Consider the following 60948-nt stretch of genomic DNA (forward strand, 5'->3'; position numbering starts at 1 on the left):
TGAATGTGGCGTCAACGTAGTGTACTGATTAAGCCAGAATGCTGGCAACAGTGATAAAGGAAAGAGAAGCAAAAAAAAACACACATAATGGCATAGTACTTGAGTTTGACATTTTAAAATCCGGTAAGGAAGCGATTGTTTTGGAACCCCGAAAACGAATGGGCGTTAGCAGTACGCTTTGAACCAACTGTCACAGCAAACCGCCCATCAAGAGGAACGTTTTGCACATAAGGATTTCAACAAAAAATTAATAAGGAAAAAATCAAATGAAAGATTTTTATTGTGTTAACAGATAAAATATTACGATAAATAAACATGTAACACCCTTATGTCAAATACGATAGGAGGTATTAAATCAGGAGGATTAAGGAGGATGAAATAGGAGTGATTAACTAAGGCAAGCTAACTTCACCAGTTTTTTCCAGCTTTATGCAGCTGTTTCAAAAAAAAATAATGATTCTTAAAACTTATTATTTCGATGCTTGGTACATGAAAGCGATGTTATTTTACTATTGATGGCGGATGATAAATTATCGTAGTATTTTTTACCATATAAGCTTTGGGTTTTAATATGTAAGACAAGAAATTTTCATAAAGTTGTAAACATATTTGCTGTCCTTTTGATTTGGAATTACAAATAAGAAATGTATTACTTTTTCATCAATATAAATAATAAGCTTATTACGTCTTTATTCCTTTTTTATGTTCAATATACTGAGTACTATAGCATACAATAAAAACAGATATTTATTTTTATTTGTTGAATAGTTTACTATAAATGTGGTAATATGTGGTAACGCAATGCTTTGAGTAAAAATTTCATATGTTCTTATAAACTATGTCAATATAACTCACAAAACGACTAATCCATTGGAATGCCAAAAATCTACTTTTAGCGTTAATGAATTTTAAACATGTATTACCATTTAAAAAAAATGAAATTATGAAAGTTAAAAGAGAAATGCCTATTTTTTAACGGTCAGGCTGTGTTGCGTATTACTAACGGACATACATGTTTTATGGAAGAAACTCTCTATAAATAATTCGATATTTCAAACAGCGACAATGTAAGAAATACTTAACTTCAAATTCACATAATAAAAATAGGGTTTTACCTTTTTAAACAAAGTTTGCTCAATTTTATTTTTACTTTTTCGTATTGTTTAGCGTTTAAGAATGAACTGTAAAAAAATCGATACAGTGATAATAATTATTAAAATATGGAAATCAAATAATGGAAAACAAATTAACAAGTTGGTCAAAATTCCATTATGCTTGTAAAAATTAAAAAAAAACATTGACTTAAGATATATACCAAACGATCAAACGATCTAACGGATAGGTATTGAACAAATCGATAAAGAGTTTAAAGTTTGTCACACATCCGGTACACGTGCATCGTCTCATGACACCCGGAAACGGTCATACATTTCAACATTCAGCACACCCGTACATGTTACTTCGACATTGACCTTTTTGGGGGCCATTTTGAAACTTTTTTGTCAACGTTTCACAGTGCCGGTAGTTAACGTAGATGATGCCCACCACCAAGTAAATATGACAGGAAGTGTCCACCGTTTCAACCAGCCGTATCCTCAACTAAATGGTCGGAACAACAAACCAGAACAAATGCACATTTGTGTACCTCCTCCTTCCCCTCGGCCATATCGAGAATGCACCGAGGCAAATGCAAATGAGGCCGAAATAAGAAATGACAGGGAAAAATCGAAACAGAATCGAATGTGATCGACCTTCTTCGGCTGTGAAACAAGCGCAGAAGCTATATGCCATAGGAAGCATTAATCTTGCTGTCATTCGTTCGTGTTTTGTTCTCGGGCACCGTGGCACTTACGTGTGTGTTGGTGCCTGCATACACGCGCGTCTTCTAGAGCGCCAATGTTCGGTGGTTATGTTTATGAGCGCCATAAAAATCGTCACCGCGGTCGTCGTCGTCGTTGGTTTTCTTCAAACGCACTAGAAACGAAGACAAATTATTGTGCTGCTGCTCTTAGGAAAGCAAACAAAAACAAACAATGGAGAACAAAAAAAAATCCAAGGGTGAGGCGAATAAATTAGATACAATCTTGTTCATCGGAACGTTGTATGATGGTGAGCTTGGATCTGAAATCGTTTATTAAAGCAAACCCAAAAAAAAGTGGACAGCCATGTGTCGCAATATGGAACGCGCCAAATGTTGTTCAGCCGGATCAATCAAAATCAATCAAACATAAAACTTCTTTATTTATTTTGTATAGAATAAAAATCTTAATAATGACAATATAATCGCTAATACATATTTATTTATGTTCTATGTGTTATATTTTAGAATAATTACAACAACAAAAATTTGCTCATAATTGATTCTGATTGTTGGATTCTTCTCTTCATATTTCCTCAGAAAAAAAGTCAAATGGTTTCTAATATTCCATGTGAAGAGAAATCGATCAAAGTCTTCTACTTGATGTTGGTACTTGATAAGGTAAAGATTTCTCAGAATGGACCAGTACCGGTGGGGGTGTTATCTACAGCAACAAACAAATGGTCGAGCCAAGCGCCTAACGCATAATTACGCTTCTTTCGTATGCTTTCCAACCCCTGCCAAAGAACACGACCCCATCGTCGTTACACTTTATCATTTTCCCGCGCGCGCGTCCAAATCGGACGCGTACTCAATCAATTAGGGATGGAATGGAAAACGATAAACGTTCTCTCATTCATCCCCTTCGCCTATCACCCCCTCTACACCCTTTGCACTCCGATTGCTACTTCAGCATGACGGAAAATTAACATTTGCGTCGCCACACATACACGCACAACCACTTTCGGTCGGAAACCGCGCGACCGGTTTCGTTAGCTTGTGTCATCCTATTTGTCGCGTAACTTTACGCGAGGTGACCTTTTTCCCGCGATATTATTCCCCCTTCGACGCCTACTAAAGGCGCGAGAAGAAAAGATGAAATAGACGGGAGACAGTGCGTGACAGAGAGCCACACAGAAATGGGAGGGAAGGAAAAGCATTCAAGCACGCTTGAAATTAATTTTACGCTACGTCGCTACACGCCTCTGGTTGTGGCCACGTGCGGTACGTAGTTATTTGTGAGTGGATTGACACGGTCAATGGTGCCGTTCAACGCGGGTACAGAGCATTTGTAACGCATTAAGAGCTCACTTCCTCAACAGCTGTGGTGTCCGAGCGGTTAAGGAGATGGACTTGAAATCCATTGGGTTCTACCCGCACAGGTTCGAATCCTGTCTACAGCGTCTCGATTTCTTTTTTACTTACTGCTGCATGAGAATATTTCTTCATCATCCTATTTAAACTGAATGTTGTTTTTGTTTTGAAGTAAAACTAAAACGTCGAAGCAACTACCGCTTATATCTGTTAGAGGCTAATTCTTAATAAACTTTTATATCACTGTGTGCTTTAAGCACACAACATTGAGCCCATTGTACTAAATGCCTTCCTAGAATAAACAAAGAAAATCCACTATGCACAACTCATTCCACCTTTTATTTCATATCAAGTTATTTACGTTCATTACGTGCTCCGTCAGCTACCATTAGCTTCCCCATCATCTCTGTCAGTAATCGATTTTTGGCATGCAAACACAACGTGCAAACGATGGGGGCAGCAAAACTTTTTGATTTTTCTATCATACATAGTTTTAAGGATTCATGAGGCCCGACACTGTTTAATTTAATCCGTACCCTCGCTCGCTTAAATTCCCTTCACGTACTAAGGCAACAATGGTTGATTAGAGATCCAAATGGAGCTTATTTGCTTTATTGAATGGCATAATATGCTATGTGCCAAACGAATTACGAATTACTGCTTGTACGGTGAGCAGGCATCACATAATGAAGTTCCAGTGGGTAAACCAATATTCATAAGAGACCATTTTGCTGTGGTATGTTTATCACATACCGAACGAGACAGCAGATCAGAATGCTTTTCAATCTACGAAACAGGGTGTGAAGTGGTGTGTGTTCATTTGAGAAACATAATACCAAGTATACATCTCACAGTCGTCTGCTGTGGTATTATAGCTTATTAGGCAGCACACACTCCCGTACGGCGCCGTGGCTTAGTTGGTTAAAGCGCCTGTCTAGTAAACAGGAGATCGTGAGTTCGAATCTCGCCGGAGCCTGGAGGGACAATTTGAGAATTCCTCGTCAAAATACTTTTTTTCATTCATGTCCCTAATCAGATGTATTGAAATCATCTAACATTTTTTTTTGCGTATTACATTTCGTATTACATCGATATTATGAATATAAGAACGCGCAAACAAGGACCATCATACTGTTTTCCTTGATACCATCAGTTTAAATATGAATATTTATTTATTACTAGCTTACCCGGCAAACCTAGCTTTGCCCTTTAACATGCGTTTTTCAATTAAAGCAAAGATTTTGAGTGTTCAACCTTGATTCTTGTGGTATTATAAGAGTTGTGATTAGAGAATATCGTTGATTAATTGAAAATTCTTAAATTATTGCCATTCTAAATCCAAATGATATTCCCAATCAAAGCCATTTTTCTTCTTTTTTGTGGCTCTGTTTCTTCTTTTCTGCTGCTTCAGGAGGCATTTTTGGCTTTCCTTGACGATTGGGAAGGTCCTTCCGTGTAAGGGGCCGATTCCACATGTACCACCGAGCCGCAAATCACGAAATAGCATTTTTTTAAATTATTCACACACTTGCTTTTTATTTATTTATCACTCACTTTACGCTTTAATGAATAAAATTGCACAAATATGTAAATCGTCATGTGTACCTACTTTGATTGATTTATTCGTTAGAACTTTTTTGTTTCAGTAGTGTTCAACATTATTCGTGTTGAAAAAATGGCTATGCCTACTTGATAACTCCCGTAGGAAAAACAGAAAAGAACTCATAATATTGGCCAAAGGCCACCTAGCGAATCGAAAAATAGCGGTAAACCTATTCTCATACCTAACGAACGTTCAGCGAAAATTTCATACAAATCGGTGCAGCCGTTTAAGAGGAGTTTGCACACTAACACCGCGACACGAGAATTTTATATATATAGAAGATTACTACATGTATTTGTTTGCCACTTATGGTTAACAATTATTTAACAAAACTTAAGGAAAGGAGTAGGAACAGTAGACACACATATGATGCATTTCCACAAAATGTAAATGCACAGTTAAATAATTCTTTCTTATTTAATTAATTATTATTATTTAATTTAAGCATAAATATAAGGAAAAACTACAATAATGTCTTATTTTTCCTTTTCAATCAGCTATGGGCAAATCTATTAGTTTTTCTTTTGTGAATGAAAGTTTCATCTCATGCGTTAAATGCTCTTCGATGTCGTTGGTATCAGTTTTCAATTGGTTTCTCAACTGAACGTTCTTAGGAAACAACTGAATGGCAATTAGGAGAGCAGTTTTGAAACGTATCATGACACGCTAATATCCTCAGGAAACTAGTGTTCCTAATGTGAAATTCGGCCAATTGGAACGAAAAAAAGTATAACATGGAAATATTTTCGTAACAAGGAGGATTTTTTAACTTAAGAAGGAGTGGCAACGATTTATTAACATAGAACTTAAGAGGGAGATGGCTTTAAAAAGTACCTACATAAGAAAAAAATTATTATTCGGAAGCAATTTCCTTTTTCCTTCCGCAGGCTCCGGCGAGATTCGAACTCACGATCTCCTGTTTACTAGACAGGCGCTTTAACCAACTAAGCCACGGCGCCGCACATCTCTCCCGATTTTCACCTCTTTACACAAACCAATACAACCCAACACATTTGGGTAGTTCCATTTCCTACGAAACATGAAAGCATTCTACTGACTATCCTTTCATTCTATACAAATTATTACAAATGAGAAAATAAAATAGAATCTCATTATAACTGACTGACACAATAGAAATGCTTGCTATGTGATATACGCTTCAAAAACCTGCTATTGATTTTTAATGAATAGCGACATTGACGACATAAACACGGAAAACCTCAAAAACAATACGCGTAACAAATTAAGACATGCAATATCATTTGATTTTTTTTATTCATGTGCCAATTATCCTTAGATGCTTTTGATGCATTAACATAATAATTTTCAAAACACAAACTCAGTATATGTCCACGATATAAGTCTGCGTATGGCAATCAAAAGATAGCTTGATCATCCCCTGCACACAACTGGCGCCGTGGCTTAGTTGGTTAAAGCGCCTGTCTAGTAAACAGGAGATCGTGAGTTCGAATCTCGCCGGAGCCTACTTCATCCAACTTTCCCGCATGCGGAAGAATCTCCGCCGGAGGATGAAAATGTATTTTTTTGCTACTTTGCAAGAAACTGCCTTAAGATTGCCATTGAAATGTTTGACCATTTGAAACATTTTTATCTTTAACACAACCTTCTTTTATAGTGCATGTATCGAAACCGTGGTCTGCTCAAAGGTCCTACCACCACGCCGAGCGCACCGTCACAAAATTAATTCAATAATATTGATCCAACTTATTGCCACCGCTCGGGTTAAACACCGGTCGTGACACAGAATATATCCTTTTTAACCGTCTGCGACCTCTCTTTCTCCCGGTACGTATGTGTACGTTTTTGGTTGATTTTAATCACACGCTGGTGAACAGTTCGAGAAAGGACACTGCAAGCGAACTTATCGTAGGACAGTAACACCCATAACCTAGAAAATGATCCAGCTGCTGCCGCAGTGCGCTACTACCTCCATTCCATGTTCATGTTCTTTTGCCGGAATGTCGGGCATCAAAACGAGAGAGTCGAACGAAATCCTTTTCCTCTGTCCCTATTTCACCATCCATTCGATGTATACGAAAAAGCATCACTTTTTTCCATTTATTTCATCCACCACCGTCTGCCGGTTGAGAAGGTCAAGCAACGAAGTTTGACGCCATCGCGAAGAAGAAGCGGTTTGCCAGAACTTTTCACTACTAGCGTGCTAGAAGGAACGCTCAAAAGTGCAGGATGTGGGCAGAGAGGTTTGACTGGCTTGAAACGCGATCGTCCAACGGAAACAGGTCTTGCCATCTCGTCGTTCGGACGATTCGGTTTCGCGGGACTTTACGGGTGAACAAACCAGACACACCAGACAACATGAACCCCGAACCAGGCCAAAGCACCACAGCACAGCAACGCCACCACTCAAGATGACGGGGCGTGTGCCTCGAACACGAGTCAGACGGTTGACGAGAAGAAGCTACACACTTCCGAAGGAGCGAACGACTGCTTCGAACCAACCAAAAAGCGTCCAAGGACGAGGTATCACGGGTGCAGAGATGGAAGGCGAAGATTTTGGAAGAGGAGCTAGCCGGATTCACAGAGTTTCATCTGGCTTGCGACGACAACGATACAGCAGTAACACGAGATGGAAGCTTCTGTGGAGAATTCGCTGTGCAGCATCAAGGGACACGGCGAACAACAACTCTCACGTAGCCAACGAAACGTGTGCACCTGTTGTGGTGAAGTTTTTCTTTTTTCGAGTTCATTCTCCAATCCCTTTCGTCTGGTTGATCATTTTCGTTGAAATGATGTCAATTACATGATGGGTCGTTTTGAACGTTCTGATGCAGACCAGAAAATGGAGAAGGTTTAGAAGAAAAAAAGATTGATTTGTTAATCACGGACAGCAACAATAGCTGAGATTGTGGTGAGCTAAAATATGTAGATCTTGCATTAGCCGGCATTCTAGGTACTTTGATTACAGTCGAAAGTGTTTGTCGAAGTGTTAATTAAATAATACTAACACCTGGAAGAAACTAAAAATTGTACGAAGTGCTTTAACTAAATTCGTAGCGACTTTTGTTAAGAAAATGTTGTAAATACCTTCTGGTACATATTACCCATGATCTTTATTGGCAACGGATGTAAAATAGTTCCACTAGCTGTTGGGACTTAGACTCTTAGACTATTAAATTGATTAATTTCAATCCTTTAACCTAATTCTCCGATTAAATGCGAGATCCGATCCGATTGTATAAAATGAAGAGAATTATTTAGATCTTCAATAAAGCTAACCAGAACAAGCTCCAGTTTTCATTCCTTAAAGATACTTTCATAAATGAGAGAAAAACCCCTGCAGATGAGAGACTCGTGTCTTTCGAGCAGATCAAATAAGATAAAATCAGCTTTGAAACAGAAATTGATAAGCTGGATGCATTTCTTGGAACAAAAATCTACACAATACACAACATTAGTCAAAGCCAAAATAGACACTTTTTAATACGCCAGTGTAGATAATCTGTTAAAAATGTGCTTATTGCATCTCTTAACGGGTAGAGTTGATTATTTCGTAAAATTAGAATTAAATCTTATTTTTATCTTCCATGTTCCCACAACTATGAACATCACTGATGATGGGAGAAGACCTAGCCTGAACCTATAAGGTTATTTAGCCAGGTTCTAGCCATCCAAAAACAAAAACCATAAGGTAAATGGGAAAGGAAATGGGAAAGGCAAATAAATCAAGGCCAACCCATTTAATAATTTGCGGATAATCTTACATTCAAAATGGCAAAAGCATTCTTCAAATCAAACTCCCGCTCAAATCCAGATTACAAATTACAAAAAACACTGTCTCCAAACAAATTTGGACGCATTTGAGTCTTGTAAGTCGAGCTATACTTTAGTTATCTGTTCCATTCCTTTCCTCATTGTTTACAATAGGTTTTTCCTTTAGATTTAAAAAAGGAAACAACGAACGAACGGCAATCGACCAACGGGTTGAGTTTAAGGAAAATTAGCTTGTTTGAATATTGATCAAAAATTGCTTCCTTAAATTCATTCACATAAACCATATTGAATGCACCCTACAGATGGATAAAAATTTAAACTATGCAGCATGTCCCAATACGAACCGAATAACTATTACATAGATTTGTTAGGAAATTTTCCACTAGCAAAAATTCTTTCGCTGATAAGATAACCCTTCAGACGCTGGAATCATCAAACAATCAAATTTAACAACAAACCTCACACGTGCATACCATCGTTTTGCGCCTATTATTCTTTTCCATTCTGCGCAACATAAAGCACCAGGAACACACTTTAGGGAACGTAAAAAAAACCCCTTTTGTTCCGTCACATCGTTAAGCAGAGAACGTACGGAAGATCCGTGTCCGTCCATTTGCTTCCCTTTGAGTGTAAATTGTCTACGACGGCATTTTCCTATTCTGCATGGTTTGTGGCTTCATTCCCTTAACCAGCAACAATTGCATTATACACTAACAAAGAGGAAACTTCATAACACTAAACTCATCTTATGCCCCCCCGCAAAAAAAGGGGGCAGGAAAGATATCGCAATCAACCCGGTTTACTTACCCACAATAAAACAGATTTTTTTTTGTCACAATCGTCACAACCATTCCTGGCGGGTTTTCTTTTTGGGCAACCGAGAACCACAATTGCTGAATCGTCCCCTCGGTTTGAACGGAAAGGCGGCATGAGAAATGGCACCTAAAAAGAGACACATCACTAATCAGTATTGTTGCGGAAAGGCTAAGAATCAGTCCCAAAACGCGACAACCTACGTCCCGGAATTGGACAATTGAGATGAAAGGATACATATACACTTGCAGACAAAGCACCTGAAAACTACCCTACTATTATGCTACTGCTGAATGACACCCGAAAAGAATAGTCCACATGGGGAAACGGATCCTAAATTGCGGGAAAAAGGGACATGAATCCACATGCCCATTGGATGGGCGGCACAACGAATAGCGGCACTAAGCTTTAAGAAGAACCATGGTCGGTTAACCATGGAAGATCAACACTAACAGGGATGTTCATCTGCTGGGAAACCCTTCCGTGCGCGATGGTCCATAAATCCTCCCCGGGCTTTAATCCAGCACACCGTTCAGGGTACATGGTACGGGTGGCTTCCGTTTTGCGTGACACATGTTACATGTCACGTTCTCATTTTGTGAGTTTCGATGCCATGTTATCAATTAATATGGTATCGATTCGGAGGCAAAACAAAACAAAAAAAAAACAATCCGAAACATTCGGCCAGGAGTGACAACATCAACAAGATGGGTTCGGTCCTAGCCAGCATTCTGATCACACACGCATCACCTGCTGGCGTGCATTGGCATTGGTTCATCGGCTAATTTCTGGCCGGTTAAGATTTTGGTCAACTTCAAAAAGACACTGACGACTTCATACCATCTGGCAAAGGTTCGTGTTTTTGGTAAAGGCTATGGACATCCCCCGTTTTCAAACTGTCGCTACACAATTAACCATCCATGAGATGAACCGTGCACAACAGGTGTAACTGGATGCTTCTTCCCGTGCGGTGCAATGCGATGGCCTAAAAAAACGTAAGAAATAAAGAACCATGCGAGTATAAGCACTGAATGGAAAATGTCCCTTTTTTGCCAGTTTTGGACATGCTGGGGACAAACGTACGAACCTTTCACTCTTATCTGCCGGGCATTTGTTTTTTGGCCGGGTGCATAATACGGTGCTTCAAAAGAACCAAGGATTGTGTCATAATCGGTGGCTTCGGTGGAGTAACAATGCCACCGGTGTTCTTAACGAGGAAACAGGCATACAAATTATCAAGCACACCGGTTCTTGCACCGGCTTCGATACTGCGGACAAAGCCTCGCAGAATCGATCGATGACAGCTTGCTAATGAGAGGTTTTTGGTAGGTTTAATTGAGATTACTTACACTTTTCAACTAAATATGTTTTTTCTTTTAAAAAATTGTACATATTTGACACACACACACACATTTCGATGAACCGGTAAACTTATTTAAAGCAAAACTTTTTACACTAAAACGGCACTAACTGCGCGATCACACAACACGTTGTAGAATGATGTTGAACATTTATCAAAACGTATGCACAAGATGATTTAAATATAGTAAATAACACTGTTAAAACGGACTTGAACTTTTTAAAAACCGACGCCACCGCACTCCAATCAACACCGATAAGAAGAAGACGAACTGTCATTCTGTAGTAATGTGCCCATCGTGTGTGTTCAACGACATGAAATAGTGTAATTTTTGTGCAAAAATAACTGTTTTCGATTAGTTTACTTAAAGTTGTTAATAATTACGAAATGATAATTTATGTGTGCAGTTATAAGAACATTCCCCCGGTTCGAAATATGCTCGGTTGAGTTGTTTAATGATTCTAAACATAGGTTTTGCTAAAACGTACTGATGTGTATAGGAATTGTGCTGGTGCGCGCGTGTGTGTGTGCATGTTGGCAAGTATCAAAAATTCTGGTTAAAAAATATAGGTTAGGATTGCTTCATTAGCAAAAGTAACGGTAAATCGGTATCAGCCGTGCAATAAATGGGAATGGGAAGTGTGAGCATGGAAGAACAGGTGAAATGAATATTCAAATGGTGTAATAAATAAGTGTCATAAATTATTTCTAAAGAAGATGTTTGCTTTGTCTCAGCTACGAGCAATAAATTATTCACGTTCGATGTGTAAATAAAACTTCCTGTGATCAGTCTAGTGATGAAAGAAAACAAAAATAATTTGAAGACAGTCCTAGTGTGCATATGATAAAAAAGTTGCAGAACGATCCTGCCAGGAGTCGAACCTGGAATCTTCTGATCCGTAGTCAGACGCGTTATCCATTGCGCCACAGGACCGTGTCGAGGTGAGCAGGTCAACGGTCGTATTTAAGTACCCTTTACTCTTCGTTTTCGTGGTAAGGTAAGTGTAAGATAACTAAATGTGTAACTTGATGTATATATTATTAAACGATTTTGGGATGTAAACTCTAAATCTGAATAGTGCTCAAGTGTAAAGTGAAGCTCAATTCAAAACGATGTTATAAAAAAATGATTAATCTATTTGATACCAACTTCTCTCAAGTAAGAACTAGCAAAATAGTTATCTATCAGAGGGACACCTCACCTCCGCATTAATTGCAATGCATAGTTCGGTTTAACCTTGAAAAAAATAATCAAAAAAGGTCTTTCCCATACCGGGAATCGAACCCGGGCCTTCTGGGTGAAAGCCAGATATCCTAGCCACTAGACCATATGGGAGTACATATGGATGGCGGAAAATGACGATCTAAATCTGTACCTAAGCTTGTTGTGTGATATGACGAATGCTACAATTCTGCTATTATACAGATATTAAAACAAATTAAGATTTAATCGCCTTTCAAAGCTTGCGATTAAACGGCTTAATTATGATACACACCTTTTCTCAGAACAAATTTACCTTTCATATACTTTTTCAATTGTATATAATTTAAATAAATACGCATAAATTCTTAATTGGTCACCGCTAAATCTTAAATGTTCATATGTGTATATCGCTTAGCAACAATATACATATCGGAACACATTAGGTGTATTGTAGAGAACGCGCCAACATGCAACAGTCTTTTCAGACATAAAAGAAATACTTGTTTCAGTGCGATAAGTCTGAAAATCATAATTATACATACAGTTTCACTTAATGCATATACAGTATTAATAATATGTACGGCATTACTTCAATTTACGAGTTTACGAGCACGCATCGCCTATATGTATACACTTTTATATCCAAAAATCTTGCAAATTATCCTAATTAGATGTTTACAAAGGTATAAGACAATAACAATATTTATACCTGTTTTATGCATTTTTGTTAACAACGAACTTATTGGATTCAGCATGTATGATCCGTGGTAACTTAAATTTTAATCGCACCTTCTGACGGCTAGCGTCTTAAAACATTCGTATTTTGAGGTACCACTGTAATTATAATTGAAGTTCTTTTCAGTTACATACATATACTGTTGATAGTTCTGCTCTATGTGAGACGATTAATAAAAACAGGACACATGAAGAAATTTTACTAACTGCATGTAACATAAGATAGGCTAAAAGCGCGTCAAAACAAAAAAGGATTTCTGGAGATGCCGGGGATCGAACCCGGGGCCTTTCACATGCAAAGCGAACGCTCTACCACTGAGCTACATCCCCTGTCGAAAGAAGTGGTGTGAAATGTGCTATTTGATTCTATCGCAGTAAATTGTGGAAGAGAGCTTGTGTAGCGTAAATGATCTAGTTACATATTTAAAGTGACTCTCAATTACAATCCAGATAATATGTTGTGCCATGCCATGCTGTGCAATACAAATCCCGATTTGTTCCAGCAAGCCCGCACTGCTACCAATTTAGTCATTTGTCAATGCATTTACGTTATGTTATACTTCGTGCATTGTTGTCGAATTCTTGTTGAACTATTATTTTACGTTCAAATGCTAGTGCTACTGATAGGTTAAGGGAAGATATATTATTGAAATACTTCTTGTACTTCATTGCAGCCAAATAAGATCGGAACGCAAAATTGAGCTGAGATGAACAAATGCGGTCGAGGGATTAAACTATTGTCCCTCATAATGTAAAGGAAGCGTCCCGAATGAATATGAATATCCATATTCAACGTATGCTGACAATCTATTTAGTACTGTAATGGACTTGCTGCAGACTCGAGCCACAAATATTATCAGCAATAAAAATTCAATAAACACACAAAAATGATAAGAAATCGATAGGTCACCCGGGTGTGGAAATTTGAGGTAACAAGTGTAAGGGGGATATAGCTCAGTGGTAGAGCGTTCGCTTTGCATGTGAAAGGCCCCGGGTTCGATCCCCGGTATCTCCAGCTTTTTTTTTTATTATTTTGAAGATTATTATATGCTGGTCATAATTTAGCCAAACGTAATGGAATATACAAGTAAAAACTATAATGGGAAATAATACTGCGAAAGAAGTTGTAAAAGCAATTGCTTAGCATAGAGATTGAAAAGAAGCTTTTTAATTTTTTTTTTGATAAACACATTAATCACACAAATGAAACAAAAAAATGTAACTATGATATACATGAAAATCTTTGATTAAAGATCGGGTAGGAGTGTATTGTGAGGGTGGAATAGTTGCAATAAAATACTGATATACATGGATCAAAACCAACAACAAAAAAGCATTTTGACAGCGGTGGGATTCGAACCCACGCCATTTCTGACTGGTGCCTAAAACCAGCGCCTTAGACCACTCGGCCACGCTGCCTTCTGCTGAGTGGGGCAGAACAATTAAACTTAAACAAAGTAATATAGATGCCCCTCAGTACATCAATCCTTTGTATTATGAAGACAGATTTCGCTGAAAATGTTTTTAACAATATTATCTCCAATTTTTTTTGCACAGTGACGGCGATAATCCGAATCACACTGAAAAAATGATAATGAAACTTTCGTATTTTTATGTCCTCTGTTGCGAAAAGTTGATCTGTAATCAAATTGTTCTACAAACGTGAAAGAACCAAAACCATACCAAACCTTTATTAAAAACAAACTTCTGGTGACGAATATTACAGTAAAATATACTTGAACTAGGGCAGCTGGGAAGCTTTTTAAGAGCTACACTTAAAAAACCCCAAATTTCAAAGCAAATATTTTCTAAAATTTATTGCATAACTCTTGTTGGCCATGAAACTAGCACGCTGTTGCAACTCAATCTTCAAAGCAGCCCTGCACACAAATTCTGTGAATGACATTCAATGCAGCGCGCGCTCAAACAAGTGTCAAAACAAACGAAATCATTTGTTTGGAATCGAAAGCAACGATTTTAGCACCAAGTATTGCGGAATCGAAATACAAACTGCAGTATCGATAATGTCCGTTGCTACCAAGTGGCGGTCATTACTGTGTGACTTTAATCAGCTACAACTGAAGGCTACTCTGCTAGGTGGACAAAGTTTTCGGTAAATTGCCATGGCCGTTAATATTTGTGTGCACACTGCTCATTTTTGTTTGTTTTCAGTTGGAAAAACCACAAATCTCTTGGTTCGGATCAGAACGAGAATGAATTTATAGGTGTGTTTGCAAACATTGTATGGATACTGCGCCAGACGGAACAAGAATTGCAATACCGTATCGTGGGTGAACAATCTTATCCCAATGGAGCAAACAAGGATGTAACGAAATCCCCATCCGTCTACGAGCCAAACACCGCCGTGAGTAATCTAGCGCAGGTGCGCCTGAAGGTGGTAGAGCCGGTAGAATATGCAACCGGAGGTGACTTATTGTACCCGGCGTCGTACTACGAGCAGTTGCTACGCATCTACTTCCGCCTGGATGTAGATCTCGAACAACATTACCAGCAGTGGATCAAATGCCACGAACACTTTGCAAACAGTGCCACCAAATTCTATGCCGTTCGGCAACTCGATCAAGACCCAGTAGAGAACTTGTTCTGTTTTATCTGCTCTCAAAACAATCACATCGCACGGTAAGCAAAGCTCTTTTAAATGCTCGGAAAACAACGAATGTTCCTTGTAAGCTATCTTCCAATTTTTATTCGATTTGCAGAATTTCCGATATGGTCGAAAAGCTTTGTCGCAACTATGGGGAAAAAATATGCGAATATGAAGGCACATGCTATTACAATTTTCCCTCGGTAGCTGCACTGGCCGATGCTTCTGTAGAGGCAAAACTACGCGAACTTGGTTTCGGCTACCGGGCAAAGTACATTCAACGGTCTGCTGACAAAATTTTGCACCTAGGCGATCTCGATTGGTTTCGACAGCTCTGTCAGTTAGATTATAAAGCCGCTCACAAGGAGCTACTATCGCTTCCCGGTATTGGACCGAAAGTGGCCGACTGTATCTGTTTGATGTCGCTCGGACATTTGCAGGCTATACCCGTCGATACGCACGTATTTCAGCTGGCAAAACATTACCTACCGTCGCTGGCTAAATCACAAAATGTTACTGATCGACAGTACGTAACAGTGGCCGACAAGTTCCGTGAGATCTATGGAGAGTATGCGGGCTGGGCACAGACGGTACTGTTTTGTTCTGATTTGCGCCAGTTCAGACAACGTACCGATTCGGATGTTCAAGAAAATTCTGACAAACCAAGAAAAAAACAGAAGAAAAAAGTATAAGAAAAAAATAAACGCTCTTATTTAAAATCGTTTTCTTTTAATACTTAATACTATTTTAAACTTTGTCATATAAAGGTAATCGTAACGTTAGGAACAATCGTTTTCTTAAAACACTGTTTTGTTTTACTGTATAAAAAAAAGTATGTTTTGCTTACTAACAAGTTCTTCCTCCCTGTTTATGTTATCTGTACCTGTTTTTGTCTGTTTTTAAACGTATGTATCTTATATGTGTAATGTGGAAACGAAATCTAGAATACTGCATAGGTGATTTGTTTTCGGGAGCAGTACCTAACTATGGTTCGGAATCGTTCGGTGGTGGGAAAGGTGCGTTCTCCTCGTAGATCATGACCAGCTTACTGTACTTCATGTTGCGCTTGTTCACTTTGGCTTTGTCTTTGGTGTCGCAATCATCGCTGCTGCTTCCGGATGTGGCTTCGCTGAGCGATAGCTTCGCCGAGAGGCCTTCCAGCTCAAGATCAAGGTACAGCTGTCCCAGCTGATCGTTTACCAAGATGGGCTGTGCAAAAGAAAAATGAAAATGAAAATAAGAAATTTGCACCGAAATAGGACTAACTAATAGAGTCTTACTTGGCTTATTTTTTTCAGTGCCAAATTGTCCGAATCCAACAGCTCTTTAAGAGATCGTTCGTTAATCTGGTACCGGTAAATGAGATCCTTCGTCTGGCACACGTTATCCAGCCATGGTGGATTCGGACGCCGCTTGGCACGACAACCACTGCCACTGCCCGGTCGTACCATGGTACCAGTTCCATCGCCCGCACTATTCCGTTTGCCACTGTCAAGTGAATCCTGGTTGCCGGACTCACCGCAACCATCTCCAAGCATTCGATTGTTGGAGGTTGCATTGTTCGAACCACTTTCCCAGCACATTTCGCTCGACTCTTTCCGTTCCGCACCGTTCTGTCCTTCGGAGGAATTATCCGTTTTGAGAAAGCTGGAATAGAAGCTGGAAAAGCTTGACTCATCCATATCATCGCTGACTTCACACATTCCGACCACACCGCCACCGGTACTGTTACTGGTTGTGCCGATACCGGCTGTACCAATGCCACTCGGTAGCTTGTCCAGCTGCCCGGTAAGTCGTGAACCACCATTCACGCGCCGGTCTATGCCGGTCGCAATACCGTCACAGTGTTTATCGAGCACCTCATCCAGCGCACAATCGGTACAGTCGACGTTGGAGATGAGAGGCGAATCGGTAAGATCCTTCTTTGAAGACTCCGAAAATGCCTAAGAGGATAAGGAATATAGAGGATAGTAAGATTATTAGTATGCATTATTTTTATGATCTTTTTGCGTACGAACTCAAAAGAGCACTTTACTAGGAGATCGCAAATCACCAAAACATCTTCAGACTTAATGTGACCTGCTGTCTAAATAAGGATGGGGATCTGGTCTGTTATCAACCGGAGGTCTTTCGGCGATCGGCACAATATTGAATATTATTAAACGACCAATAAAGAAGTAACTGAAGTCTCCATTAGCAGACGATATCAACATGCTATTCCCACCTAGCATTGACTTAGTAAATCAAAAAGCAATTCTTCAGTTAAAGAATAACTAATAAATCCCAAAGGATAATAATAGGTCTCAAAAAAAATTTAACAAAACTGAACAAAAATGAAACACTCCAACAAGTTATTAATCAATTTACTAATGGAGTATTTGATAGTGAATCAATCCGTTTTGATTGGAATCTTTGCATTTTTTGCCACTTGGAAGAATGGAGATATGTATTTAAATGCAGATATATCATTAAACTATAAGTTTAATCAGATCATGGTGCGCCACCAGCAGTCATAAAGATATTAGATGGCATTCTTGCAGCCGTCCAAAATGTTCCCTTGTGTTGGTCAATATCTTAAGCAACATTGAAACGTACATTTGTCGCGACCATCGAGGTTGCGAATATATACAAAAATAACGCCTCTAAGACATAGAGTTCGTCCGAAGCAGACGTAGCTCACTACCGTAAAATGAATAAGACTCGTCAGGCTTTCTGGTGGGCATTTCATTAGAGTGACACCGTACAATCAACCTCCTAAAGTTGTATTAAACCTCCCTTATGGACAGAGGAGGTGTGGTAGGCGCAAAGTCCTGATCTGCCAGGAGAAGGCTAGATGCGCAACTTACCCGATTAACGACGATTGAAGCGGATGCAATACTACCCAAAGCAGATCCTGGTTCTGCTTTAACGGATGTTGCCTGTGAGGATGGACGCTGGAACGGTGTCTGTGATTGGGAACCACTACCGGCAGAGGGTGGTACGGTAATGTGTGCAGGTAGCTTGCCACTATTACCACCGGTATGGCCACCGTTTGCTGCCGTACCAGTAACTTCGGAAGATTGTGCTGAAGTTTGTCCGCCCGCATTCGGTCCCAGTCCGACAGTAATGCCACCGGTTGCGGTCTGTCCGGGGCCACCTGCTGATTGACCGGTTTGTGACTGTAGCCGTTGTTGCTGTTGTTGCTGCTGCTGTTGCTGTTGTCGTTGTTGCTGTTGCTGCTGTTGATGCTGTTGATGTTGATGCTACGAAAGGGATTTATATGAAAGGAAAGGTACAACGATAAGTGGCCGAGTACTGTGAATGTTAGAATGGGGTTACAGTCGGGTTCAAACAGGGTTTGGTTGTGGGACCGCATTTGCAACCTGTGCGAGAGACACCTCAAATGATGCTGTAAAGGAAACGAATACAGATCGATTATGTTTGGTTCTATAATGAAAGCGTTTCGAGGGTAATCAAATGCTGCTCATTGACTCGTGGCCTAAAGAAGAAAAAATCCAGTTGAAAGTACAGCATCCATGGCACCTTAATTCCTAAAAAAATCGAAAAACGTAACCCCCGTGTATGATGAAACATGTCGAACCGTTTGAATGGACTGTGGATAAAAATGGGAAAAAACGGCACCATAGGCAGCACCACAGCAGCGCCCCCAAAAGTGCACAGCATAACGGGCCTCTCCTACTGGCAAATCGAGAGCCCCGTTCTAAGCATCCTTAAATGTATAGCGTCTCCAGCGTGTGAAGCGAAATGGCGCTCCGCATCAGGATTGTTTTTACCTCATATTCCCGCACATTTCGGTACGACGGTGTGGGGATGGGTAGCTCCAGCTTCCCCGTTTACACCCCCCTCCCCGTTCGGAGCATCCTCGTCGGGGAACCAAAAAAATGGATGGATGGATGCCGGAAGAAGAACCAAGAAGGTTACCGTCCGCCCGCTGTGACGCGTGTTTCGGGATGGTTTCGTTGGAGAGATGATTTGGTGGTGGTTGTTGTTGGTGGTGGTAAGTTGTTGGAGGATGTAATGTTTGTTTGTTTTTTTGTTTTTTGTTTGTTTTTGTTTTGGTGTATGTGCGTGTTGTATGTGAGAGAGTGTGTTGTTTGATGTGTTCACTTTTTCGTTTCACTTTCCCGGGCCACTTACATTTCGCGTGTCACTGTCGAGCCCGCACGGTGGTGGTAGAGGTTGATAAGGCATCGCGTGATACATCATCGGGGGATACAGGAGTGACTGCTGGTAAAGCTGCGGATGCGGATACATGACACCGGCCGCCATGTACGGTACGGTGATGGGATTGAGTCTCGGTAGCGTTTCCAGTGCCGCGACCGGCGTCGGTTGTGGGGCGGCTGTCGCTGCAGCAGCGGCCGCTGCTGCTGGGATATAGTACAGCGTGGGGAAAATGCTGTGCGATGGTACAAAGCTAGCCGAGCCGGTTCCGGCACCCGCTGACGCTTGCATGGTCGTTACGCTTACGCTGAACGGTGGCCAAAGGTCACCGGTGCGGCCGGTTATGCTACTACCGCTGTGCGTTCCGTATGTCATCTGCGGAGTTAGGATCGATGGTGTGGTGAAGGTCGTGTTGAAGGACGTCCGTTGATTCGCTGCAAGAATGCTTTCGGTCTGGTTGGAAAGACCCCCCAATCCGTTGGTCTGGAATTGGCTTTGGTATGCGTGCTGCTGGGTGCTCGATCGATGCGAAATCAGCTGCTCCTGGTGGTGCTGTGTTTGCTGCAAATGGCCGGTAGATAATGCGTTTTGCATTGTCGGTTGCTGAAACGATGACTGCCCCTGCCCATAGAGTCCTTGCTGATGTTGCTGATGCTGCTGCGACACGTGCTGTGCTTTGTAGTGCAGATGGACATTTGTTTGCTGATGATGCTGATGTAGCTGTTGCTGCTGTTGCTGCTGTTGTAACTGCTGCTGCTGGTGCTGTTGCTGCTGTTGCTGTAGCTGCTGATGCTGTTGCTGTATCAGCAATTGTTGCTGCAGGGCATGCGGTGCGACCGGGCCCATCTTCTGCTGCAGCAGTTGCTGTTGCTGCTGCTGAATGGAAGTGCAACCACCGTTCGGATCCGGATTGTGCTGATGTTTGATCGTCTTGTGTGCATCACCCTCCCAGGAGTGGGACGATCCACGCTTGACACCGTGCCCGACAGTGCCACCCCCACCGTACCCACCTTTGTCCGGTGGGCCCTTCTTATTCTTGTCGGTGCCGCGTGCCACCATGCGTGCCTCGCGGTGCTTCTTCAGCATCACCTTCTGCATGTCCTCGTTGTGCTTGCAGAGCAATTCTTCAGTGAGGGTTGGTGGTTGAAAGCTGCCCCCACCACCAGATGAGGTGCCCGTCCCGCCCGTCCCACCCGTATTGCTGGTGGTGTTGGTCGTACTGTCCATCTGCGCGTTGCTTTCGGAGCTGAAATTCCCCGCCGAACCGCCACTCCCGCCTCCCCCGCTCGCACTAAACCCACGCTGGTTGGGGCTGACGACTTGCGACTGCTCGTCACCGATCGTTTCCGTGTTCGTACCACCGGATGAGTCCATCTTCATCTGCTCCTCGATGTTCATTGCCGGCCGGCTGTCGAAGAAGCGCTGAAGATTCTCGTTATAGTTCAGCTGATTGTAGCTCGGGGGCGTTTCCGAGGAACTCTTGCTGTCGAAATATTCATGGTGTGGCGATATCTCGCCCAACATTACGGAATCACGCTCCGAGAAGGTAAAATCCGATTCATTTAATAAATTTAATTTGAGCTCCGGTTGGGCCACCTCGTCCATTAGCTCCTCCATGAACGAGGCGAGTGCCTTGCATCGCTTGGATACTTCCTGCTTCACCATGTCCGATGGCTTTGCGACCGGTTCTTTTAGCAAGCGCAAGATCTGCTCCTCGATCATTTTCGCTTCTTTAAGTGCTTCGTCGGAAAATTGATTCTGCGTTTGACAATAGAACGGTGACACGAACACATCCGCGATCGATGGACCCTGCAGGATGCGATGGTTGCCGATGACGAACTCCAGCTCCCGGGACCACGGATTTACGAAGCTGGTCCACTCGGTACTCAGCACAATGTAGCACCCGTTGTTCACCAGAAATCGGTACGGTTGACTGACGAAGGATGCACCCGCTGTCTGTCCCTTCACCATGACCGTTTCGTACGCCTTCCGAAGGATATGCATATCGTCCGGATGGTACAGCTCCATCACCGATCGACCGAGAATGTCCTGCGGCAGATACCCGATCGACTCAACCGAATTACCATCCACGTAACTGAGCACACCGGACGTTGTGTGGCGCGTGTTAAACTTAAGCTCCCGCTCGCACAGCGATTCATTCGGCTCTTTGTACACACTCTTGACCGGTGTGGCGGAGATAATCAGCAGTATGCTACGTCCGCTCATAACTTCCGCATTCTCGGCGGGTGCTTCACGGAACGTCAACACCAAACGGTACGGTTCGTAGTTAACCGTCGTTTTGGTAACACCGAAACCGGCCGTCTTCAGTCCACGATACTTGCGCAGCATAACGTAGAGTGAGTTTTTCTGATCCTTTTGGCCACTCTTGGATTCACCGAGCGGTACAACCACCTTCGAGGTGATCTGGCTCGCAAAGGTGGCCCGATCTTTCGGGTGTACAAAGTCGATAAACGATCGACCGAGCCACATATCTTTCGGGAAGCCGAGACTGTGTGTGATGCTAGGGGTCGTGAACAGGACGACTCCGTCGTGCATGGAAATGACACAGCAGAAGCCATCCTCCACGTCCGGTTTGTTGGTGCGCGGTGTGTTTGATTGCTGCTGCGACTGTTGTTGCTTATCGTGTTGCTGCTGCTGAAGCTGCAGTGGGTGGTGAGGATGGTGTTGGTGGTGATGCTGCTGCTGTTGCTGCAGTTGCTGCTGGGAAGCGGAATGTTGCTGCGGTACTTGCAATCCATGCTGTTGGCTCTGTAAAGCTGCATCCTGCTTGGTCGAATGTTGCTGCTTGGGATGTTGATGTTGCTGTACGCCATGATGGTGGTGCTGTTGCTGTTGCTTCGGTTGACAATGCTGCTGATCGGCAAGTGCTACACCCAAAAGTGTTCCACTGCCGGATACGGTGTGCTCCCCGGCGACTTTGCTGCTTCTTAGTCCGGACGATTTGTGGTCGGATTCACCGGTAGCGATCGAATTGACGATGGAGGCTACACCGGCCGGTAGTGGTGCCGGTCCGGGCAGAATACTATGCGCAATCCGTTTCTTCTGCAAATCGGCATTGGTGGAGTCACTCGAACGATGCATTTGTTGCTGCGACATGTGTTTGTGGTCGTCCTCAGCTGTGGGATATAGGAAAGGATTAGTGTGAGAATTGGGAGACATTTCATTTTTACCACATTTACGCACTATTTTCATCGTTGATGATCTGTGCCGCAACGGCTGCAGCAGCAGCAGCGGCGGCGGCGGCTGCCACTCCTACACTGATTTGTTCGGTTCCGTTCGCACCCTTGCTGCCACTAACAACGCTCATCTCGTGATGATCGTTCGGTTCTCCTCCATGGGCGGACGTTTGCATACCGGGTGCTCCCGATGCCATGTCTCCCGTTATGGTGGATCCGCTGTTAAGGGACGAATTTCCGGGCAGTGTATCCATCGGTTCTGGATCACCGCAACCGGAGAGATTCTGCTGTTCGACCCCATTGCCGGCGAGTGAGTGGACATTTGCAGTAGCACTTGCTGTACCACCGGCAGCGGGTCCGGCCGTGTTAGTGCCGGTTGAAGATCCGTTTGGTGCTGGTACGGCACCATCACAGGCCGTCTTCAACTTTTTCTTCTTACGATCCTTTTCCTTGGTGCGCTTGATGGCTTGCTGTGGGAGTGGCGCAATGCTGCTGGCCTGGGTTGAAGCCTTTCCACCGTATCCACTACTGCCGGACGAGTTGCTGCCACTGTGGCGTGACTTTGAACTTCCGCTGCAAGAGATTGAATTTTCAAAAAAACGAATTTGTTAGCAACATACATATTTGTGATGTTAGAAGCGATCGAAGGCTAAAAGCTCTTAAATTGCACCGAAAACAAACTAATTATTTGGACTTCACTTTTGCTCATGCCGTAGCCATTTGCTTGACGCGCTTCCCGGTAATGAATTTTAAAAGTCAACGTTTCAAATTTTGTTTTGTGTATTTAGAAAAAAAAGGTGTGTGCGTTGTATAAGCGCACATGCAATATTCGCCTGAGACTCGAGAAAAATTGCGGCTACGACACGTGACAAGAACACTTGAGAAGGAAAAAAAAAGGGATGAAATGTTGTTTCGAAACGTGTTCCGGAAAAGTTACCGAGCATTTGCAAGAATGCTATTTACGCGATGAGGTTTTAGAGAAATAAAAAAGAATTTGGATAGTAAGAAAGTGTACATTATGTGCTGGATGTAGCTGCGATGTGCGCATTTGTTTAACTATGTCTAATTCGTATACCTCTGCAAGCAAATACTTAATTAGTTTTGGAAATCTCACTAACGTTTTAAAATTTTAACGTAGATGGGTTAAAGTAATAAATTTATTCTATAAGATGAAGGATATTTCTCATTTTCTTTTACTGGTAATTTTCAATTATAAAATTATAAATTGATACACTGGAAGAAGTCAAAACAAAAATTTTAACCATACTGCTTTTGTATTTTTAAAACGGTATTTTTGTGTGTGTTTTTTTATTAATTCCTGTGCCCGAGCTTAAGTGTATGGCCCGAACTGAAATGAAGTATGGTTAAATCTGCCTGCTTTTGATTTAATGCATTCAAATGATCTTATCAAATGGTTTCATCAAATAAATTCTTTTCTATGATTCATATTTGGATATTGTGCACTTATTTGAAATGAATTTAGGAATTCCGTTGGTTAAAATATGCGATTTTTTTGTAAATGGTTTGCCACATACAAAATATATCCCACAATGAAAAAACTAATTATTAAGCCATATTAATTAATGACTAAAACATGAAGGAATCATATTAATTAATGACTAAAAAACCAGATAGAGAAATACTATCGTCTTATCGTTAAAATATTAAGCTATGATAAGGATCGTTCAAATTGCACTAAAGGAAACATCAAAATTTGGGAGCGAAGGACGCATAGGACCAACCATGGAGGCGCCTAATTATTTTTGCAGTTGCGTTTGAGTTTTTGCACTTTCTCAACTCGTGCAGTTAAGGCAATACCTGAAAGGTTCCATATAACGCTTGCATATTCGAGTGTCGTACGGACTAATCCATAATACAGTGCCCTAAAGCAAAGAGGAACAAAGGACCGGTAAGACGAGTTAACCAAGTTCGAGATGTGGACGTCAAAAAGAAGCTTCGTGTCAAGCGTTGCTTCCAGACACCCACAACTTATCAGACTCGATCAATAGGGCATCCATCGATCATATAATTGGGGTTAAATAATCCTAAGGTAGTAATCCTAAGGAAACATGATTTTTACTTTTATATACTATAGTACGCTGTCCAATAAACAATAACATATACTTCAACTCTTCGCAATGGTTTTAAAATTAACCACGAACGAAAAACAGTTAAAACGCTTGGTACTACTTCTAGTGTTAACAAAAGGTATAGGAAATTTTAGACACACCAGAAGGAAAAAGAGTTAATAAGCAGCTGGAGAGAGGAGCAGTCGGAGGCACTTGGGATGTAAAGGGAATTTTTTAGTAGATTTGCAAACAGCGGATGATCGTCACTGGGAACGATGGACATCATTGAAAAATAAAAGGAAAATGGAAGGATTTAAAACGCTGCTCTGAAAGACACCAGAGGAACTTGTTGTTTTCTTTAGATCTACTGGTTGGATAATGTGACTTAGAATGGTATTCTAATTTCTAATAACTTAATCTATAGGATGTTAAAGCAAAGCAGCATAACGAAGCAAGTGCAGAAACTTTTTCCGGATTTTTTTTTTTGACTAAATAAATATTTTAAATTTTAAGCTTATATACTACAAGCTATGTTAGGAATAACATACCTTCTCTGCGACTGGCTGTTGCTGCAACTGTTGGAGTAGGCGGAATCGGACACCTTGGTGTTATGCGTCGAGTCCGCACCCTCAAGATTTTCCATGCCCGTGGTGGACATTTTGTTTGCTGCCCTGTACGCGGTTAATATACGCCGTTTCTCACTTCAAATCACTCCGCTCTGCCGTGTACACGGTTTCACTGTTGTATTGTACGTTTCTGTAAATTCACTGTATCTGTTTTACACCACCGTTTGGCAGCACATTTCGTGTGGTACACTTTCAAACACTAAGCCACTGAATAGCATATCTTAAGTTGCCCTACAAAACAATCGTGCACATGAATGGGAAGAATCCAAAAAAAGTGTATTTAGTCAATTGAAATTAAATACTATATTTTTTAAATTAATTATTGCTATGCAATACTAAATACTATGTGTGAATTTATTTCATTCACCAGACACTCAATGAATATAGCACACAAAACACCTCATAAAACGATTCCAAACGGTTGACGTCAAAGTTAATAATGTTGCTTATTGCACTGTGGCACCAAACAGCAAACGAGAATATAATGTGCATCATTTACGATCACTAACACGCTGACAAGATGCACTATTCGATGAGAACTAGAAGCACATTGTGTGTGTGGTTGTCTTGAAAAGCCCATGCGGAAAACACGTGAAATGCGACGCACATCTAATTGGGTAGATTGCAACACAAAGTTGTTAGTAGTTTTGTCACTTCTTTTACATATTGGAAATATTGTTACACATTAGTTTTAATTTGTATCGACACTGGTTTCCAAAGACATCACATTTTCCAATGCTCACTTTATATAAACTTGCTGTTAACTATCACAAATGATAACCGGTATATCTAACAAACACTACCGCTCACAGAATGAGTGAGAGAGAGAGAGAGAGAAATGCAGTTGCATTTGCATTTTTGCATTGCACGACTGACAACACTTGATCTTCGGTGAGTCAGTATTGTGCGCTGTCGGCATCGTTGCACTCCATCTGTATAGGTGAGGCATCATCCGTCCACAGTTCTCACATGTCGCTGCATGTGCGGCATCCGTTGGAGGTTATAGCAAAACTGCACTGTTACACACGATGATGATGATGACGGTGGAAGCGATAGCGATTATTGCCCGGACCTTGAGTTACATTATAGAATCCGTATCGTGTTTGTTTTTCTTGCCCCAGGTCATAGGATAGATCATGTTTAAATCGAAGTGTTACATAAAAAACCAAGGGGAGGGAAACAAGTATGATCATTTTCTTGCCGTCCTAATATACGCGGTTTTGTACACAAAATAAAGCAGCGAAGAAATAAAAAAAATTAACAAAAAATCAAAGCTTACAATTGAACTTGTTAAGAAACATCACAAAACACGAAAGCTTACTCAAATAATAATCACTCGCACTAACATGACATTAAATTAAAAACTCAAAAAACTTTATCAGGATCTTCCGAACGGATGACCGATTCGGCCAGTGAACAACTTACGACTGGCTTACACCCTTGGCATACCACACAAAGGTGGACAAGAAAAAAAAACTGTTCATCGGCATAACAGCCGCCACCCTTCCCCCTATTTTAAGTTGCGTCCCGTTGCGTATCTCCATTATGCCCATCTCCAGGACGGAAAGGGAATGCTGCCCTCGATTTTGCTGACTAAAGTAGCGAAGCCACCGTTCCACAGCAGGGATGGTTCTCCCCAGTCGCTTTTCCCCATGTATCCGTGGTGGTGTGGTGGTTGCAAAAGCATGATCCAAAAAACCACATACACACCTTTAGCTCCATTGGAACACGGACAGCACAAAATGAAGGCCTGCTGGCAACAGTCGGATGGATGGAAGTGTAGTGAAAAGGGATGGGAAATGTTAGAACAGAGAAGATAGAACGCGACCGTAGAAACGCATACTTACTCATGGTGTAACACTTAGTAAACTTATAGCACACGATCGATTACGTGTGTGTTATTCTGTTGAGCCACGGTACCGGAAGGGAATGGGATGGGAACGTGGGGAAGATCGTCTCGCGAGGGGAGAAAAACAACCCTTACCGCCTTGCCGTTGCCCCTGTTATCATGTCATGCATCGGAAAGTCACATGTTGCACCACGAGAGTGTCGTAACAAGGGAGTGCGTTCTACAGCGCTAAGTAGATGGAACAGATACAACAAACCATTCGCACCCACTCCATTGCGACTTGCGATTCCACTTGATTGGGATTGGGGATTGTACGGCTGTACACTAAAACGAACCGAGACAAAAACATGGTCGCCCAGGTGTAGTACGATGTGTGCAAGATCGCACGTATACATCTGATCATTCAGTGAAAAGTACATTCGGTACACGATGTACCAACATCAGTTAAACACCATTGTAACGCCGTAACGCACCCCATATATTCAGATGTTACATTTAGATTAAAGAATCTTTTTACATGTTAATTTCAATGTCGTTCTTTGTTTTTAGTGAAATGACGACTAGACTTAGGTCAAAGTCTTTCTATATAATGTGGCTACTACTCTTAGGTAGGACACGTGCGCGTTAGTCGAATATTTCTTTTTTGGCTACGGAGAGAGCCGGTGGCAAAGATGAGAGATTCGATCGTCGACCTTAAGAGTATTGGTCTGAACATACCTTTGTAAGTCCAAGGGATCGTTTAATAGCTTTTAATGCAGAACTGCGCATATCATGCCCTAGAGAAATTCGAGGATACCATTTTCGCACGACAAAACGATTAAAATTTAAGTTACGTGGCGTAAAGAAACAATTAACAAAATGTCACTTCCACCACTTCTTAGCAAACTGGAAATAGATTTCAATACGAATCCACTATTCAAGTATTATTCTTCTCAATTGGGTCGAATAATGCCGTCCCATTACAATCCGCAATGTGATAACAATATCACCATAAGCTTTAGATAAATTTTATTTCCATAAACTGTCCGGTAAAATTGTATCTCCCTCTCACCAATTTTCCAACAAATTTTCCTCACATTCTCTTGCATTCATCGTAATCGGAGCCTTCTTCCTATCCCCATCATTAGGTAACGTAGCGGTTGGTTGGAAAACGTGCCACATCGGGCTTCAGGTTGTGTACACCAACCAACCAGTTCGTGTCTCCTCGGTCTCCATCACCTTTTTACGCTGTGTCTGCAACTGATGTAGTGTAGGGGTGGGTTGGTATAAACCTGGACATTGCTTTACACCACCATCTACCCATGTTTCCGCTTTTGGGCCGCATCGGGTTGGCACACGGGGATATATATATATATGATGAATGGTCAAACCTTTTGGGGTGGATAGTTTGGGTATTTGTCGATACGAATCGGAATGGTATTGTTATGAACGTATCATTTGACCGGCATTTTATCTCGGGCAAAAGCATCGATGGAAAGGGAAATGCCACAAATAGCCACTGGAAAGCTGCAAACGTAAAACTTTGTACCATATCCCTGTTTTAGCACGTTGGATGTTACGTCCCGGAAGCCGAAAAGTGTTGTGCTATTTTAGAACCGTCATATTCACCGTAACGGAAACTTTTTGTAAAGTGTTGTTTAACGGTTTAAATCGTTTGCAAAAAAGATGAAAAATTACATATGTGTACGAAGCTATACAAAGATGTTTTATTATTTTTTGAATTGCAATAAATTGTCCACTTGAAAGCTAATATTAACCAGCAGTATAAATTATTTAAATTTGATCGCAATCTTCATTTCGACGAATGTCGACAATATTAAAGCTTTGAAGAAATGTAATCATGTTATTTATTGATCATCCTTTTGCACTCTTCTATTATCAATACAATGATCAGCAGTGGCTATACTGCTAAAAATATATTCTCGTTTCGATGCCTACACATTCGGATCGAACCCAGTTTTATTTAAATTTAAAATCATCCCTCTTTTCTCGGGGCTCATACCAATCATCATCTGATAAAATGCAATCATCTTCTCCTTCGGTATTGATTTAGAGTAAAAGGAAAGGGACGTGATAGGGCTGAAAGTACAAACACATTCAATAGGAGGATTGTTTTCTTGCCACCATTTTCTTGTAAAACACATCACGTCAAAGTTAGCCGAGGTTGGTTGGCGAAGTCTCATTTGAATTTCCAACCAACAGATTGAGCCCTTAGCAAGAGTGCAGCAGATCATCGTAGATCATCTTGTTTTCTCTCCCCCCAATGGAGGGGTAGTGGTTTACAAATGGCAACATACCAAACGACATCGAGACAGGGCGATCATCGTTGATCGATCGGTAAGAAGCTTCGGGAATAATTTAACCAACTCGTCCAATCGGACGAGTAACTAAGAAACTACCACTGACGATCGTATCGCTTTCGCTGATATGATTTCGGGTACGATAAATGTCAGCATTTAAACAGTGTAAAAGAATTCCTTAAAGTACATCTGTTTTACGCACATTTGAACATATTTTCATACAAGCTTTAGCTTGTGGGAAAATGAGACCCATTGTATGGATTCATCGTTTTCATGTTGTGGAACGAAAATCTACGCGTGGCTTTTAGGGCACCGTCAAGAAAATCATATCGAAAGAGAATAAAACGCATGACGCTAGTTAAGAAAGTCAATTAAAGCTTCGAGATTATTAAATTGTTATTGCGACGTTGCGACACGGTTAACATGACAAGAAAATGTACTTTAACAGTAAGGCTTCTCGTTTCTGATTTGTGTGTTTTAAACATAATGGACAGTTATTAAAGACCAAAAAAATCACTTCATATCAACACTTGAATTTATATCATCACACTTAAAGAAGGCACACACACATCACTGAATTGGTTTTTTTCACTGTGTTGAATTTTTCTGTTGTAAATTTAATCTAATGGCAATGAAAAACACTTCCCAATTTTTCAATAAAACACACAGACACACACACACACAAACACATACTCATATATATCACGAAATGACACAATCACGTTTTCATCATCATACACCTAATCGGGTGTTAGGTGTTTTATTCTTCTAAGTCAACGGATACGATAAGCGTAACTGACGAGGTACGAGCTAGAAACTGATCCGTTCCGGACGACTGTTGACGACGAACTGATCGTTAGCTTGCTGGCCGGTTCGGCATCCGGTGTTGTGTTTCCATTCGGTGCGTTCCCTTTTCCACCCCTCCCGTTCATCCACTACCCTTCCTGTGCCGTTGTGTGAATACGGGGTAGGTTTATGGGGATGAATTCCCTTCTGTTGTGTGTGGTTGCCAAGGATGAATTAGCTTGTTCATTTTGCGTAACGCTTACTAAATTGTCGCATTTGTGTTAGTGAACAAAGGCTACAGTATGCAGTGGGAACAGTGGGTTCGCCAACCCTGCCCATGAAATGAACGCATCATGAACACGGTTCGCTAGTGTTTGAAAGCGTGGCTGTGCCGGTTTTTCCCTTTTTGTGGAAAATTTACAACGCTGTAGGGTAGCGGCAGGACATGAAGAATAGGACTTCATGTTGCTGCACACATTGTGCCGGTCTCTCGTCCCATGGCTCCTACCAACGTGTTGGTAGGATTCGCCGTGTGGTTACGTATTGCCGGTATTAATTTTGTTATGTCTTCTTCATGCGCCGTCGTTGCTGGCTGGTTGTCTAGAAAAGTAGAGTCCGCTGTGTTGTGATGTGAGTGTGTTGTTTACCGTGTTTACGGTGTGGTGGGACTTAAACGATCGGTGTTGATAGCGGAAGGCGGACGGTGTGTCACCAATTCACGTCTGCTGCAACGTGACCAGCGAACGCGGTGGAGGGTTCACTTTGCCGTGTGCTTCACACTCGCCGCATTCGGATAGCTGGGTTTGCATATTTGTTGGGGGAGACGATGCCCGGAACGAACCGTTGTGTTGGTTTCGTACGGTGGAAACGTTCAATATGGCTAAATTATGATGACAATTGATGCCATCGGTTGGAACCCCGTGCAAGAGACCGCGTTATTGATAATTACTTATCGATTTCCCTAACAGACATGTGAAGAAACATTATTATGATTGGATTATTAGGTTGCGCAATTTTATTTGCAGCAATGCTGTGAACTTTTAACGCTTAATGTAATTAATTGTTATGTACAATCTTTGCTGAAATTTATTTCAAGGAGAATATCATTATTTGTTACAAAAATTCAAAAAATTTACAAAAAAATCAAATCTAATATTTTAACATGATTTTGTTTTTTATTAAGAAACCTAGTTGTTGAAGAAGAAGAACGTAAATTGAAAATAAAAGCTATGATAAAAAAACAAATAAGTATCTTTTTTGGTATTCTAATTGGCAATTCTTCTGCATAATATACATATCTGGATTTTTCTGCTCAGGTTGTTGTCCGTCGTTACGATCGTGCAAAGGTAGAAGAACTGCTCCACTGTCTCTCGATCGTCACTGTCAATTGATGTACTGTTTTTTTCTCAAAAGACCTCTCCATCTCTCGCTCATGGCTACAATCGCTGACAAACATTTAATTCATCTTCATCGTTGCATTAGTCATCAACCGAGTGCATATGGCCACGCGTTTCAATCAGGTATACGCTTTGCAAATCATCAGCATAAATCATTAGCAAAGACAAGAAATTGAAAAGCTCCATTGCTTAAGACTCCGGGGAAATTCAAGGTGGATCATAGCTGTGCGTTCAACGAACAACAAATTTTAAATTAATTGAATATTATGTAAGAGTATATCATATGACGAGAATAAAATTTAAATGAACTTGCTAAATACTAAAAACACTAAATACTTTAATGAAATTAACAACAAAACAAAAAATGAAGGTTTAAACGAAACAAATATCATTTCTTTCCACCGATATGCAAAAGCATTTACGTATCTTTTTTTTTCGTTGAGCAATATACACCAGAGTCCCATTGTTTCAAAATTTGGGTTCTTTATTTTCTTCATTTCCATCTTCCAGCTTTCATCCATTTCTGGTGCCCTACAATGTGTTTGTTTGTTTTTTTGTTGTTGTTGTTTCCTATAATGCTAGAAATCCTAAACGCACGAGCGACAAAAATTTGATGTATATAGATTAAAGGAGAAAACGGATGGACACGTCCTTAGTTCTCACGTTCACTTCTCTAACCATTTGTTGCACCGTGCTGTATGTGTTTTGTTTGTTTGGTTGGTGAAATCACTATCACTTATCACACGCAGAAATATCGTTTCCCTTTTCGAATTGCTAAAAATTCCCCAATTTCCCATACGCTATACTTACTGCAGGTTCCTCTGTCACCTGTTACCTTCTGCCGTATCGCAAAAAAAAAACATCTACATTTCATCGTACCGGTAGATGGTAAAATAAATTATTTTCTGTTAAACATTCCCACGCTTCCTATCACCTTCACCTGCACCTTGCCCCGTTCGGAGCGCATTGAAAGGGGTATTAGACAAATTAGGTTACTAAACATCACGTACTACGGGACGTACTTCCTGCTTACTGCTTAGAGCTTAAAGTAAAAGGTTGTACATATGTAAGAATAGTAAAATATAGTTATCAAGATAGATAGAAAACTAAAGGTAGGATATATCCAACTCCAACTTCTGTCGTATAACACATATAGCATGTTCAACGTAAGATTTCCCTACAGCATATGAAGATTTTTTTGTATCTTAAATTAACAACAGATTAATGTGAGTTGATCGAAACCAAATTCAAAATACCATCCTTCTAGAAAGTATATTGTTGGTTTTATATTAAAAATAAACAAGAAATAATATCACTTCCGGCCGTCGGGGACGCCCTCTGTTCCCACAAAAGGACCGTTCCTTCTGTCACGCGTTTCGCTTATTTAGAGTGGCATAAGTGTTGCAAAGCAAAATACATTAATTCCCACTCGCTTCCAGATACTAAACGCCGCTAGAGCAAAACAGGTGACACAAAATACTTTTGACAATGATTGATGTCGCGAACCGAAGCGAACAGAAATCAAATCAATAACTTTAGGTTTGCAAGCAAACGCAATGCAAAAGTCCTTTCCTTCACAACATTCCTATTCTACGGGGAGTCTTCGTTTCTTTTCACATAATCAATATCCTCCGGAGGTCTGCTTTGCTGGCGTATCTCGATGCTCCATGATCTACGTATGTTCTTGTAGCGACACTCTCAACCCCCATTCGTAATACCTTGCTAAACGGTTCAATTCCCAAATATTCTGCTGCAACCTATACTACACAGTTCCCATACGCACTGTTTTTGACTAAATGCCTAACTTAGTCTTGCTTCTATATATTATCAACGTGGGGGCGAAGGGAAAAACACGGTTCGTTCATTGGCTGATATCGTCGCTTGGTGCTGCCACTTTTGGGAATTGGATTGATTCCTTTGAATCCCAAATTGATTTCACTAGTTTTAGGTTTGTTATTTCTTTTTTGTTTTGTTTCGTATTTCATAACACAAAAGTGTACCCTAATATAACTGAACGATGTTTTTTTCCGCGTTACAATCGTGGACGTGTTAAAAATTTTGTTAACCTAACCGAAAATACTTCTTGCTTTCTTATGTGTGTTTTTTTGTTGTTGTTTTTTTGCACCTTTCGCCTAATCGAACAGCAAATTACTTTTGGTTTGGTTCACTTGCTCCTCTTACACTTTCACTTCATCCCGCTCGATATTTTGCAGGCGTGTTGTGTTGAATTTTAAGGATGCGTTTTTTCCACCGTTTACTTGTTGTTTATCAATCTCTTAACCCAATTTTTCGAATTGTGTAAAATTAATCGTTTCTTTTGACTAAATGCACTAAACTATACGCCGATCGCTAATTAGCTTTCTTTTCGATTGTTGTTTTCTATTTGGGTTTATTTCTGTTTTCTTTGTCTCTTCTACGCATGTTTTATATACGTTTGTGGTTGCCTATACGAGCGGATTCAAAAAACTTTCTATCCCACTTTAATATATATATGCTTTTTTGTTGTTGTTTCTTCTGTATGTTTCGATTTTCTTCGCAAATTTGTTTTTTGTGTATGTATCGTTTTTTTTTCTTCAACTTTTTTGACTATACGAGTATGGGTTTTGCTGTTATGTGTGAGCTATTATAAAGCTCTTGCGTGTCTTTTGCATGCCTTTGTTCAGCACACTAGAGCCGGTATAAATACTACTGTAATACTTTTTAAAGGACATCGATAAATGTGATTGCGACGTACGTAAATGTTGCTTTCTCAGTTTGAAAGAGAAAGAATGTGTATATGTGTGTGTTTGCGTGACTGGTCTTTTGGTATGTTCTGCTGAAAATGCTCCTATGTGGCCTTTCTATCGTTCGTTTGTTGGTACGGGTATTGTCGGGTTGGGTCGACTATTTACGTTACATTGCGTAGCTTTGTTTCTGTTGTTAAAATACACATCTAGAGTAGGAAAACAGTATGCTTTGTTAGAGTGGACTGTGTAATTGAGAAAAGAAAAGTCTTCTCCATTAGCTCAGGGCACTAACAGACGAGAGTCGCACGTCAAGCGCAGCAGTGCCGAACGTGTACAGCTTGCCACAAAATACAAGTACAAAAACGTGTGATCAGATTTGTTTATCCTTCACGAAAGGCTGTGTGTTTGGGTGTGTGTTTGTCGTTCGTGTGTTTTTTTCTTTCCTCTGGTGGTGTCGCTTAGGTTTTGGCTACTTCGGTTGTATTAGATCGGCGGGGCAAAGATAGCAAAATGGGCAAGCAACATGTGATCTAGCGAGCGAGCGAGCTAGCGAACAAAGTGGGCACACGGATCTTTGTCGATTGCAAGGTATATGCGGACACAACGTGTGCTCTAATTTGGGGCTTTGGTATCGTGGGAGTTTTCGTGTTGTTGAAGCATTTTAACGGATGGAATGCAGTTTCCAGCGCAGCACAAAGTACGCAATTACGCGTAGCGCGATGAAGAAACCAAACAGGGCGGTCGCATCGATCCAGTACTCGGCATTATCCATCGACATCTCTTCGAGGAACTTTTTCGGGCTACGGAAGTGGCAGTAGATCTCGGTACAGGCAAGCTTCTCCCGATCCATGCCATACACGGATACCATTGCGCCCTCGAACCCGTACCGTACGTAGCTGACGTACGTCACCCATTGTAGATAGCTCGGGATAACGTCAAAGTTGACGAAGAAACCCGAAAACAGGATGATGGGAATGGTGGAGACCGGGCCGAGAAATACGCCCGTTTCTACGCTCATGCCGGCCCCGATTAGCAAACCTAGGCTCTGTGCTACGAGTGATGTGAGAATGCAGATCAGTACAAACATTCCCACCCGCTTCGGATCCATCGGCTGGGATGTGAGATAGTACACTACGATCACGTACACGCTCGTGAAGAGTACCTGGAAATATTGAGAGATTAAGTATGTTGGGTACACCATACATTGAGATCTGTATTACTTGAAATGGAAGATCTGCGATCGTTTTGGCGAAGTAGAACGACTTGAGCGAATACCAGTAGTTGAGATGTTCCCGCACAAACACGGCCATTTCCGTGGGAACTGTAAGAGAAGAGAGTGTAGTAGTTAGCGCACGTTATTACCGGGTGTTACGTGTTGTTCAGATTAACTTACAAGTGAGTATCGTCGGCATCATGGCGGTGAACATCGTGAACATCGTGGTGAAGAAGATACATCCAGCATTGCTCATGATCTTCGACGCATCATTACCGATGTCGTAGTAGATCATACCAATGATCGCACCGACTATCACATGCGACAGTAGCCGCATCTGCGTAAGTGTTTGATCGCGCATGATCGTGATCATGGTGCGTTTGAGCAGTATCCAAAACTGCATCCAGCCGGATGTGGGAAACCCGGCCTGTTTCTTCGGCACCGATATGCTAACACTTTCTGTCGAATCGAGTAACGAAGTGGTGCAGGTTGCTTTGCAACCGGTCTGGGTTTGGGTGGATCCAGCTACCGGAACAACAGTGGCTAACAATGGTCCGGTAGCGTCGGACGACGGAATAACCGAGGCACCGGTGTTGGTTGTTGCTACCGTCGTCATCGTAGTGGTAGTAGTGGGGGTCGTGCAGACTGCAACCGATTCCGCACCATTCCCGAGTGTTGTCTTGCGTTCAGCGGCAGCAACACTCCCGGGGAGTTGTTTGCTTTCATTATTTAACTGCGACTCTGGTGTTGGGTTTGCCGGCATACTAATCGCTGTGTACTCGCCGGTAGTAACTACCGTTTTTAGGAGCGCAAGATCATCCTCATGATCAGCTGTACCAGTTGCCGTACCGTCGAGCGATACATTCTTGTTGGAGGAGCTTTTACTTTGCGAAAGCGGTTGATTATAGTTGTTACATTTACCATTATTAACCGCAGTTACCAGCTTACTGTTCCAATCACCATGCTCTCCGCAAGCCACTTCCATCACTTGAGAGAACAAAAAAAAGTAAAACGATTATTAGTTTAACCGAAAGGAACTTGTGTTCGAGAACGGAACGTTTGTGGATCTGGTAAGTTCCGTTTGAGTGATGTAGTGTGTTTATTTAGCTGAAATTGGATTGATACGTCTATGGACAACTCCGGAATAGTCATCAGATAAATTCAAAAAATAATGTTAAAGTTTGTTAATGAAACATTTTGGATCTGATTTTTCGTTTGGTGATATCAGATGCATTCTTTGGAACTAAACAAGTACTCTGGGTAGTCATCCGGAGATGTCCGAGGTAATCGGAATACTGTATAGCAATTTGGAACACCGGATTCGATTCAGAAATTTCTTCCGAGATCTATCCGATTTTCCAGCTCCAGAGTTAGATTTAATTAGGTAATCAATTTCATAGATCCAGTCACTAAACTGAACAGACCAATCACTCTCATTCCGAAACTCCCATCAGTAAAGGGTACTCCTGTAGCTCCTCACTTACCATAATTCGCCGGATTGTGATAGCTTGGACATTCGAGTCCGAGCGAGGCAAGAAACGGTACCAGACCGTTTACCCGCCCTTGATAGATACACTGTCCCTCGGCCAGTACGTATAGATTGTCGAACAGCTCGAAAATTCTCGCCGACGGTTGATGGATGGTACAGACGATCGTACGGCCACCGCGTGCTAGCGACTTCAGTAGCGCTATCAGCTGTGAACAGGTTGAGCTATCCAGACCGCTCGTCGGTTCGTCGAAGAACATTACCGGTGGGTTGTTAACCAGCTCGAGTGCAATCGATAGCCGCTTCCGCTGGCCACCGGAGAGATTGAGCGTGAGCGTAGTGGCAGCGTCCAGCAGACCGAGCGTTTCGATAATTTCCTCCACGACGGCCCGTTTCGCCGACACGGAGATGTCTTTGCCGAGCTTCAGGTTGGCCGATACCATCATTGCTTCGCGCACAGTCAGGTAGGGTAGCAGCCGGTCATCTTGCATGATGTAGCAGGACAGCTTGCGAAACTTGCGCAGATTACGATCCTTCCCATTGATTAGCACCGAACCGCTGAGGTGTGATGTTCTGCAAAAAGGGCCAGCGTATGCCAGTTAGCAAGCGAACCTTACTATGGAGATGATTGTCGTTTAAAACGGGGACTTACTTGTAACCGGCGAGAATATTCATGAGCGTGCTTTTGCCAGCACCGGACGGTCCCATGATGGCGGTCAGCTCCCCGGATCGGAACTTACCGTTTATACCTTTGAGTATGGTCTTGTACCCTCGTTTGTGACCTTCGGACACCGAGTACGACATGTCCATGAACTGGATGTCGATCGGAGGTCTCTTTGGTAGATGCGTGAGTGATACCTGAGATGAAGGGAAACTTTCTTAAATGAAATCTTGCGATTACCATAACGTTGCGTTAAATTCCTTACCATTGGCTTTTTTTGCCCATTTCCATCGCTATTGTTAAGAACCTTTCGCACCAAACCGTGCGCTAGATTAGAGTCTTTCGTCTGTCCGTTTGTCATGATGGCTCCGTTGCAGAGAGCACTTTGAGAATTCCTGTGGGAAAGCGGAATAAAAACAATATTATTTAGGTATGAAAACCATATTTTTTCCTGCCCGAGCAATACAAAAGCTTAATTTATCATTTTTTCTGTGTTCCATCCGAAGAAGTAAATATATGAAGCTCATAAATTGTTTCGACCCCCGCGTAACCTTACGCCAGCAATGCGCTCGATGAGAGTTTAATGAGCATCAACAATTAGCGTGTAATAAAGCAAAAAGGGAGGAGAGAGAGAAAAAAACCGAACACCAGACTAAGCGTCAATTAATTCGTCATCCCGTGCGGCAAAACCACTCACGGAAGGGATTAATCTCGATTGTCCATCTTATTCCGTGCACGTTTCGGACTACAGAGCAGAGTGTGACGAATTGGAATCATAACAATAATAATGAAAACAACAAAAACCGATTCTCCATTCGGTGTTGAAAAATGGCCCATTAGAATTCATTTAAGGGTCGGCTAAAATTGCGTAAACTTTGCGTTTTATCGTCGCGCCTTCGAGCATGGCAGATATTTTCATTGCTTAATGATTTTCATTCGAATCCTTCACTGGGAACGCAAGTTCTGTGGTACGCGTTATAGCCGTATTTTGGCAAAAGAAAACGGTAGCAATCCATAATGTGATCGCTTGTGTCGCGTAAGCGCGTTTAACTGGAATAAATTATTACCCAGCGCTCCCGTCGATGGATGGCTCGTATTGCTTTTCTGTTTTTTTATTTTGGTTTTCCGCTCGTTACATAAACACGGTATCTTCCGGTAGCGAGGCAGTCGTTCGCTTCTGCAAAAATTGGACCGCTCGCGCAAAACTAGCGAGACCCATTCGTCAAACATAAAAACGTGAGGTCTGTCTTGTTTGTTACTTTCGGTTTGGCAGCTTTTCGGAAACAGAGTATAAATTACATTCGAAATCGCGATGCTACTAAGGTTTACCGTGTGATGGTGGCAACACATTTTCTTATTTCTAATATGGAAAAAGGTAGACGAAGCAAACGCATAAATCGATTTTTTCACACTGCACGCTCAACAAACGTGTGTACCGGTGAGGGATAAGGTGAGGAAAAAATTGAGTGGAAATTTTAATTAACATTAGTCACCATTTCGCCATCATCACAACCTGCTTCCGCACCTCGGCAGAAGAGTTTCGCAGAGCAGAGGTAAGCCGGAATAGCTTTGTGCCTGTTTAGTTAGCAGAGAATCGTGACCGGAGGTGATTACATTTCTCACATCCTGATGGACGAATCCGCCCAAGCTGGATCATGTATCATGCCTATCCGCACATTAGGCGGAAGTGACATCATTTCGTAATTATTATATGTACATTTTCCGCACCGTGCGATTAATAATGCATGAAGAAGCAAGTTTATTGTTTTGCTAACAAACAGAGGATCAAAGGATCAAGATTATTTAATTAATGTGCCAAATTTTCTGAGGTGTTAACATCACAATAATTAATAACCTTTGTAGAAGATGCAGCGCAATAAATACTCTACTAGAATTAATAGTTTTTTAATCAACATTGGGCTACTTCTCAAACATTGGGCATAGCCTCAAAACCGCATGGTCCCAACATTAGGCTAGTCCTCTTTCTTCACAGGCACTTCACTAGCTAGAAGCTTTCCACTCTACACAGTTTTACTTGGTTTTTGTTTGCACCTCACCATAGTTCGGTTGGGAGCGTCATTCGGTTATACACTGCCACACACACACACGTTGTCAGGACCTTCCTTGCCTTCGTCGTCAGTGAAGTGACTGTTGTCCACACCCTAAAACGGCCAATCGCACACTGAACTGCAGAAGATCGTGCATCAGCATGGATCGCACAAAGGACGCAAGCAAACATTCTACGGTACTGATAACCATCGACGACGTTGGAAGCATTGTTAGTATTGCTAATCGGTGCTCCGTCAAACTGTTGATGAGTTATTGTCGAACGTTCAGCCCCATCTCACCTGAGCGCAATGGGATGAATGGAATGTACTTCCTTGGAGATATCGACTTAGAAACGCGATTTTCGCATCACCAAGTTGAACAAAAAGAAACAAAACTTGGCCCTTGTGGTAAACGAAACAAATCGATTCGTTTGATGACCCAACGGGGGTACCGCACCGGATTAATCGGGTACGATGTGTAATCATGACGTTTCCAACGGCCAGGTTGGGGATTGTTCGTGTTGGAATCACTGGATCGTGCGAGAGTTCAAAGTCATTGCAAGTACCGGGGCTGGTGGTGTTTTGATAAGCGAGCCAGCAAGTCTCGCTCAAATTACTCAATCGATCGAAATAGAAGAAGTCCTAAATGTAAAAAGAAAGGTTAGATTATGAAAGTGTCGAAAAAAAAGCTCTATCTACAAACAAAACGCGACCCTCACACGACGGCCGTGACATCAATTTGAACTCATCTTTAGTTCCCAGTGTTTTCCATTCTTGGTCAGTTTTGTCGGTAGACGAGATCGCTTAAGATTATTCGTTTTTGGTTAAGGACGGTATTTTTGCTTTTGTTTCGTATGTCGGGTTTTGTTATTTAACATCACCACGATTATCAATGGCCGGTGAGTTTGAGTGGTAAGCCGTGTGGTTCGGTACACATGCACCTCAATCGGTTCGAACGTCGAAAAAATGGTAGAGAAGAATGCTGAATTTAAAAATAAAACCACACCGAAACTAACCACGATTCCCCCGAGCCTTTCCGCTGTGTCCGTGAAGTGTTTGTTTGAATGCACCAAAGGAACAAAAATGCTCATTATCATGAAGAACGCGAGAAACAAAAATGGTTCACAACAGGAACGGCTACGATCGATGGTATGCTGTTTATTTTAATTCACAAATGTTTTCTTTTTGCCTGTGTGAGCATTAGTTCGTTTTACGGCAGGGGCAATATTTACGCCAGGTGCTAAAATTGTTCCCTTTCTTCTGTTCACAATTAATTAAAAGTAAATAAATTCCCTCGGTCTGTGGTCTAGGGTAGGAAGTAGATGTAACGCGTTGTTATGCAGTGAGGAATTTGTTTATGTTTGGCAATTCGTTTACTGTACAACACATACTAATCCGTATAAAATCGATTAATAAAAGATGCAAAATAAATTTCACGGCTTCTTCACAGTCACATACAAGTGAAAATACGATTCCAAATGATAAGTGAAAAAATATTTTAAAATTCTGTTGGATTCGTAACTACAATAAATAATATTTGATAACCATGCTCCTTCACCTTCACCCATACACAAACGAGTGTTATCTACTAAAGAATATTCAAATTTGGGTGGAACAACGTGTTGATGAAAGTGTTTTGGTTCGTATGCTAATTTGGTACACTAATCGACCTTCCAAGTTTCATTTTGATACGGCAGGAACAATGAGGAACGTGATCCAAATAACACAACAGCGCGCTGCGTTAGTATGCGTTGTGTCTATTTGTACGAAAGACACAACAAGCTAAACGCATTTGCGTACCATTTGGCACGGTGAACTGAGTTTAATTTTGTTGGTACATTAATGAACCCAGCAACATGTCAAATAAGCAAAACTGGGTTACACGTACACGCGTACTCGATTCTTATCAAAACATACATATAAACAGTACCTGGTAAACGCAAAAGTTGGAACTAGGAAATGAGTCAGGGTTAATGAAACTACCTCTTAACCCAGACGGCTGAATGGTTTTTGAAGTTTTTCATACTGTCCACATCCGATCCGGAATCGCAGCGATTGGCGTAGAAATTCAAGTTGTAATGGTTGTCGCAACTGAGTTGATAGATTGTCGTTCCTTCCACGGTATCATCCAGATCTTCCAAACTGCTACATCCAGATGGTGGTAACGTACCCAGACGATAGACATGCCCTCCACCGGGAGAGGTTGAACGCACATGAATGAGTGACGGTAAATCTTGACCCTGCACATCCTGACGTTTTGGAGAATGTTCTACCACTGTATCGGGAAGCACTTCGGTATCCATTTTAGATCACACTAACAAATATCACTAATAGTAAAGACACTTTCAACTTCTAAACTGTCGAATATGGAGTTATTGCAGAATATTGCACCTCACTGTCGAATAGACCACTGATCGCCTGGAACAGTACTGACATACTGAGGTTCTTACAAAGGTTCTGTCTAGTGAGATGGTCGCGCGATCACGCACATCTCTCACTTGTACTCGATTTCAGCCAATTAGGTTCGGTAGCAAATGTGTGTGAAGAAGAAAGAATTGCCCAAGCGATGTCCTCGCTGTCCACAACATTCGATCAATGGATGGCGATTAGAGACGATCGTTCTTGCCGGAACAATTCCAATCGAACCAACAGTTTGCTGCAGAAGAAAGAATCATCTTCCTAGTTTCATTTTGCTTGCAAAAGAAGCAGCTATTCGGAGAATTGACGAAAAAAAGCATGTAGGAAGTGTTCCATCGCGCTCACCATTCCCATGCCGGTCGGAGCAAAGTAATTGACTTCTGATGGACACATCACCTTTGTTTTGCTTGGTGCATCGCGCGTCAACAGTGTGACACCGTCTCCGTGTTGGTTGTTGGAGTCAATTAAACTCAATTTAGATTTAATTTCCTATCGGTGTCCGGGCGCTGCCAAGAACTCATCACTTGCAAAACACAGCAAAACGAGTGGAGGTAGAAAAGAGGAGCAATAGACAGGTTCGTTGGCTAGCGGTGCAGCTAACCGAGACACAATGGAGATAGGTTCTAAGTTCGTTCCGATGTACAAAAACAGTTGCATCATAGGTGTATGATTGTCTGTTTCAATTCATTCCTTTAAGTAAGTTTAAGAGTATGCCTATAATAATAACCGCTTTGTACATATGTATTTACAGCTTTGTTGATTTTATTTGTGACAAATCGTCTCTTGGAAGGCTTTACGTGTGTTATATCAAAGGTTATTATTTTCTAATTTAAGCTTCTAAATATTAAAGAGTTTGGCACATTTCTTTGTTATTGGCAGAGAGTTTATTAACGGGAAAATAATTTGAATCATGGAGGTTCGATTGGACATTATAGTACGTGAGTTACTAGTTACATTAGTTTTTCTGTAGGCGTTTTTAAGTTTAGAAGCTTATCTGATACTAACTTTGCGTGTAAACAGCAAAGCAAATTAACCTGTCTATTTTTTACTATATAATTTTCATATTAAGAGTTTAGAACAGGTGCTCAACAAATATTAAGAAATTCTATACAAATCATTTATCTATCAGATCTGACTGCGGGTCGGTTATGTTTTCTATATTTTAAAAATTTTGAAAAAAGTATTTTTAAAATATTTGTTTAAAAATTTGTCTAAAAAAATGAAAAATATTGTACGTCACTTTAAAAAAAATCACGCAATTCGTTCGATATGATCTGCTGTTAAGTAGCAGATCTTTTAGCTTGACACAACCTGGTGTCAATTTATCGTTGCAAAATGCTCGATTGTTTGACAGATATCATCTCAAAATTTAAGCTTTCTTACTTCAAAATATCATAGACCCTAATGTCAGATTTCCGGGCGGTCCGGTGGTGCATGTGATAAACGGCGCCAGTCCACACGGCCGGACCGGGTTCAAATCCCATCCGGACCGTTCCCCCGTAGCAAGGACTGACTATCCGGTTACGTGGTAAAATAAGTCTAGTAAGCCAGAAATGGCCGGCGTGACCTGTAAGGTCGTTAAGCCAAGAAGAAGAATGTCAGATCTATACCATTACATAGATGCTAGTAACACGCCTTGGAAAACTAATATTTCACTTGAACATGACTCTGTTGCCCATGAAATTGATTAGGACGAGTAAAATGTGAAGAAAAACATTCCGTTTCCGATTCTTCTACTACTTAGAGACATGATATCCTAGCGATGAGATACTATGCCTTTATCTCAAAGTTATGATACATGTTGTATGGAGAATATTCTCACGAATTCAAATGGACACCAATACTGAGGTTTATACATTTATCTCTGTCCTTTTCTCTCAATCGTCATCTAGTCCTTTCTGATTTTGAGACCGTTAGCTGAAACACGAATGTACTTTAAATTAAATTGCAATGCACTTCGCGCAGCATCTGCCCCACACCATCTCGGTTGCAGCACAATTTCCGGGACATTGGGTCCGTTCTGCAACCGTTGGTGACCGGCAAGAGCTCTCGAACATAGGTGACGGTTGCGGTAGCTCTTGCACTGACGGTCGCTAACGTTGCCGTAGATCAGAACAAGTACAATCGAATTAAACACATCCCGTATTCAGTGTCTCGTACAGACACCAGTACACATACAAACACTCCATTACCACGCTATGAGAGTTTCAGTTTCAATCGGGGTTTCTTCGGTAACTTCCTGAATGTGTTGCCACGGGATGGACATGTCTTGCCTGCATATTGCGATAGTTAGTTGCTGCTGTCTGTTCACTTGGCGTGAAAAGACTGGTATTGCATTATGCTACAGACATGCAAGCGAGTTTGACGGTACTTTTGCCTTGTTTCAACCATGGCGTCATCCTGGTTGTCGGACACCAGGCGTCTCCATTGTTCTTTTACAAAAGAAAAAAGTGACGGGTCATAGCAGAACATTTATGGAAAAAGTTGATTTATTGTCAGCCTTGACCATTTATTTCCAATCTATAAGATATAAGATGAAAAAAATCGATTTGAGGGTAGTTTAGTCATTCACTTCACTTAAAAACCCATAATAACAAACCGTTGCAATACAAAATGAGAAAAACGCACATCAATGAACTTGGGCTCCCGCTGGTCATGCACCGTTTATTCCCAGGGAACTAATGGAAGCTCTATGTCCAAACACCATCGCAGGACGTCTGATCTTGGCGACAATTTAACCGTCTATCTAGCCTTGACTGTTTGCCTTCTGCCTTCGGTTTGCCAAGCTTTCAAGCAAGAAAAAGCAAATAAATGTGCCGCTTGGTGAATGGTTAAGTTTGGAGAAAATAAGAAAATCCTCCCTCAGTGGAAGGATTATGTTTAGTCACGCCGTACTAAAGCTTGCAACGGAATGGGATGGATTGCTGCTGTGATTTTCCGATTCAACTCTAGCCGAACGTGTGGTATACACTATTTCACAAGGTATGGTGAAGGGGCTGAATAAAATACTCAAAAAAAAGTGGTTCGACCGTAGCTTATAGAAGCCGAACGACTCGCCATCCGTGTTGTTTATTTGTAAATTCTAAAGATATGACCTGCGATTCATCGCATTGCAGACACAGCAGTGAATTATGGTGGAACTATTTCCATCGATATACATATCAAACCGAGCGGCATTTTGTGGTCTATAGATGTTGTTGTTCTAACGATTTTTTTTTCAAACCAAACACACTTTGGAGATCTGGATTGATTATAATTTGGAGATCATAAGATCAAACCAATTGTAAACACAGCACCGATTTAGATGGAATAAGCTTGCACAATTGTTCACTTTTATCTATTCGCATTTTGAAAATATTTTCGTTTGAAAACCATGTGCGTTCTTGAGGCGAGATATAACTTGATAAATATACCTCCATATTCATATCGCTTCTAAAGGGAACACAGTAAAAAAATAAATGACTTGCTAGTAAGTGACCGTACTTACCCGATTGTCCCGTTCTTTAGATTATCAACCAATGTCGGTGGGGATTTGCAGCGCACGTTTTGTGTGAGCGAATTGTAGGCGACTGCCTGCAGATCACTGCTATTGGATGCGTTCAGAATGTTGCAGAAACCAGGCACATGCCCGGCTGTACCAGTCCCGGGACCGACCGGGTGTACCGATGCCACGTGTGGTGATATGAGAGGTGCCGATGCGGCCAACGATGCGTTTATATCGACGACCGAAACCTCCGTCAGCGTATCCGTCGGGTGATGTGGATGGTGCTGCTGCTGATGCTGCGGATGATGATGGTGATGATGGTGGTGCAGATGTTGGTGTGAATTGGATTGCTGCTGTAACGTGGCAGGCGACGGAGATGGATGTGGATGCGGGCGCAGTGGATTGTGTGGGTGTCCGTGGGTATGACCTATACTCCCAAGCATAGCACTTTCACTGGTTGTCTTTCCCGCCATCATTCCTGGATCCATCGCCTGCGATACAATCCTTCCAGGATGCTTTAGAGGAGCTTTCTGCAAGTATACGAAACAACATCAGTTGAGGAGGGGGAAAGAATAATGAGCTTTAAACACTGTGTGCGTTATCAGCTGTTGAAGATGCTTCAGCAACAGGCGTGAATTATGGCAAAAAAAAAGTTGAAGTTTGGTTTCAAACGTTAAATTATGCATTGTTATGCAACCAATCATCGTAAAAGCGTTCTAACGCGTTAGATTCAAGTTTCCACCATAGCATAACTCCTGATGATGGTTTTGTTGTGAGAAAAACTAACCCCTTTGTGTTGGAATATTGGTTTTTTATGTCCTCTGAGCATCAGTTTCCAATTTTCAAATGGATTGTTGCAGTTGTATAGGGATCACATTAATGGTAAAAGAGACATTTGCCACATGATGCATTTCATAACCGCATAAAGGTGGATCGATTTAATCTAGTTAAGCACCGCGTTGTAAAGTCTATTGCATGTTTTACCATGTGAAAAATGTGTTAATTTTATTGCAATATCCCGGTTGATTGATATCACAGAACACGGGTGATTGTATTATGCTATTAAAGATGCTTTGTCCCGCGCCATTACAACTTGTGGAACCTTAATCTTATTGCACAATATGTCCAGTATTACTACTAGTATTAGCTTATATTTTACTTTAAATTAATTTTTACAAACTGACACCTTATTCTTCTTGAAAACAGCAAAATTATTTTTACTTTTCAACCTACCGATCGTGACAGACGGTTTCGGAGGACGGAAAAGTAAAGTAATGTCATGTGTTAAAAGATGGATTTTCATGCAGGTTTCGAAAACTAACTCTCTATCTTATGCGATCTTATGACAAACGATTGCGATAACGGTGGTCCACATTAATATTTACTTGCAAGAAGCGAGAGGTCTATTTTGTTTCTTTTTTTTTTTTGGTTCATTTAGAGGCGGTTTACATTCTCAGTTTTCTTCAAGTGTTCTTTAGCGCCACCGATTGTCGCATGCATGCATGTTCAGCAACGCGGCATGTTGGATATACAAAAATGGAGAAAAAAATTAAAAACCGAAAAAAGAATATTCCACCAGCAAACGACCCTTTACCAAAAAGGGGCGGAAGGAAACGAGTTGAGCGTGTGCTGCCATGTTGGGTGCATGTTTTTCTTTTCGTTTGGTGACATGAGCTTTTGGGGTCGATGCAGAGGTCTCCCAAGAGGTGTTCCGCCTTTTGCCGGAAAAGCTATCCATTTTACAGAGCGGACTCGTTTTGCTGCACACGATCGCCGGTAGCAAGCAACGGAAGGAAATGTGAGCAGCAGAAGGGGAGGTGGATTTTTGAAGTGGAACTTTGTAACCTAGCGGATGTATCCCAAATGTTGACTTCTGACATGTAAGGGAAGCCAGAGCAACAGCAGCAGGAAGAGGGAACGATATTTGCATATCGATTTGTTTGTCTCACATACTGTAATATGACATTTGCTTTGAATTCGAAACGTTCTCTAGGGGTTTGCGGTAACGTATTCGTTGTATTGGGAAATGTATGTATTCCCAGAGCTTTCATACATGTTGCGCCCTATAAATAGTTCGCAACACACCTTTAATGCAGGCAGTGTTGAAAAGAAATGGCAATGTTAAACTCTGTGCTACATAAAAACGCTTGTACCCCGGTAGTAGAGGTAGTAAATCCATACTTAAAAGCAGTGCCAAAAAGTGAGCTTTAGTGCACGTTTGTAGGCATCTCTATTTATACGTTGATATTTTTTTCTACCTCAAACTTGCTGCATAAAACACAAGGACATGTTAGCAATTGCATCCATTCCATGCCACATACGGTCGGCATTCTTTATTAGGGACCGGTTTTCAAGCGAAATGTTTGCCTCATCGCCAGTGCTTGATTTTAATTTTACGCCAGTGCTTGATTTTAGCTTTTACCAACGCAAAAGCTAGTATCGTTCCATTGTTTGGCCAGCAGTGCCAATTTTTGTTCCCTTGGACGACCAAAGCACGCGTTCCAGGCTCTCTGAAAGCCCATGCGACGATCGCAAAGTACGAAGCAGTTTTCCCCGTTCGGTCCTTGAACAATGAACTTCAAAACAAATTTTCCACTGCTTCGATTTTTGCTCAACAGAATGTAGGTATACCAAACATTTTTAAAGCATTTCGGTGCCAGAGCCGAATAAGAACAACTATTCGTGAAGCTCAACGTCCCTCTAACCAGGCTTAATGAGTAAAGTTTTGCTTTCTCTTATTTTTCGCTGCTTACACTATGAAAGAGTTGAAGGGAAATTTTAAACAAAAATATCATTAAATAACATACCAGGGCAACAGCCGGGACCGAAAGCATAGCTGTTGAGACCTGGCTCATCCGGGGCACTACCCACTAGAAACCACCGGATGGCACCTGTTCGAAGTGTTGCCCAGACACGAAGCGCTTGACTGACACTGACAGTGACAAATTTAATAGCACCGAGTCGATTCGGTGGCAAGCGCACACTGCACACCGTTTGTTTTTTTCTCCACACCCCGTTTGCTTCCTCCCAACAAAAAAGGCTTTACGAGTTGCGAAACATGATGACACCTTTTATACCGCTGGCCAAAAACCCTTGGTTGGTTCGGCATGGTGGTTATGGTGTATTAAAGATGCTTTTTTGTGCTTTTTTCCCACCCGTCTCGTACCCGATCGTTTGTAGCTTAAAATGGGAAAGATGCTAAAAACAACAAACCAGCTAGAAAAGGAGCGGAAGCGGAACGATACGAAAACGAGCTTATGGGCGAAGAATTCGAAAAAAGAAATTAAAATGAAACAAAAAACGACCTCCCAATGACTGCTTCAAAGCCCCAAAATGACATTGGTTAGTGTCACTTTACCGGCTCCGGAAATGGAAGAGGGGTGAGGGGAGAAGGGCAGAGGTAGAGAGTTTGGGCAGGTTTTTTGGTCGCGCTATCACAGTGGGACAGTGGGTTTGTTTTGCTTTCCCTGCTGTTTGTGTTGTTTTACACTGGCTAACCGATAAAAAGCTAATGGAAGCACGATCGAACGGGGTTGTTGGTGTTGTTAATTTTTTAAAAGGTGTACACCACCCTTCCCTTGCAGAGCCGGGCACAGATTTTCATTCAATGGTGAATGGCAGGGTGAATTGATTTTTTTCTCACTTTCCTACCCCATTGCATGGTTCTACTCCGTCAGCATGGTGTGATGCTATTTAGAATTTGATGAGATGGCGATTCGTGTTTGGGATTTTTGTGTTTTCACTAGAATTGGTTATAGGCTATACACAGGTCAGCTTGTTTTCAAATGCAAGTAACAGTGATCAAAGGCATCGAATATCCTGTGAAATCCTTTTTCAAGATAATGAAGCGAGGGTTTCTATTTTCATTAGAAGAGTAATGGAATTGCTATTAGAGAAAATTTTTCCATTACAATTCTCTCATTTGCTTGCCAAAGAAGGACTCGGGAAATTATGGCATAGGAATGGTTTATAATCCACACGTATGAAGTTTTTTACAGGGTTTACAAGGGCTTTTTAAGTATTAACACCATTTTTCATATCTTCGACAAATCCATTTCGTTTCTCTGAATAAGAATTACATTAACGTTCACCTGATTTTTAATGTCTCAAAAAAAATTCTGAGAAAGTTTTTCTTTATAGTTTGCAAAAAAAAAACAAAAATAACTTTGAAATCGTCAGATAAAGCTGGCTAATAGTAAACATTTCCTTTTGCTCTGATAATTGCAATGCAAAGGTGTTGAAATTTATATATATCTCTCTCTCTTCTTGGCTTCAACGACCTTACAGGTCACGCCGGCCATTTCTGGCTTACTAGACTTATTTTTACCACGTATCCGGATAGTCAGTCCTTGCTATGGGGGACGGTCCGGATGGGATTTGAACCCGGTCCGGCCGTGTGGACTGGCGCCGTTTATCACATGCACCACCGGGCCGCCGCCTTTTCAAATACTATTTTAGTTAAATTCCTTGTGCATTTAGGCTGTTATAGTTTTATTTATAAAAGATAAATTTGTGTAAGTTTTTAATGATCGTATGCACAAATTTAACTTAAATTACATCTCACTTAACTCACTAAATCTTTCCAATAACTATTAACATTTGTTCGTGGATAGTAATGTGACTCATATCTATCAGTAATTAGACTCATATCTAGGGATATAGGGATTTAAGAAAAAAATATATGTTAACAATGACGACCTGGTTGAAGTTTTATAACGTTTTCATTCGATGTTTAAATAAATTTCTCATGATATTAAAATGCTTCAGACATTTAAAAACGACTAGTGAACCCCTGCATTACATTGCAAGTAAAAAGACGAGTTCAATTAATAAAAGTTTCTGTTTATACCGTGTAACAGATTGAACAGATTCAATAGTTGTCGTTCCCCTTCTCGTTTTTCCATCCCATATTGGCTGGTGAGTGGTGAGTTTTTCTATTTTCCATTTAGACTTTCATCGAGCGCCCTTGAAGCGTATCAGAGAACCCATTACGTAGCTGATAGGATAGAAAGAAACAAAGCTTCCTTCCTTTCGATTGCACAAACAACGTGTTGCCATGGTATAACCCATTGAAGATAAACCAGTTACCCGGGCCACACCACCGAGTGCAACTGCACTCGGAGATCAGTTTGCACAACTACTGCATCGTGGATTTTTTTATTATCTTTTTCACTTCTTTTTCCACCAACCCAATGTGTAGTGTGGCCTAGGTGAAGGGCTACGTGGGGGCCACAATTTGTCCGATTCAAGTAGCAAACGTGCACGTGGTGCGAACCCTTACCTTTAACGATACCAGACCGCGCGCCATCCTTCATCCCTTTTTGGGTGATACCAAACACCCGCAGCTTCGGTACGAAACTACGACCGACAAAGTGTTACGCTTTTGAATCATTAACGTTTCGCGAAGCGAGTAATTTCCCCCGTCCATCGATTCTGTCCACGTTCCCTTTACAGTGGGGTTTTCTTCGGGGGAAAAAGTGCAGCTGCACTTGTCGATGCAACACCACTCAATGTCGGCTGGCATGGAAGTCGGTCGAGTGGGGGTTGATTTGTACGGGATTTGTGAAACATATGTTGTGGTGTAGATTTTTTCCATTTTTTCGATTTTAGTTTGCATTTCTCTTGTCCCTTTATGTTTCTATTGGCGAGAATGTTGCGTGTACAAGTCTCACTCTTATTCACTGGATTATATTTTTAAGCATCATAATACTGCAACATGCCTTCTAACCGAACCATTCGCAGAAAAAACGTTTCCAATTCATGGCAACGAAAAGCAAATAAAAAACCTTCCTTTGCATTCCACACGTTTGCATTCCACCGTGATTAGTCATGAGGTTTGTAATAAAAGAATCCCATGTGGAACCCCGGAAATATGACAAGAGGGAAAATAAATAAGCAGCTTTTTGCAGGATACTACCACCAGGCCGCCGACGGTGGAATCTTATGGCTGATGCACAGTAAACAGGCCACAACGACAATCAAACGATGACACACCGGGATGGAGATCGATTGCAATAAAACAAGCTGACAGCAAGCATACCGAACGGTTGTAGGGTGTTAGGGCGAGATGCGATGGGGAATGTGGGGAAGCATCTGTGCGATTTTCACATAATTTATGGGTGTACAAAATTCAGCGCAATCGGAAGTGGAACACGATCCCGCCCGGTCGTATCGATTGGTAATCGGTGCTTTAAAGCGGAAGAAGGGGAAAAAAGTGATATAAAATGAAATAATATGCGCAGCTCAGCAAATGCATTTTGTACGTGGAAGTACGGTTGTGTGGTTGCAATCAATAGGAAATGTTGACTAATCGTTTGTTGAAGAAGGAATGTATGGTATGAGCGTATGAGCTAACAAATCACCGTGACTAGGAGGAAACACAAATATGCAAATAGATTGTTAGATTTGTCAATGAAATCAGGTTGCAGTATTTCTATATTTAATTTGCATCGTTCGTAGAGTAGATTTATTTATTGTTGTAGTATTTGAGTACTTTTTTAATTCTTATTATATTTACATATTTTTTCTGTTAGCAGAATTTAAACATAATATTTTAGCAACAAGATTATGCTGGTTATTATTTCTTACAATGCTTTAAATCGTTAAAGCTACAATTTTCTCATTTTCCCACAGTATTTCGTTACCAATTTAATTTGACCTTCTAGTGTTCTTTGCCTTCTGCTTCCATTTAAGACAGAAGAAGCCAATTGCTTGGTTGGAAAGGGAACTCAGGAAAAAATCTTATATCACACTCGAGGACACATTTTAATTACGCAACATTCACACCCACACGCGCAGCAAAAGCAATCTGATGCTCCCAGGGGGTGCACCGATCCATAGCAAACGCAAGGACGATTGGGCTTACTAAAAGACACAAGGAAAATTAACTACCACGAGCATCGGAAAGGAAAAGAACCGCCAAAATGTAACAAGAAAGAAATGAATCGAAGCAACTTTCATATAACAGGGCAAGAAGTTTCAACAACGTGCTTTCGCTTAACGGTTACGTTGAGAATATGGTTCACGTCCAAAAGTCACCCAACAGTGGTGTGCGGTGTGCTGCATTAAACCGGGAAGCCATTTCGGGGACGATAATCGAAGAAACGCCATTGGCAATGTGAAATTACGTAAAGTCGCTGTTAACCTCGAAGCGGTGCGAATCCATTGGAAAGTGTTCCGTGCCAGTTTTCTTCACCATGTACGGTGCACTTTTGGCGTCAAGTGCAAACGTACTGACAGAGGGTGAAAGAAAAGATTGCGCCCGGGGGAGGGAAGATGCGACCACATGCGAAAGCAAAAGTGTGACTTGCTCGCTAAAAGTCATACGGATTAGCGAGTGAAGGAATTTCGAACCATTCTTTTCCATGCAGGAAGTAGCAAGTGATGGGACGTAAAGTGTACTTCAGAACAATACTCAATAAATAGCCTCGACTTTTTTGTTTGCGAGTGTTTGCCCGGGGGGTTGATACCGAGGAAAAGGAGGGCTAACGCCATAATAATTGAACGTTAGCTACACCGATCCATCTATCAACTACGCTGTAGGATGACTCGACCATCCAAACACGACGTAGTGGCTGAATGGTCAATAAAGCGAGACGAAAACCTCGATCGAGCAATGTGCTTCGATAAATCACCCGGCCGATGGCGCGTCGATGAACACCGCACACCGCTTGGATGGAAAGCGAACCCTGGCCCGGCAAACGTTTATCTGCCCGACGAATGCATTCTTTTGCCTTGTTTTTTCCTATTGATTATCAAATCAATCACTGCGAGTGGCGTGGATTGGGGATTAGTTTCGTGCAATATCCAAAGGCACATCAAGCACACGGGCCTAGCGATTTTGGTGGCCGACCGGAACCGATGGTGGTTAGCACGGGGTAAGATAGCCGGTTAAATGGTTCACGAATTGTCCAATTTCATTGCCCAAGAGGCAGAAACAGGAAACCATCAAAATTGATTAAAACCCATCAGGCCAATGTTTAGCTATCGTTCGATTTTTATTAATATCAGCGTTATCCATAACGTAAAATGACTCTTCTGTTAGGTGCGTCAATAAGTTAGGTGCAAACACAAGCTGCTAGTTCAAACTGGATCCTATGGTATGGTGCCTCGCCGAATATTCCAATTTACCGAAGATTGTGAACAGAATCTCATGCGATTATCGGCCTTACCGAGGTCTTAGTGATACGACCTGACTTAGACGTAGCTCGTTAAACATTAGAGCAAAGTTGACATCAAATGATTAAAACTAGGGGCGACCACTGGTGTATGAGTTAAATGGCGCCAGTTTCACACTGACGGTACCTTGTATCAAATCCGGACCGTATTCCCCCGTAGCAAGAACTGACTATCCAGCTATGTAGTAAAACAAGTCTAGTAAGCCAGAAATGGTCGGTGTGATCTTAGAGGCCGTTAAGCCAAGAAGGAGGAGGAAATAAGACTAGATTAAGCTAGATAAAACTAGAAAGATTTATTTTAAGCAACATTTTACTCCAATAGACGTTAATATACTAATGTCTACATTAAACATTTGTCGAATTAACTGTTAAGCTTTGAGTTTGAGGCAGATACAAAAAAACTAATAAAATAAGTCGATAAAATATCTTGGCTGAACTGAACGTAAGACTAAATATAGGCAAAATCATAACATTGGGTACGGTAGGTTAAGGCCGAGAACGATTGAGGGATCAGTATAAATTATAAAATGAAAGCTTACATAAACTATTTTTTCTCTACACGAAATTATTATAACAGAACTTATCTTAACACTCAATTTGTTTTGGCCCAAAATAAATAGAATAAATCCAGTTTGTGACTTTCGATTTACGCTATGATCAGATTATCTGCGTTGGAAAACCTACTCAATTCAGATGCTTTTGTAGAATTGATTTTTCGTGGAACGCACTAGCACGAACCTATTGCGTTGCTAAGCAAACACCTGGCCCACAACAACTGGGTGCTTCTTCCGTGTTCTTATCGAAAACGGACCATTAACCACCAAACGCAGCACACCAGACCAGCCACCATATACCCTGCAGTGGGATGATAAACCAAAAACCTTATCATCCCCCCATTCCCTGTTAGGACAAACCCCGGCAAAAGGTGTTCCCTGATGTGTGACGCACCTGGTGGCGCACTTGTTTCTTTTTTTTGTTCCATTTTTGGGTGGCACGTTAAGTGCACGCTGCACTCGGCGTATCAAAGGTTTGGAGGCTCGTTACGGTGCGGATACGATGATGGCGGCGTCACAGACGCGACCTCATGAAATGCCTACATCACTGATGTACTGGAAATTCTTATCGGTCGATTGACATCCATTTCGAAAACGTACTGGCTAACGGCCCTTATCGAAGCTATTATCTAAGTGCATGGTTGACTGTTGTTATTCTTACCATCTGATTGATTTTCGATAAGTATTTTTGTTGTTGTTGTTGTTGTGTGCACCTGTCATGCAGCGGTATTCAGGGGTTTGGTGACGGGTTGTTGATTTTTAGGTACGATTACACAAACCGATCGTTACCGCGATAATCACCAAGTGCGATCGCACCCAGCTGGGCAACAACTGCCAGATAAGGCAGTGTACCGGAATCTCCGTATCTTTATGTGCGACAACAGGTGTGCAAAAAGTGGAGAGGACTTGATTGATAAACGCTGCTTGAAAATCCTACTCAAGTGCGATATCTAGGTTAGATTAGAAGCGGAGGTCTACTAATACGATGTACTGGAGTACCTGTTTTGTTGATTATCTTCAATCGGTTCCAAGGCCATCCGAAGGCAGTATGCACGCGTAACAGGTGTCGTTATAAGGGTCGTCGACATTCTTGAAATCGTGGCATTCCTCTGTCACTACCAAAGGGAATCGTTTAAATATTAGAAATATGTTTAAAATGACCACAACAATTCACTTTCGAGTGTAAATATTCTTTCTTCTTCAATTAGCATAAATGTTCTTAGCCAGTTTTGTTGTCTGTCTATGGACCGAGCATAGGGACAAACATTATTCACGATCGAGACCATTCATACACTTCTTTTCGACAATTTCTTCATCCGCAACGTTTTGAACTGATCAAATAAAAGCATCGAACCTTCATGGTGATCATGCTGTACCGGTATGATGGTAAAAAAGACGTGGAAGGAAAAACATGCTTCAACCGTGACTCATTGATCACGCATGGTGGAAAGTACAAATCATAAAGATATGAGCAAAACACACAACTCCAACCAATTTTTTATGATTGAATCAATGATTGAGTGACTGTATTTAGTAGTTATATTTCAAAATTCCAAAAGAATCGTATTTCATTCGTTTATTTTAAATGTTTGTATTGTAGTTTTATTTGTAAAAAAAAACTAAAACACAATTGAACATTTTGATAAGGACAGATTCTACTAAGACTTTAATCAAATCATTGCATATTGTCTTTGTTATAATTGGAACTCGGTTGCGTTGTTTCTTGTCTCTATGTCAAAAATTAGGAAAGGAAGGTAGGAAAATTTTGCACTTCGAGGTCAACAATAGAATAATCGGAACACAACCGTTCTATCCATCTCGTTGGATGTTATTAAAAGAGTGACAACTTATTTATCAAATACTACAACTGTATAAGCGGTCTTGGATTGTTCCAGAAGTCATTTGCTCTCGATCGAGTGCCGTCGTCTGTCAATCCATTATCCAATGTCCATGTGGAATGTTTAAACAGACTTGAAGAGCTGGGTTTTCTTCCGGTGACATTCTTATGACGTCACCAACCTAGTATATTCCTACATTTCGTACATCTTATTATCCTTCCGCCATTCATAGAGGTCTTAAAGGTTTTCGTCAGCTATGGCCAGAAGAGTCCATGTGTCAGAGGCGTTTGTGAATACTAAGACTACCGACAGACGGTGGTTTAATTGAAGAAGTCCTCCCTCCTTCTTCTTCTTCTTCTTCTTTTATCGTAACACGTCGAACCGAACCTAAAGATTCTTGGACTGTTATTTTAGACTTTCATTAACTTTATTTACCCGCAGCAGGACAGTCAGTCCTTCTCAAAAGGATTGCATTGGTGGTCCGGATGGGATTTGATACCCGGTCCTGTAGTATAAAAACCGACGCCGCTACCATATATACCACCGGGCTGACGAAGTTTCCTTGGGCAATAGTATAACTGGTTGGTAGTCAGTACCAAAGCAAATTATTGTTGTTTACCCCAATCTACACCAAACGTGTTCAAAACAACTTAACTTTAAAAAAGATCTCAAAACCCAATTTTAGTAAATAATTGAATATATTGTCAGTGCTACCCTAAACGATAAAACCTTGTTTAAGCCCACTCGTATAAGCCAGTACTGTTTCCCATTTAATTAGGCTACAATTTTTTTCCCATCTTTGCCACAATTTGGCCCCAACATTGCAACGCCTACTTGGAGAATGGAAACATAACTTACATTTCTGGAATGGAGTTGCCGAAGAACAGGAAACGGTTCGCTCGCCTTTCACACGTGTGTCGTTTTCTTCGCGTTTCGAAATCACACGCACACGCGCGCACACTCACACAATCCTTTTTCTACCGTCACTGAATCCTGGCCGAATGATGGTGGTGGCGAGAAAAGCGCTTTCCCACGCGTGTTTTGTGGTTTATATCTTTCTCTACACTCTGTGCCCTATACCGGTGTAACTCGCCTACGCGCTCCGGATGGCTAACTAATACTGTTGAATAATAAATCTGTGGCTGTTGTGGGGTTTTCCTTCGCTGTTTGTTGTTGTTGTTGTTGTCGTTTTTCCGCTGAGTGGGCGGATATCTGCTTGTACCGGGTCACTAACTGAAAACACACGCACAACACTACACACACACACACACACACACGCGGGCGCGCGTTCGCTCGTACACACTCGTCGGGAAGGGAAAAAGGACACTCGCACACTGATGCACCCCGGAAAAAAGGGGGGACGGGTGGACGACGACGATGGGTGTTTTTATTAAGCACTTTTTCACCTATTTTTAGGGTGCTGGCTCTGGATTGCTTGTTTGTGCTGATTTATGGAAAAGGATGCTTTTGCGCGTATGTGTTCATGTGTGTCTTCGGGCAAGCAAAACCGTCATAGACACACGAGCCTTTGCTCCAGCGATTTGCTAAACATACAAACGCGCACATACACACAGACACGCACGCACACACACAACCTCTACACGTAAGAATGCGCAGAATAAGAATGGAAATGATATGACACACTTTACTATATACTATTCGCAATACACCACTACGCTACACTGCACTTGTGGTTCGTTTCACGTTGTCCTTCATCACTGCACGGTGCTTCCGTCCTTTTTACCGGCATCGTCAACGCGAATCGATCAACTTTTCATGGCAAAACCAAACTCCACAACGATTGCTGCTGTGTTACTGCGATGACGACAATCGTTGCTCCTGCATCGTCGTGCTGCTGCTGTCAGAAAGCTTTCGGTAGTATTGTCACGTTCTCGTCACTGAAAACGGCACACAATTCACAATCTGGTTGCACTATTGCACCTTTGCACAAACTGCAGACCCAGGGGGTGGTGGTGGGAGGAAACAAAAGAAGGAAAAACATTAGTTATGATTTTATCACACTTAAGCGAGGAACGGCATCAATTTTGACAGATCGAAAACGTATTGCGTATGGACAATTTATTGTTTGTTCCCTTTTTTTCGATATTTTGTTTGCGATTTACATGCGCACCTGTGCGTGTGTGTGTGCGAATGACGTTAGCGTTTGCTAGATGGATGATGGAATATTTTGCACAGCAATATTCGCGAGACCTGAGCTGTTTGGCTGTCAAAATCCAAAGCTGCCTGCAAACGCTGCGGTCTGTTCTGAAGGAGCGTATTCGCTCGCGTTTGATGCTCCACAGCCCCCCGAAAAAAACCGATCAAGCAATCATCTCTCTTTACGGCGTTCTCTCGATTTTCGAAGATCGCTTTTTCTTCCCCCACAACGGATTTGAGTGCAATTTTGGGGAATTGCTTTTGTGAAATTTTTTTACAAAAAAAAACAATTCTGAAGAAATTTTTATGGTTTCTTAACAACAGGTTTAATAATTTCCTAACGTTTCGAAACGCTATTCGAGGTCAATCCCTACGTTGTTCATGGGAGAGCGAGCGCACCGCGGTAAGGTCTCAGCTGATGAGACGGGATTAGAAAAAAAAGAACAATAGGAAGCGAATCCCCAATTGTGCTGAGCAAAAATAATCGTTTGCATGCCATCTCGCTTCCTTCTTTACGCAGTTTTACGTACCGAAAGAGCGTTTTGTTTTATATCCTTCTCGTTTTAGAGAAGAAAAAGAAACTCACCCCTATTTTGAGCAGGGAGCGAGAAAACTCCGTGACACGTTTCCGTTCTAAATTTGTGAAAAACATTTTAACGCTCACACAACACACTAACACGCAAATGCAGTTCTGTTTTTGTTGTTACAATTTTCATTCTATCGAATGTGTAAAGCATTGTTTCTTAATTAATATGCTTGTAATCCGAAATATATGTTCCGCAGCAGGATTTGGTATCAGCAGAGGTCACATTAACGCATCACACACACACACAAACACGCGCGTGCCAAAAAAAACCAGCTCGGAGAACAAGGATGTTGTCGATGTTGCGAAGAGCATTACAAATTTACAAAAACAAAAAAAAACATCCAAACACCCCAAAACGGAAAGGGGGATAATTTTCTCGGGGATGATTTTGCTCCGTGAGAGAAACAACCGGACTGAGCGTCGATTTGTTGTTGTTTTTCTTCAAGCTCCTGAAGGTTGCTCTGGGAGATGGCATGGCCAGCTGCCATGGTTAAATAAATGTTGGAGCTGGGGGTGGTGAGCAGGAGCGTTGTTAGTAAAAGAGGGTTGGTTTTGTGAGTGGAGAGTGGGGGTGAGGGAGGGTTGCTTTCGAGTTCGAAAAGCAGATGTTTTTCGATAACCAACCAAGCAGCAGCAGCTGATGAGCCGGTTTGAGGTGGTGTGGGTGTACAAGCAGTGAGAAACAGAGAATAACGACGGTGAAGGCTAAAAACCACCCTGAAGATGCTATGGATGCTTAGATTGAAGGAAGAGCATATAACAAAAAATGGTTCACGCTGTACTAAAAGAATCAGAAGAGAAAGGGCGAGAGTGTTCGAAATCATTTTGCAATATGAACGATTGGTTTATGCGGTGCATAAAAAAACCCCCAATCAGTAATGGTGCTAGATTTATTGCACTTTTTTAAAGCATAGAATCCATCTTCTTGAAGAGCATATTTTACACATAATAATTCAACTAAATCTGGTGCAATTTCCAATCGATCGCATCCAGCTACTACTCCAGACTTGCTGGGTATGCATCCAGAAGCAAAGAGAAATGCACTGTTGCGTGCAGCAAAGTATAGAGTCAGGATGTGGCTTGTATTTGCAGCTGCAAACATCCGGGAATAGCGTTTTGGATAACAAAGCGGTCTTTGCTTTACTTCGTCGTTTTGTGTGTAGAGGGTTCTATCGCAAAGGTTCGCGTAAATAGAGAAATTTCTTCCACCGCACTAATAAACTGCGTCACACGAAAATCCATTCCTTTTGCTGATTTTAGAAAAAAGGGGTTTTCTTGCGCAGCACCACACAAAAACTAATCGGTTTTCCACCACACCAGACGCACCGAAACGGGAGAAAGCACACACATACGCACACAAACACACGCACGATGCACGCACGAGATTTCCATTTTATGGGAGAACGGGGGAAGTTTGGTTGGTGGCCGCCGAGAGCCAAAATGCACAACACGTACCGTTTGTACCGGATTCGGAAGGATGTATGTGAGGGGGTGGATGGTGGCTTCTTGGTTTAGATTTACTCTAGGGACGTTTTTTGTTGTTGTTGTTATTATGGGCTGTTTTTGTACCGACAAACACACACCGTGCGCACCCGTTCCAAGACGAGAATGCGAGACACCGACACACGTACGAGACTGAGCTGCCCGTCGTGCACGCTGGACTCTAGTGAGCTGCGTATACGCTGCGAGCCGCTCGTTTGACAGTGTTTTGAGAGCGAACAATTTTGCGAGAGCGCGAGAGCGAAAGAGAAGTTGATGCGCGCATGTTCTTTGTTGTGAACGTGTATATACGAAACGGAATGCAGTTTCTTTCCTTCGTTCTGTCTCGCTCTCTTTCTCGCTCTCTTCCACAGGGGTTGTTAATGGGGGGGTTGGGACCGTCATCATCATCGACATCATCATCAGCACTGACATATAGGCGTCATGCACAACCGTAGCGTTGTTGTATGGAGCTGTGGAGCGTGCTCAAC

General features: G+C 41.6%; 3 protein-coding genes and 9 non-coding genes across 21 annotated transcripts; 5 read left to right on the forward strand and 7 right to left on the reverse strand.

The window, feature by feature from the left end:
• The first annotated feature begins 3179 nt into the window (after nt 1-3179).
• Trnas-uga (transfer RNA serine (anticodon UGA)) lies at nt 3180-3261 on the forward strand. The gene has a single exon. It is a non-coding gene; the product is annotated as a tRNA-Ser (tRNA).
• Nucleotides 3262-4074: 813 nt separating this feature from the next.
• Nucleotides 4075-4148, forward strand: Trnat-agu (transfer RNA threonine (anticodon AGU)). The gene has a single exon. It is a non-coding gene; the product is annotated as a tRNA-Thr (tRNA).
• Nucleotides 4149-5660: 1512 nt separating this feature from the next.
• On the reverse strand, nt 5661-5734 carry Trnat-agu (transfer RNA threonine (anticodon AGU)). Its single transcript has one exon. It is a non-coding gene; the product is annotated as a tRNA-Thr (tRNA).
• A 452-nt stretch (nt 5735-6186) lies between these two features.
• On the forward strand, nt 6187-6260 carry Trnat-agu (transfer RNA threonine (anticodon AGU)). Its single transcript has one exon. It is a non-coding gene; the product is annotated as a tRNA-Thr (tRNA).
• A 5302-nt stretch (nt 6261-11562) lies between these two features.
• On the reverse strand, nt 11563-11635 carry Trnar-acg (transfer RNA arginine (anticodon ACG)). The gene has a single exon. It is a non-coding gene; the product is annotated as a tRNA-Arg (tRNA).
• A 330-nt stretch (nt 11636-11965) lies between these two features.
• Nucleotides 11966-12037, reverse strand: Trnae-uuc (transfer RNA glutamic acid (anticodon UUC)). The gene has a single exon. It is a non-coding gene; the product is annotated as a tRNA-Glu (tRNA).
• Nucleotides 12038-12898: 861 nt separating this feature from the next.
• Trnaa-ugc (transfer RNA alanine (anticodon UGC)) lies at nt 12899-12970 on the reverse strand. Its single transcript has one exon. It is a non-coding gene; the product is annotated as a tRNA-Ala (tRNA).
• Nucleotides 12971-13583: 613 nt separating this feature from the next.
• On the forward strand, nt 13584-13655 carry Trnaa-ugc (transfer RNA alanine (anticodon UGC)). The gene has a single exon. It is a non-coding gene; the product is annotated as a tRNA-Ala (tRNA).
• Nucleotides 13656-13979: 324 nt separating this feature from the next.
• Nucleotides 13980-14059, reverse strand: Trnal-uag (transfer RNA leucine (anticodon UAG)). The gene has a single exon. It is a non-coding gene; the product is annotated as a tRNA-Leu (tRNA).
• A 29-nt stretch (nt 14060-14088) lies between these two features.
• On the forward strand, nt 14089-15960 carry LOC125774763 (N-glycosylase/DNA lyase). The gene is made up of 3 exons (XM_049444972.1): nt 14089-14753; nt 14813-15280; nt 15361-15960. Exons 1-3 carry the CDS (start codon nt 14479-14481, stop codon nt 15935-15937), a joined length of 1320 nt encoding a protein of 439 aa, XP_049300929.1. The 5' UTR covers nt 14089-14478; the 3' UTR covers nt 15938-15960.
• LOC125774749 (uncharacterized) lies at nt 15940-30266 on the reverse strand. Of its 6 annotated transcripts, none has more exons than XM_049444944.1 (7): nt 30248-30266; nt 25221-25529; nt 22611-23176; nt 19383-22543; nt 18092-18487; nt 16526-17188; nt 15940-16454 (listed from the first exon to the last, which is right to left on the reverse strand). In XM_049444944.1, exons 2-7 carry the CDS (start codon nt 25328-25330, stop codon nt 16230-16232), a joined length of 5121 nt encoding a protein of 1706 aa, XP_049300901.1. In that variant the 5' UTR covers nt 25331-25529; nt 30248-30266; the 3' UTR covers nt 15940-16229. The 6 variants fall into 6 exon arrangements, with proteins under 6 accessions (XP_049300901.1, XP_049300897.1, XP_049300899.1 ...); XM_049444940.1 differs by having other exon boundaries at nt 30141-30256; XM_049444942.1 differs by lacking the exon at nt 30248-30266 and adding an exon at nt 26645-30133.
• A 1822-nt stretch (nt 30267-32088) lies between these two features.
• Nucleotides 32089-60672, reverse strand: LOC125774753 (ATP-binding cassette sub-family G member 1-like). Of its 5 annotated transcripts, none has more exons than XM_049444954.1 (9): nt 60500-60672; nt 57094-58187; nt 45670-46196; nt 37982-38111; nt 37708-37913; nt 37054-37628; nt 35750-36556; nt 35577-35677; nt 32089-35518 (listed from the first exon to the last, which is right to left on the reverse strand). In XM_049444954.1, exons 3-9 carry the CDS (start codon nt 46152-46154, stop codon nt 35018-35020), a joined length of 2805 nt encoding a protein of 934 aa, XP_049300911.1. In that variant the 5' UTR covers nt 46155-46196; nt 57094-58187; nt 60500-60672; the 3' UTR covers nt 32089-35017. The 5 variants fall into 5 exon arrangements, with proteins under 5 accessions (XP_049300911.1, XP_049300910.1, XP_049300913.1 ...); XM_049444953.1 differs by having other exon boundaries at nt 60434-60672; XM_049444956.1 differs by having other exon boundaries at nt 60562-60666.
• Nucleotides 60673-60948: the final 276 nt, after the last annotated feature.

Source organism: Anopheles funestus, chromosome 2RL, assembly GCF_943734845.2.
Source record: "Anopheles funestus chromosome 2RL, idAnoFuneDA-416_04, whole genome shotgun sequence".
NCBI lineage: Eukaryota > Metazoa > Arthropoda > Insecta > Diptera > Culicidae > Anopheles > Anopheles funestus.

Excerpts from the sequence above, each read along its gene's own strand:
- LOC125774763 (XM_049444972.1), top strand. The coding sequence starts at position 14,479 with ATGAAACTAGCACGCTGTTGCAACTCAATCTTCAAAGCAGCCCTGCAC. Across the intron at positions 14,754-14,812 it reads CTAGGTGGACAAAGTTTTCG|TTGGAAAAACCACAAATCTC; the intron begins GTAAATTGCCAT and ends GTTTGTTTTCAG. Across the intron at positions 15,281-15,360 it reads CAAAACAATCACATCGCACG|AATTTCCGATATGGTCGAAA; the intron begins GTAAGCAAAGCT and ends TTCGATTTGCAG.
- LOC125774753 (XM_049444954.1), bottom strand. The coding sequence starts at position 46,154 with ATGGATCCAGGAATGATGGCGGGAAAGACAACCAGTGAAAGTGCTATG. Across the intron at positions 37,629-37,707 it reads AATATTCTCGCCGGTTACAA|AACATCACACCTCAGCGGTT; the intron begins GTAAGTCCCCGT and ends CCCTTTTTGCAG. Across the intron at positions 35,678-35,749 it reads GATGCCGACGATACTCACTT|TTCCCACGGAAATGGCCGTG; the intron begins GTAAGTTAATCT and ends CTTCTCTTACAG.
- LOC125774749 (XM_049444944.1), bottom strand. The coding sequence starts at position 25,330 with ATGTCCACCACGGGCATGGAAAATCTTGAGGGTGCGGACTCGACGCAT. Across the intron at positions 22,544-22,610 it reads GATCATCAACGATGAAAATA|CTGAGGACGACCACAAACAC; the intron begins GTGCGTAAATGT and ends TATATCCCACAG. Across the intron at positions 17,189-18,091 it reads CTTCAATCGTCGTTAATCGG|GCATTTTCGGAGTCTTCAAA; the intron begins GTAAGTTGCGCA and ends TTATCCTCTTAG.